The sequence below is a fragment of the Oryx dammah genome, unplaced genomic scaffold (assembly GCF_014754425.2).
Source record: "Oryx dammah isolate SB20612 unplaced genomic scaffold, SCBI_Odam_1.1 HiC_scaffold_15, whole genome shotgun sequence".
NCBI classification, from domain to species: domain Eukaryota; kingdom Metazoa; phylum Chordata; class Mammalia; order Artiodactyla; family Bovidae; genus Oryx; species Oryx dammah.
Genome location: NW_024070199.1, coordinates 24,885,608 through 24,957,696, shown reverse-complemented (window position 1 = coordinate 24,957,696; position 72,089 = coordinate 24,885,608). Strand labels below are relative to the sequence as shown.

At 40.8% G+C, this 72,089-nt stretch overlaps 1 protein-coding gene across 3 annotated transcripts; it reads left to right on the top strand.

The window, feature by feature from the left end:
- Positions 1–13,117: 13,117 nt before the first annotated feature.
- ZDHHC13 (zinc finger DHHC-type palmitoyltransferase 13) lies at positions 13,118–65,489 on the top strand. 3 transcript variants are annotated; one of them, XM_040255681.1, is made up of 17 exons: positions 13,118–13,229; positions 28,238–28,383; positions 31,482–31,604; positions 33,795–33,872; positions 35,240–35,384; positions 36,784–36,848; positions 38,173–38,335; positions 38,739–38,864; positions 42,394–42,527; positions 45,921–46,021; positions 51,007–51,131; positions 52,203–52,265; positions 52,971–53,064; positions 54,768–54,851; positions 59,208–59,365; positions 62,500–62,597; positions 64,875–65,489. In XM_040255681.1, exons 1-17 carry the CDS (start codon positions 13,203–13,205, stop codon positions 65,011–65,013), a joined length of 1,869 nt encoding a protein of 622 aa, XP_040111615.1. In that variant the 5' UTR covers positions 13,118–13,202; the 3' UTR covers positions 65,014–65,489. The 3 variants fall into 3 exon arrangements, with proteins under 3 accessions (XP_040111615.1, XP_040111616.1, XP_040111617.1); XM_040255682.1 differs by having other exon boundaries at positions 13,142–13,229; positions 28,243–28,383; XM_040255683.1 differs by lacking the exon at positions 28,238–28,383 and having other exon boundaries at positions 13,164–13,229.
- Positions 65,490–72,089: the final 6,600 nt, after the last annotated feature.

The following is a 72,089-nucleotide window of genomic DNA, read 5'->3' as shown; positions in this document are numbered from 1 at the left end:
CTAGTCCCACAAAAGACTTTGCCGCAGGCAGTAGGGAGCCACAGAAGATTCAAGAGAGTGGCAGGGTTTCTGTCTACCATTTCATTTGGAGTTCTGCCTCTTCTACCATCTCACCCACTACTGCCCTAGCCAACTATCATCTCTACTGGTCAGATTCATCAGAGACTCAGTGGCCTTGGGAATGAACTCAGTCCCTCCTGCTTAGGAAATCCAGATTTTGTCTGGATTCACCACCCAATCAAAGCACAGTGTGGAATTTTTTCATTTAGAAACTGAGATGACAACCAATTCAGCCCCTTATGGTCCCTCCTTCTATATTCTCGAACAACTTGCACCGGAGCAAGCCAGCTTAGCCAGTTACCATGGACACCACTCTGTCACTATAATCAGAGCCGACAGGCAGCAGCTAACAGCAGATTTAACTAGTGTCTTGTCCTCTAGGGAAGGCACAGCTGAGGGAAATGTAGCTTTTCTCACTAACATAAATAGTTTAGTGTGCAGAACAGGGAGGTGAAGGAAAGAGGAGGACAGTTCTATCAAATTTCACAACCCATGTCCTGTTTGAAACAAGGAGTAAATACTGGTTGGGGGAGCCTTGATCATATTTGCTATAAAGTCAGGAATATTTCAGAGTTGGGTCATGATCATTGTTTAGGCTGAGTTTTCCCTAAGATCTCAGGTTTTCTCAGTTTCTTCTGTACCTAGTAACATCCAACATTTATACAGCACTTATTATATGCACATTACATACATTCATTCATTTAATCCCTACAACTACTCTGTGGAGTAGGTTTTATTACTAGTTCCATTTTGCAGATGAGAGTGGTAAGGTCTCTTCCACAAGCTCGAGCCTGATGCTCCTGGGGTCAATTGGCTTTCCTCAGGAAGTGGTGTTTCAGTGTATTCCAGGACCACAGAGCCTACGGGAGGTGGATATGTAAACCAACAAATACAGAGCTCTGATGGATGGATATAGAAGGTAGAGAAGGGGTTCTTGCTACACTAGAGTCAAGGTAGATGTATTATCTAATCCTCAGTGTTGCTGTCATGATTTGGAAACAACCAGAACATTTTCCTTAGGAGCAGGTATTTAAATGTGGGCCTGCAATCAGGTGACTAAGACTCAAAACAGCAACTGGCAAAATATACTTCCTGCTTCACCTTCTTTCTCTTCCTATCCCTACCACCCCCTCCCCCACCCCCGACACACCCGTATGAATCTGGTTAATCTAGCAAGTAAAACATAAGATGTGTGCTGTGTCCTCCCGACCCAGGTCATATTAGCTGAGGTTTTTTAAAGTACCTCATCACCAGATCTTGATAAATAGTACATAAAAGGAAGTGAAAGACTCACTTTCCATTTTTAACTGTGAAGGTTTTTCACAGATAGAAGACATGTAATCGAGCAAGACTTCTAAGCAATCCCTGTCCTGTCCCTCAACCCCCAGTTCTGAAAATCTGTGAGATTGGTGGCATTTAGAAAGCTGAGACTGTTGAGGCCTGGTGAGATAGCCGTGATGGGTCAGGAGAGTTGCCCTAATCCTATCTCCATCAGTAACTTGCAAGGTGATCTTGTGTAAGTCACTTCCCTCCCCGAGCCTCCCCATTTATTAACAGAGGAAGTTAGAAAAGTCCTTTGAGCTGGTTTATGAATTATGAAACCCACCCTCTACCCTACCCTATCCCCACCTCCCACCCCCCACCCCCGCCCAGGCTAAAGCAGGTCCCTAGGTTATATTCTTGGTACTTTTCCTTGTTAGCCCTTACCATTTTACTTTTTCTTCTTTTTAAAAAAAAATTGATTTATTTATCTCTATCAGTATTTGCCCTCTCCAAAATACTTGAACTCCAGAGGAGCATCGATTGTATTGTTCACCGCTATACTCATGTATTTTAGCCGTGTCTGGCACATATTAGGAACTCAATAAACATTTGTGGCCTGAAGTGTTCCTAGCAAATACTCCTCCTCACCCCAGCCCCGCTGGCCTGGTACCAGAGAGCACTGGGGATTCCTAACTGGTATCTGTGGGAATCTCTGTGCTAACAAACGTGTGGGTTTTTCTGTTTGTTTGTTTGTTTTTTTCTCTCCCTGTTGTTATTGACATTGCAAAGGGTCACTTTGGTGCCAACATTGAAATGACTACAATGAGCCCCTGTTTCAAACAAAAATTGCCCCTGTCCTTTCCAGGGCTATGGAAGAAATGAGGAGGCCAAATTCAGAAGCTGAGTCAGAACGAAGTCAGTTGCTGCCCATAGTGTAACAGTGATGATTAGCAAACCATAATGTGGAAGTTTTTTTCCAAGCCAAGAATTGTTAAGCATTGTGCAGTCAGCACTTCTTAGAGTGGTTTATGAAGTTGAACCACTTTTGATTTCCTTTTGAAAACCATCACTTGAGCTGTATTCATTCATCAGTTCATTTGTTTGGACAGCACTTGTTTTTTTAGGCTTTAGCATGTGCCAGACCTGGTGCAAAGCATGGTGAGGGACGTAAAGACAATGTGTACCAGAAGCCCAGTCGAGAGTCTACCCAAGGACTACAAGGCTGACTCTAAGAGGGCAGTGTTTGTGAATCCATTTGATTAAAGTCTGTTTCTTGCTGCTAGACAGTAAAGCCCCAGGAAGCCAGGGGATAGCATTTTGGTCTTGCTCCATACTGAATCCCCAGTGCTAAATGATGCCAAGTTTGTGGTTGTTGTTGTCGCTCAGTTGCTTAGTCGTGTCCGACTCTGCAGTCCCATGGACTGCTGCACGCCAGGCTTCCCTGTCCTTCACTATCTCCCTGAGTTTGCTGAAACTCATGTCCACTGAGTTGGTGATGCCATTCAACCATCTCATCCTCTGTCGTTCCTTCTCCTCCTTCCTTCAATCTTTCCCAGCATCAGGGACTTTTCCACTGAGTCAGTTCTTTGCATCAGATGGCCAAAGTATTGGAGTTTCAGCTTCAGCATCAGTCCTTCCAATGAATATTCAGGACTGATTTCCCTTAGGATGGACTGGTTGGATCTCCTTGCAGTCCAAGGGACTCTCAAGAGTCTTCTCTAACATCACAGTTCAAAAGCATCAATTCTTTGGCACTCAGCTTTCTTTATAGTCCAACTCTCACAGTTCAGTTCAATTCAGTTCAGTCGCTCAGTCATGTCCGACTCTTGCAACCAACTCTCACACCCATACAATACTACTGGAAAGATCATAGGTTTGACTAGACAGACCTTTGTCAGCAAAGTGATGTCTCTGCTTTTAATATGCTGTCTAGGTTTGTCATAGATTTTCTTCCAAGGAGCAAGTGTCTTTTAATTTCATGACTGTAATTACTGTCAGCAGTGATTTTGGAGCCCAAGAAAATAAAGTCTGTCACTGTTTCCATTGTTTCCCTGTCTATTTGCCATGAAGTGATGGGACCAGATGCCATGATCTTCGTTTTTTGAATGTTGAGTTTTAAGTCAGCTTTTTCACTCTCCTCTTTCACTTTCATCATGAGGCTCTTTAGTTCTTCGTCACTTTCTGCCATAAGGGTGGTGTCATCTGCATATCTGAGGTTGTTGATTATTCTCCCATCAATCTTGATTCCTGCTTGTGCTTCATCCAGCCCTGGCATTTCCCATGATGCACTCTGCATATAAATTAAATAAGAAGGGTGACAATATACAGCCTTGAAGTACTCCTTTCCCAATTTTGAACCAGTTTGTTGTTGCATGTCTGATTCTAACTGTTGCTCCTTGATCTGCAACAGGTTTCTCAGGAGGTAAGCAAAGTGGTCTGATATTCCCATTTCTTTACGAATTTTCCACAGCTTGTTGTCATCCACAGGGTCAAAGGGTTTAGTGTAGTCAATAAAGCAGAAGTAGATGTTTTTCTGGAATTCCTTTGCTTTTTCTATGATCCAACGAATGATGGCAATTTGATCTCTGGTTCCTCTGCCTTTTCTAAATCTAGCTTATACATCTGGAATTTGTCAGTTCATATACTATTAAAGCCTAGCTTGAAGGATTTTGAGCATTACCTTGCTAGCATGTGAAATGGGTGCAATTGTACAGTAGTTTGAACGTTCTTTAACATTGCCCTTCTTTGGGGTTGGAATGAAAACTAACCTTTTCCAGTCCTATGGCCACTGCGGAGTTTTCCAAATTTGCTGGTCTGTAGTAGGCAACCAATGTATATTTGCAGAATGAGAAAAGGAGTGTCATCTAAAAGAGATTAAAGGGACCTCCCTGGTGGTCCAGTGGTTAAGAATCCACCTTCCAATGCAGGGGACACTGGTTCGATCCCTGGTCAGGGAACTAAAATTCCACATGCTCTGGGGCAACTAAGCCCACAGGCTGCAACTAAAGAGAAGCCGTTGCCTTCCGCAATGAAGATCTGGTATGCTGCAACAAAAAACCAACACAGCCAAAAGAAAAGAGAAAGTATCTGGCCCAGAAGGTCCCATAAGGAAATTCTACCATATACTTAAAGGAGTTCAGTTCAGTTCAGTTCAGTCGCTCAGTCATGTCCGACTCTTTGCGACCCCATAAATCGCAGCACGCTAGGCCTCCCTGTCCATCACCATCTCCCGGAGTTCACTCAGACTCACGTCCGAGTCCATGATGCCATCCAGCCATCTCATCCTTGGTCGTCCCCTTCTCCTCCTGCTCCCAATCCCTCCCAGCATCAGAGTCTTTTCCAATGAGTCAACTCTTCGCATGAGGTGGCCAAAGTACTGGAGCTTCAGCTTTAGCATCATTCCTTCCAAAGAAATCCCAGGGTTGATCTCCTTCAGAATGGGCTGGTTGGATCTCCTTGCAGTCCAAGGGACTCTCCAGAGTCTTCTCCAACACCACAGTTCAAAAGCATCAATTCTTCGGCGCTCAGCCTTCTTCACAGTCCAACTCTTACATCCATACATGACCACAGGAAAAACCATAGCCTTGACTAGACGGACCTTAGTTGGCAAAGTAATGTCTCTGCTTTTGAATATACTATCTAGGTTGGTCATAACTTTTCTTCCAAGGAGTAAGTGTCTTTTAATTTCATGGCTGCAGTCACCATCTGCAGTGATTTTGGAGCCCCAAAAAATAAAGTCTGACACTGTTTCCACTGTTTCCCCATCTATTTCCCATGAAGTGATGGGACTGGATGCCATGATCTTCGTTTTCTGAATGTTGAGCTTTAAGCCAACTTTTTCGCTCTCCTCTTTCACTTTCATCAAGAGGCTTTTTAGCTCCTCTTCCCTTTCTGCCATAAGGGTGGTGTCATCTGCATATCTGAGGTTATTGATATTTCTCCTGGCAATCTTGATTCCAGTTTGTGTTTCTTCCAGTCCAGCGTTTCTCATGATGTACTCTGCATATAAGTTAAATAAGCAGGGTGACAATATACAGCCTTGACGTACTCCTTTTCCTATTTGGAACCAGTCTGTTGTTCCATGTCCAGTTCTAACTGTTGCTTCCTGACCTGCATTTTTTAAATGAAAGAGATTTTAAAAACATGTTATGGGGGTTGGAGAGGTAGAGCTAGTGTCAGCTGGAGACATCACCTGATCAAAACTGGAGGGGAGACTGTCAAAATTAGGGTTACTGTTCCCACTGTTGCTCTCAGACCCATTTTACAGATGAGGAAACTGTCACAGAGAAGGAGAGGGATTTGCCCAGGGTCACAGAGTTATTCTCTCTGCCCTCTGACTGATAAGGATGAGGGGCTTATGGAAGCTTCCTGATGGGAGAGACTGACTGTGGGGAAAACTGGGTCTTGTTCTGATGGGTGGGGCCATGCTCAGTAAGTCTTTAATCCAGTTTTCTGTTGATGGGCAGGGCTGTGTTCCTTTCCTGTTGTTTGACTGGAGACCAAACTATGGTGGAGGTAATGAAGGTAATGGCGACCTCCTTCAAAAGGTCCCATGCATCCACTGCCACACTCAGTTCTCCCGAGCCTGAGGCAGGCCAGCGCTGACCCACGCCTCTGCCGGAGACTCCTGGACACTCACAGGCAAGCCTGTGTCAGTCTCTTGTGGGGTCACTGCACCTTTCTCCTGGGTCCTGGTGTGCACAAGGTTTTGTTTGTGCCCTCCAAAAGTCTGTTTCCCCAATCCTGTGCAAGTTCTGTAATCAAGTCCCACTGGTCTCCAAAGTCAAATTCCCTGGGCAAATTCCATCCCTTTGCCAGATCCCCAGGTTGGGAAATCTGCTGTGGGTCCTAGAACTTTCTTAACAGTGCGAGAATTTGTTTGGTATAATTGTTCTACAGTTTGTGCATCGTCTACTCTGCGGCTCTATGGTGGGGTTAATGGCGACCTCCTCCAAGAGGGTTTATGCCACACCCAGGATTGCTGCACCCAGAGCCCCTGCCTCTGCAGCAGGCAACTGCTGACCTGTACCTCCACAGGAGACACTCAAACCCTCAAAGGCAGGTCTGGTTCAGTCTCTGTGGCGTCTCCTGGTGCACACAAGGTTTTGTTTGAGTCCTCTGAGCATCTCTGGCAGGTATGGGGTTTGATTCTAAGCATGATTTTGCCCCTCCTACCATCTTGCTGGAACTTCTCCTTTGTTTTTGGATGTGGAGTATCTTTTTTTGGTGGGATCCAACATTCTCCTGTCGATGGTTGTTCAGCAGCAAGTTGTAATTTTGGAGTTCTTGCAGGAGAACTTGCCTTGTCTAATTCAATGAAACTATGAGCCATGCTGTGTAGGGTCGCCCAAGACGGATGGGTCATGGTGGAGAATTCTGACAAAATGTGGTCCACTGGAGAAGGCACTGGAAAACCACTTCAGTATTCTTGCCTTGAGGACCCCATCAACAGTATGAAAAGGCAAAAAGATATGACACTGAAAGCTGAACTCCCCAGATTGGTGGGTGCCCAATATGCTACCAGAGATGAGTGGAGAAATAACACCAGAAAGAATGAAGAGATGGAGCCAAAGCGAAAACAATGCCCAGCTGTGGATGTGACTGGTGATGGAAGTAAAGTCCGATGCTGTAAAGAACAAGATTGCATAGGAACCTGGAATGTTAGGTCCATGAATCAAGGTAAATTGGAAGTGGTCATACAGGAGATGGCAAGAGTGAACATCAACATTTTAGGAATCAGCTAACTAAAATGGACTGGAATGGGTGAATTTAACTCAGATGACCATTATATCTATTACTGTAGGAAAGTATCCCTTAGAAGAGATGGAATAGCCATCATAGTTAACAAAAGAGTTGAAAGTGCAGTACTTGGGTGCAGTCTCAAAAACGACAGAATGATCTCTGTTCATTTCCAAGGCAAATCATTCAATATCACAGTAATCCAACTCTATGCCCTGACCAATAATGCTGAAGAAGCCGAAGTTGAACAGTTCTATGAAGACTCACAAGACCTTCTAGAACTAAAACCCAAAAAAGATGTCCTTTTCATCATAGGGGACTGGAATGCAAAAGTAGGAAGTCAAGAGATACCTGGAGTAACACGCAAATTTGGCCTTGGAGTACAAAATGAGGCCAGGTAAAGGCTAACAGAGTTTTGCCAAGAGAATGCACTGGTCATAGAAACACCCTTTTCCAACAACACAAGAGACTATACACATGGACATCACCAGATGGTCAATACTGAAATTAGATTGATTATATTCTTTGATTAGATCCCTTGGAGATGGGAAAGGATTACCCACTCCATTATTCTGGCCTGGAGAATTCCATGGACTGTAAAGTCCATGTGGTCACAAAGAGCTGGACACAACTGAGCTACTTTCACAACATATTCTTTGCAGCCAAAGATGGAGAAGCTCTATACAGTTAGCAAAAACAAGACCAGGGGCTGACTGTGGCTCAGATCATGAACTCCTTATTGCCAAATTCAGACTTAAATTGAAGAAAGTAGGGAAAACCGCTAGACCATTCAGGTATGACCTAAATCAAATCCCTTATAATTATATAGTGGAAGTGACAAATAGGTTCAAGGGATTAGATCTGATAGAGTGCCTGAAGAACTATGGACAGAGGTTCTGACATTGTACAGGAGGCAGTGATCAAGACCATCCCCAAGAAAAAGAAATACAAAAAGGCAACATGGTTGTCTAAGGAGGCCTTACAAATAGCTGAGAAAAGAAGAGAAGTTAAAGGCAAAGGAGAAAAGGAAAGATATACCCATTTGAATGCAGAGTTCCAAAGAATAGCAAGGAGAGATAAGAAAGCCTTCCTCAGGGATCAATGCAAAGAAACAGAGGAAAATAATAGAATGGGAAAGACTAGAGATCTCTTCAAGAATATTAGTGATACCAAGGGAATATTTCATGCAAGGATGGGCACAATAAAGGACAGAAATGGTGTGGACCTAACAGAAGCAGAAGATATTAAGAAGAGGTGGCAAGAATACACAGAAGAACAATACAAAAAGGATCTTCAGAACCCAGATAACTATGATGGTGTGATCACTCACCTAGAGCCAGGCATCCTGGAGTGTGAAGTCAAGTGGGCCTTAGGAAACATCACTACGAACAAAGCTAGTAGAGGTGATGGAATTCCAGTTGAGCTATTTCAAATCCTAAAAGATGATGCTGTGAAAGTACTGCACTCAATATGCCAGCAAATTTGGGAAACTCGGCATCATCTGGTCCCATCAATCATGGTAAATAGATGGGGAAACAATGGAAACAGTGACAGACTTTATTTTGTGGGGCTCCAAAATCATTGCAGATGGTGACTGCAGCCATGAAATTAAAAGACACTTGCTTCTTGGAAGAAAAGCTATGACCAACCTAGACAGCATAGTGAAAAAGCAGAGACATTACTTTGTCATCAAAGGTCCATCTAATCGAAGCTATGGTTTTTCCAGTAGTCATGTATGGATGTGAGAGTTGGACTATAAAGAAAGCTGAGCACCAAAGAATTGATGCTTTTGAACTGTGGTGTTGGAGAAGACTCTTGAGAGTTCCTTGGACTGCAAGGAGATAAAATCAGTCCATCATAAAGGAGATCAGTCCTGAGTATTCACTGGAAGGACTGATGCTGAAGCTGAAACTCCTATACTTTGGCCATCTGATGTGAAGAACTGACTCGATGGAAAAGAACTGACTCATTGCTGGGAAAGACTGAAGGCAGAAAGAGAAGGGGACGACAGAAGATGAGATGATTGGATGGCATCACCGACTCGATGGACATGAGTTTAAGCAAGCTCTGGGAGTTGGTGATGGACAGGGAGGCCTGGCGTGCTGCAGTCCAAGGGGTCACAAAGAGTCGGACACGATTGAGCAACTGAACTGAAAAGAACTGAACTGAACACAGTGTTATGGGCTGCATTTTGCCCCTCCCCTCAATTCATATATTAGAGTCTTAACTCCTAGTACCTTAGAATGTGACTGAATTTGGAAGTAGAGTCTTTAAAGAGAGAAGTTCAAATGAGGTCATTTTAGGGCCCTAATCCATTATGACTCATGTTCTTATAAGAAGAGGAGATAGGGTGCAGATGACATGCATGGAGGGAATGTGAAGACACAGGAAGAAGATAGCCATCTGAATCCAAGGAGAGAGGCCTTAGAAGAAACAACCCTGCTGCTGCTAAGTTGCTTCAGTCGTGTCCGACTCTGTGTGACCCCATAGACGGCAGCCCACCAGGCTCCCCTGTCCCTGGGATTTTCCAGGCAAGAACACTGGAGTGGGGTGCCATTTCCTTCTCCATTGCATGAAACTGAAAAGTGAAAGTGAAGTCACTCAGTCATGTTCGACCCTCAGCGACCCCATGGACTGCAGCCTTCCAGGCTCCTCCGTCCATGGGATTTTCCAGGCAAGAGTACTGGAGGGGGGTGCCACTGCCTTCTCCACAGAAACAACCCTACTGACACCATAATCTTGGATTATGGCCTCTAGAATTGTGAGAAAAATTAATTTCTGCTGTTTAAACCAGCCAGCCTGTGGTACTTTGTTATGGCAGCTTTAAGCCAACTAATATACATGGTAAATAATGGCACAGTTTGGACTGGAAGCCAGGTCTGCTGAGTGTGTGTCTTCAGTCCTTTACCTGGCCACCTCCAGCTGGCCCCTTTGGTACCCTCTCCACCACCCACTGCTGAGGAGGACGATGACAATGACCATGGCAGCTAACCCATATACAGTGCCCATTAGGTTCCATGCACTCCTCTAAGTACTTTACGTACAACGGCTCATGTAATTCTCCCGACAGCCCTGTGAAGTAAGTACTATTATTTTCCAATTTTTATATTTTACCGATAAAGAAACTGAAACACAAAGAGATTGAGCAACTTGCCCAAGATCATATGACAAGTCAGTGCTGGCACTGGGATTCAGGCCCAGATGGTCTGCTCCAGGAACATGCCCCCTACCATTAAGCTATTCTCCAGTGCTATGTCAACACGCTAAGCCAGAGGCATTTTCAAAGATGAGAGGTAAGGATGGCATTTCAAGGCCTCACTGGGTTTGCTTTCCTTCAGCCACTAGCTAAGGATACACCCATCCCAATCTGAAGTAGCTCCATAGAGGCATTAAAAAAAAAAAAGACGGACTTGAAAGTGAAACAACCAAACCACTTCTGCCAAAGCACTTTGAGGTAAGAGACTTTGGGTTAGAATCCTTTTTCCAATGCTTACCAGCTGAGTGATTTGGGGTTTATGGAATCAGTCTGAAATACAGTTTCTCCTTCTGGAAACATAGTAAGTGATCAATAGAGCTCTTGTTAAGCGCAATGACCATGCCCAAAGGCTCTCTCCTCTGTGAAACCTTGCCCAGTGTCTCATCCTAGGGTGTTCAAGTTGATTGCTTGGTCCACTGGCTCTCAACAGAAGTTGCTTGCACTTCTATTTGCCACTTAATTTGTCCTTCCTTGTATCATAGAAGTTGATGACACAGCTATCCATCCACCCATCCACTCAATAAAATTGTACCAAGCATTTTCCATGTCCCAGTGCTGTGCCAGGCACCAGGAGTTCACAGGTAGATACAATAAGGCCCCAGCCTCGAAGACCTTGGGCTTTTGGGGCAACTCAGGACTGGATGTTCCCAATAGGTAGGGGCACTATAATAATAATAATAATAATAATAATAATAATAATAATAATAATAATAATAATAACAGTCAAGCTTTACAATTATACCATATTACAATATTTATCACAGGAAAAACCAGCACTTTGTTTTCTTTCTAGACATTTATTTTATGGTTTAGAACTATTATAGTAGAATAGAGGAGACATAATTCTTTCAATCCTTTTCCAATTTAACTTCCATAGGTTTGGTTTGGCAACAGATACATTAAAGAATAATTGCAAAGACGATATTAAGTGCTGGGTTAGAAGAAGCCCTAGTGTTTTCTGGAGGCTGAGGTAGGTGAGCCCCATTTCCCCAGTGGACTCCCAAGGGCAGAAGCTAAGTCTTCACCTAGCTTCATATCTGTCCTTCAGGCTGAATAGAGGTTAGGTGTCAGCTACTTCGGTGCAGTTCACAAAAGGGTGTGGGGAGTGCGGATGGCGGCTCTTCCCAATCCGCCTGAGAGATGGAACTCATATATTTTTTTCTTTTGCTGAGGAAACAGAGCCCCAGAGGTGAAAGAGACTTGCCCAAGGTCACAGGAACAGAGTAGCAAATGTTTTAATAGTTAACATTTATTGGTTCCTTCTTATGTCAAACATTGGCTAAGGGGCTTTACATGCTTTATCTCGTTTAATCCTTCTGACAATTCTGTGAAATAAGTACCCTTATTTTCTCCATTTCACAGATGTGGAAACTGTATGCCAAAGCCTTTGATTGTGTGGATCACAATAAACTGTGGAAAATTCTGAAAGAGATGGGAATACTAGACCACCTGACCTGCCTCTTGAGAAACCTATATGCAGGTCAGGAAGCAACAGTTAGAACTGGACATGGAACAACAGACTGGTTCCAAATAGGTAAAGGAGTATGTCAAGGCTGTATGTTGTCACCCTGCTTATTTAACTTCTATGCAGAGTACATCATGAGAAACCCTGGGCTGGAAGAAGCACAAGCTGGAATCAAGGTTGCCGGGAGAAATATCAATAACCTCAGATATGCAAATGACACCACCCTTATGGCAGAAAGGGAAGAGGAACTAAAAAGCCTCTTGATGAAAGTGAAAGAGGAGAGTGAAAAGTTGGCTTAAAGCTCAACATTCAGAAAACGAAGATCATGGCATCTGGTCCCATCACTTCATAGGAAATAGATGGGGAAACAGTGTCAGACTTTACTTTTTTGGGCTCCAAAATCACTGCAGATGGTGATTGCAGCCATGAAAGTAAAAGATGCTTACTCCTTGGAAGAAAAGTTATGACCAACCTAGATAACATATTGACAAGCAGAGACATTACTTTGCCAACTAAGGTCCGTCTAGTCAAGGCTATGGTTTTTCCAGTGGTCATGTATGGATGTGAGAATTGGACTGTGAAGAAAGCTGAGTGCCGAAGAATTGATGGTTTTGAACTGTGGTGTTGGAGAAGACTCTTGAGAGTCCCTTGGACTGCAAGGAGATCCAACCAGTCCATTCTAAAGGAAATCAGCCCTGGGTGTTCTTTGGAAGGAATGATGCTAAAGCTGAAACAGCAGTACTTTGGCCACCTCATGCGAAGAGTTGAGTCATTGGAAAAGACTCTGATGCTGGGAGGGATTGGGGGCAGGAGGAGAAGGGGGTGACAGAGGATGAGATGGCTGGATGGCATCACCGACTCGATGGACGTGAGTTTGAGTGAACTCCGGGAGTTGGTGATGGACAGGGAGGCCTGGCGTCCTGCGATTCATGGGGTCGCAAGGAGTTGGACACGACTGAGCGACTGAACTGAACTAAGAGACGGTTTCACAAGGCCATCTAGCTATTAAACAGCCAAGTCCCGATTTGCACTCGGCAGATGGTGCTTGACGTTGGAATAACAGACAGATCCTGGACCTGTACTAGAGGAAGGATGAGGCATGCGGACAGGTGGACATCTACCTGGGCAAGCAGTGCACAGCCTTGACCAGCGGCTCTTAGCACCCGGCGTGGGCGAGGCGTGGGCGGGGCCTCCGACTCGCAGTTCTCCACTAGTCTCCCTGGCGGCGCGAGACTCCCGCCCCCAGCCGAGCGGAGGGCATGGATTGGCTCTTTCGAGGCCGATTGACGGCGCAGCGCTCGAGACAGGGACGCGGTGGAGGCGGAGTCACAGAAGGAAGTGGGAGTAGAGACGGCTCGAGGCGGGCTGGCCAGCGGGCCGCCGCCGCCACTTTGTTGAGTCGCCGCCGCCACTGGGGAGATGGAGGGGCCGGGACTGGGCTCGCAGGTGAGTGCGGTTGGGCGCAAGCGTCTCAGGGGCCCGGCGGGTGGCCGAGGGGAGGAAGAGACGGAGGGCTTGGGTGTGAGTTAGCTCCCAGAGGGGCCTCGGGGAGCGGAGGGGCAGGGTCCAGGGAGGGGGAAACCTGGAAACGCCGAGAATGATGCAGGGAATTCTCTCCGAGGCGACCGCGAAGAAAAGGCGAAGACACAGGGTGAGTGCCATATCGGCTTTCCCGCATCCACCTTAGGGCCGGGACCGCGGTGGGGCCTGGGAGGAGAGGCAAGCCGTTCCTGGGAGAGGTGTCAGGTGACACACCTGAGTTGGACCAGCCCTTCATGACCTTGGCCTGAAGTCTGTGAGGTTCTATTCATTTCTCTTTCGGCCGAGGCGCCTGGGAACCTGCGTTCGCCCCACCCAGCCCTGTTCTAGCTCCCTGTTGCCATATCCTTGCTTACTCCTTGAAAGATCTGAGGCTGTTTGTTTAGGCCGGAGAAAGCGGGGTGGAGAGGGAGGTGCGTGATAGCTATCTGCAAAATCCCGAAGGACTCTGTGTGTGGCGGAGATCGTGCTGGAAGCCAGATGTAGTTTCAGAAAACAGAAGGGGCCAATGGGGAGTGACAGGAGGTACATGTTAGCTCCAGGAGAACTAGATTTTTGTCCTTTTTGTTTATGGTCCTGACTGGCATATTATAGCTGTTTACTTAGTATTTGTTGAATATATGAAAAATACTCAGGTTCAGCCAGGGTCTAGTGAGTTCTTAGCATATATATGCCAAATGCTTTTGTGTCCATTATTAGTTACAGAATTGAAACATCCTTAAGAAGGTGATAGAATCCCCATTTACAGATGAGAAAACTGAAGCTGTCTCCAGCTGGAGTGAACTGGGTAGCAGATTTTTCTGTCCCTAAGTGGGATTCAAGCAGTTTGAGATGATTGGCTCAGTGGGCCTCTCTAAAAAACATCTTTGTCATCTTGAGAATGTTCCTCATGCTCCCCTTTTCCCTCCATTCTTTCAGCAAGCTGATGTAAGATTAAGTGAGGAACAAAACAGGAGGGAAGTTGTCAAATGTTCTTGCATTTTGACAGAATAAAAAAGGTTTGCAAGCAGACCAGATATTACAAAAGAGTGTAGAACCTTCACATGGAAACTGTCTCCTTGTTTTCTTCCCCTTAGAGTTTCAAGGAAAAGTTAGTAGGAGTGATTATCATATCTTAATTATTACCACTCATTTACAGAAGCCTTTAAGCACTTAAACTTCATTACCTGGTGCTTCAGGAAAGATTGCCCTGCTTGAATTCCCTGCCACATGGAGGGAGAGCCTGATTCAGAGGTTGAGATTAAATGGGACAAGGTAGAAATCGTTGTTGTTGTTAATAATAATTGCTATTAACTTTTTCAATAATAACATAAAGATCTTACCTATATACGATGCTCTACAGCTTGCAAAATACTTCTGTGTTCTTAATCCTCACTGTGACTCTGTGCAGTGGGGAGGGATTGTTGCTTCAGTTTTAGAGATTAGAACTGAGGCTCAAAAAGTTGGGAGTCATGGAATTTCCCTGGAGGTCCAGTGGTTAGGACTCAGTGCTTTCACTGCCGTGGCTCAGGTTCATTCCCTGGTTGGGGAACTGAGGATCCTGCAAGCTTTGTGGTGAGGCCAAAAAAAACCCAAGTCATTTGTTAAAAGTCAAATAGCTGTTAAGTGACAGAGCCAAGACCTCATTCATCCTCCCAGGGGTTAAGCATTGTTACAGGTGCTGGAGATTAATTGGTGAACAAAACAGACAAGAACATTCCTGCTCTGGTTGAATTTGTTTCCTCTGATTCCAGCTGAAAGGTTTTTTACCAGCATTTGCCTTTATTCTCTGGACCCCAGTTTCCTCTCTGACCTCATTTTTTATTAATACTGCTTTCTTGCTCAATCAACCAAAGCCACACTGGCCCCAAGGCCTTTGTACTTACTATTTGCTCTATCTGGAAAACTCTTCTCATATATTCACATGGCTTACTCCCTCCACTTTTGTAAAGTCTGGACACAAATGTCATGGCAGTGTTGGCAGGCCCTCCCCATCATAACCACTATCTGCAGCATTCCCTAACCCCCTTCCTTCCTTTATGTTTCTTCTCCGGATTTAATGTCATTAACATACTCTGTAAATAATTGCCTAGTGAATAAACTTAGATACTTAACTCTGTTAATGCCACGAGAAATTTTAATGATTATCTATCTAATCTCTTTCTGTCTTTATTTGATAATCGTAAGGATTTTGAGCCTCGTGAGAGTTTAAATACGGTTTTCTAGATCTTGGTTTTCTCTTTAGTTAATTAAATTTAATGGTACTTATATACTATTTAGAAAAAGTAATTGGATTCAAGATATCTCCATGTGAGAAATACCTCTTATATCTTAAGATGTTCCAGTCATCTACTGCTGCTGCTGCTGCTAAGTCACTTCAGTCGTCTCCGACTCTGTGTGACCCCATAGACGGCAGCCCACCAGGCTCCCCCATCCCTGGGATTCTCCAGGCAAGAACACTGGAGTAGGTTGCCATTTCCTTCTCCAATGCGTGAAAGTGAAGTCGCTCAGTCGTGTCCGACTCTTAGCGATCCCATGGACTGCAGCCTACCAGGCTCCTCCGTCCATGGGAGTTTCCAGGCAAGAGTACTGGAGTGGGTCACTAGTGCCTTCTCCAAATCATCTACTACTGTGTAACAAACCACCCCAAATCATAGCAGTCAGGATTTTGGCCAGGAGAAAGAGGGATGGTTTGTTTCTGTTCCACCATGTCTGGAGCCTCTGCTGGAAAGACTTGTCCCCTGGGATGACTCAGGCTGGTATCATTTGGTGGTACCCTCAGTCACATGTCATGATGATTTTGAGCAGGGACACCGGCACGTGGCCTGGGCCTCTGGACAGCATGGTGGCTGGGCTCCAAGTGTGAACATTTCAAGAGACAGAAAGAGGAAGCTGCCAGTTTCTGAGGCCTGAGCCTGCCGAGTATCACTGGCCGAGTGTCACTTCTGTGGTATTTTATTATTGAAGTAGTCAGAGAGCTCAGATTTGAGAGGGAGGGACATAGATTCTTTCCTCTTGATGGAGAACTATCAAAGAACTTGGGGACTTTGTAATAATAATCACCACAGATGTATTCATAGCTGTCTTACAGAATTGTATAATATCTTGTTCTGCTTTTTCTGCTCCAAGTGGAGGAGAGTATTCAGCTAGCTATAAGTCTTTTTTTTTTTGGTATCCCTGCCCCTCCTTTTCTTTTTCTTATTTTGGACTGTGTTTGTTGTGTTCAGGGCCATATCAAGTTGTTTCTCAAACAGTGACCGACACATAGAGTAGGCATTCAAGAAACACCTGGCAAATGAATGAATGGATTGTAGCAAGAATTTTGTCTTATTCATCCTTTATCCTTAAGTACCTAGTACCCTGATTGGTATATAGTAGGTGTTCTTTTGGAGAAGGCAATGGCACCCCACTCCAGTACTCTTGCCTGGAAAGTCCCATGGACGGAGGAGCCTGGTAGGCTGCAGTCCATGGGGTTGCTAAGAGTCGGACACGACTGAGCGACTTCACTTTCACTTTTCACTTTAATGCATTGGAGAAGGCAATGGCAACCCACTCCATTGTTCTTGCCTGGAGAATCCCAGGAACTGGGGAGCCTGGTGGGCTGCCGTCTATGGTGTCGCACAGAGTCAGACACGACTGAAGTGACTTAGCAGCAGCAGCAACAGCAGCAGGTGTTCTTTACATTTCCCTGAGTGAATGATTAATGGAGACTCTTATGAGTTTGGTGGTGTCTATTGCTCAGCCTATTCTGTTACCTTAATATTGTAGGCAGCCATATTATCAGTTAGGCTTCCACTGCCACGAAGGGTGTTTGCTTATGCAGTGATGCCTTTACCAGTACACATGTCAATAACAACTACTGTAACAGCTCTTCTTAGAACCGTAAACATGGATTTGGAAATAACTTTATAGCTATATTGATCTCCTCCTTTCATTTTACAAATGTAGAAACTGAAGCCCAAAATCAGCAGTCATCATACAGCCAACCTGAAATCTGAGACTTGGCCTTGTTCTCGGGGAGATTTTTCCTTTCAACATGGTAAAAAGGAAACAACTAGAGAAAACTTAAAAAAACATTTTGTAAGCTAACCAGCAAGTAATTTCTAAGGGTGTAGGATCAAGACAAACTTTGCTTTAACCTTTGTGTTGGGACTCCATGGTTGTTTTTTTATAAACATTTTATGTGACTGTCCCTAAAGTTAACCTCCCCCCAAAGCAGGTCATTTCCTTTCTCACCTGTAGCTCTTATGGCAGAATTTTGAGAGGGAGTGGTATCTAGAGCAAAGAACATAGCTTACAGCTGTGTCCTCTAAGCTTTTTTGATTATGCAGTCTTGTCAGTAAAGCAGTTTTGGGCTTGCACCCCTAGAGTAAAGCACCCCGCAATGTGAAAAGCAGGAATTAAAGTTTTCATGGTTGTAAAATGACCTGTATTGTGAGATTAAGAGAGTGATGAGAGGCACGTGCGCTGCATGCTGGCTGGAAGCTCAGGCCTCCAGCTGCACAGTCCAGATCATCCAGATACTACTGACCGCAGTTTGCTGTCCCTTGTTGGCCCCTGACCAGTTAACTTACGTGTTAACAGGGACGATCCTGGGGCATGTGGTGAGCTGGGACGTAAAAAGTTCAGCTCCCTCTGTTTGATGTACCTGGAGCCTGGGAGGAGGAGCCAGTCTCCAAATCCATATTGTCATGTTATTACCAGATTTGACAGTATGTTTCTAAATTACACTCATAAGTCAATAGCTCAGTATATACTCATGGTAAGGTTTTGAATTAAAAATACTAAATATAAATCTGCTTCAGATCAGCCTTTTTGATAATTTGAATTTTTTTTTGGAGGAAGGCTGGCCTTTGTTAGATCAGATTAGACTGTCTCTGTTTCACTTCTTGTGGCTACTGAAGAGCACCTGTTATGACAAGTGTCAGCTCTGCCATTTTCTTGTTTGCTTGTACTTGTATCAGTACTACTGTTATTTCAGTTCATCGTTTCTTTGGAGTAATCAGTGTAAGCCACTTGCTTATTTTGGGAAGGATAGTTTTAAAATTAGTTAGTAGTTAAAATTAGGTAATATACCTTGAGAATTACTTAGCCTGAAGAATACCGCAGTATGGTCCCATTGTAACCCCTCTGGGTGTGGACTTTTACGCTGCCCCTAAGTTACCTTGTAAACAGACCATGAGGAGTGACCTGCTTGATATACAGATTGCATGAGTCTTCCAGGACTAAAAACTCATAAAGATTAAAGAAGACAAATTTATAAACTTTTGTGGCTTTCCCTCCCCCCTTTCTAAAAAATACAGAAGTTATTATAACAGCAGCTTTAACATTTTCTTCTGTTACTGAATGGGTTACTGAGTGCTTGGCCTTGAGTGCACTTGCCTCACTTTGGAGACCGTTGGCTTTGAAACCAGGCTTTGAGTTTATGTAATCCTCTTTAGCTTTTACTCTGATTTGGATTTAGGCAAAAACGACATGAACACAAAGTACCTCCTATTATCTACTCTTGCTCACCAATTTTTGCCGTTCCATCACATACTGCTTCAGTTATCACTTGAAGTATCTCTTTGTCTCTGACTTAGCTGCCCCATTAGACTTAAGCTCCTAGAGGATACGCACTGATGCCTTGTGTTCCTAGCATAATGCTTTGCACGTCATAAAAACACAGTAATTAATTGCTGAATAAACTGTTCATAATAAATAAATAAATGCTCTTTATATTGAAATGTATAATCCTCCTCAACTTTCTGCATGAAAAATGAAACTGATGTCCTTAAAGCCCTGAGGCATAATGAGAAGTAATACATTTTAATCTATATAATATACAACATTTATTTGTGATGAAAAATCTGTATATAAAGAAAGGCTTAATCTTCTTAATTATTAATGGAAAAAAGATACACAATCCACTAGAAGAACAGACTATGAAAAGGCAACCCACAAAAGAGAAAATATGAGACAATAAACGATAAACAACTAGGGGCACGTGAAATGCAAAGCAAGATGCCATGTTTTTTAGCCATCAGATTGGAAAGATTGTAAAAAGATTGATAATAATCAGTTATGGGGAGGTTTTTGGGAAAAAGAACACTTATACTTGCTGCTGGGAATGTGAATTAGGGAAGATAATTGGTCAGTATCTGTTTATGTTTAAAATACATATGTATTTTTTTGACCCAGCAGTCCTGTGTTGGTGAATCAATGTTAGAGAATGTATACAATGTTAATTACAGGGTTGTTCAGAGAGCGAATGCTGAAATCAGCTTGCATGTCTAACGTCTAATTATGCTAGATCTTTACAATGGAATAAGATTCAACTATTATTTACTGACCCCAGGGCTGTACATGATATATTGTTAGGTGAGACAGGCAAGTTGATAATTATATAATCAAATCCCATGTTTGAAGATGTTTTGTTAAATATAAGAAAATCATAAAAACCTGTGTATGCTCTATGATGTTATATATATTAAAGTATATACAGATAGTGAGGAAAGATATATACCAAACTGTAAATAATAGTATCTCTACTGGTACAAGATTGGGAGGGAGAGTCCTGAATATCAGCTAAAGTGTTCATGTCTGTATTGCTGGAGCTTTAAAATGAGTGTGAATTACTTTATGATTTAAAAAAATTTAAGTTTTATATAAAAAGCAGACTGATTTCTCTGTCATCTCCATCTGCTGTTTATTGAGACTGTAGAAATTCTGAGTAGAGTTTAACTCTTTCTTTGATCTTTTGTCTTCTTTCAGTTGAAGGTAGTTACATGTGATATGGTGAAGAGAATCCTGATATCTTTTTGATGTTTTAATCTCACTACGTATATGTTTATTTTTATCTGTGTGAGTGTGTGCATGTTAAAATAAGAGTTTCATGCAGTGAGGTTGAATTTACCAGAGAAGTTAGAACTTGTGTATTCAAAAAAACATTTGTGATTCTAGCTCTGGCTAAGAAGGAGCAAAGAACACTCCACCCTGTCTGTCCCCATGAATGGACTGGATAGAATAGAATGCTCTTTAAGGATTCTTGAAGGAAAATTATAGCAGGCAGAGCAGGGGGAAAGACCGGAATTCAAAAAACCACTGAACCAGCAGCTAATTTACCTTTTTCCCATCTGAGTCCCCTCCTCTCCACCCCCAACCCTGGGACTTAAATCCTGGCAGTGAGCATCCCTGCAGACAGGAGTGCTCGTGGAGAAGCTCTCTAGTTCAGGTTCAAGGAACAGGAAAGTGGTCTGGCAGCGCAAGCACCTGAAACGCTGAGGGAGGAGAACTTCCTCTCTGAGCAGAGGAGTTGCGGTCCCAAGGCAGTGGTTGTTAGAAGTGACAGCAGAAGCATGATCCATGAAAGAAAAAAAAAATCGCTACATTATACTTCATTAAATTGAAAATGTTTGCTGTATGAAAGAGACTTAAGAAATTGGAAGATAAGCTACAGATGGGGAGAATATATTTACAAATCACATATCTGACAAAGGACTTCCTTATGTCTAGCATGTGTAGTATAAGGAACTCTCAAAACTTAGCAGTGAGAAAATAGCCCAATTAAAAAATAAGTAAAAAGACAATTCACCCAAGAAGAAACACAGATAGCAAATAGCACGTGAAATGACACTCAGCCCCCATTAGCCATCAGGGATATGCAGTCTGAGGCCCTGATGAAACACTACTACATGTCTGTTTTACTGACGAGAAAGTATCAGTGCCAGAGGATGCGGAGCAAGTGGAACTCTCATAATTTGCTGACGGCAATGCAAAGGGGTCCAGCCACTCCGGAAAACGATTTGGCAACTCCTTTTAAATTTAACATCTACTTACCAGATGGTCAAGCAAATTTCACTGTTAGAGAAGCAAAACATATGTTCACACAAAATGTATGTTTATAGCAGCTCCATTTATAATTGCCAGAAGCTGGAAACAACCCAGGTGGGTTGTTTAAATGGATAAACTGTGATACATTCATGTAATGGAATACTATATAGCAGGAAAGGAACTATTACTAACATACAGTAACTTGGATGAGTCTCAGCATTATGCTGAGTGCAAGAAGCCGGTCTTAGAAGATTATATTCTGCATGATTCCATTGTTTGACAGTCTGGGAAAGAAAAAAATAAGTAATGAAGAACATATCCGTGGTTGCCAGGAGCTGAGGTAGCTGAGCTAGAGATGTGGCTTAAAAGGAATATCCCAAGGGAGTCTTTTGAGGTGTTGGAACTGTTCTGGATCCTGATTTTGGTAGTGGTTATAAGACTCCACATGTGTTAAAATCCACAGAACTATACACCAGAAGGTCAATTTAACTGTAAGATAACTTAGAAAGAAAGTATTGATCCCTTATGAGTAACTGGTTGAGGGATTATGAACTTCTTTCAGTAAACCTATCATTTCTTTAATCTTTTTTGGAACTCCTGGAGAATTGATGTAAGCACATTTCACATATCTTCAACTTTCTATTCTTGATGTGTATTCATCCTTTCAGAGTTGTTTTTAAACAATGAGAAGTTCAGAGACAGGGCTGGTGAATAAGGTGGATAAAGGTCTGGTAACAACTTTATGGTATCTTTCCCATAGATGGGACTAGAAAATAATAAGCCAGTTTGGATTTCTAGGAATGATTTGCTAGATATTTGATGAACCTCTCCCTTAAATGCAACTAAACATGCTGGATACAGTAGAAAATCTTTTTAAGTATTTTATATTGTGTATGCTATTGTAAATTTTAAAAAAGATCCCTTTGGGTTTTCTGTGTATATGATCCTGTTGTCTGCAAATAAAGGTGAATTTGCTTCTTTTCTAATCTGTATGCATTTTTTCTTTCCTTTACTCTTATTCTGTCCAGGACTTCATCACATTGTTGATTTCAAGTGGTGATAGTGGGCATTCTTGTTTTGTCTCACTCTTTACAGTTAAAGCATTCAGTCTTCTACTGTTAAGTGTGTGGTAGCTGTAGATTTTTTTAAAATAATTTATTTATTTTTGGCTGTTCCCTAGAACAGCCAAATAAACACTCAGTTTCTTTAATAGGTAGAGTGCTGTCTGTTGCTGTGTGTGGGCTTTCTCTAGTTGTGGAGGGCAGGGAGCAACTCTGTTGGCAGCACGTCGGCTTCTCCTTACGGTGACTTCTCTTGTGTTTAGGCATCAGTCGTTGGGGTGCATGGGCTCAGGAGTTGTGGTTCCTGGACTCTAGGGCACAGGTCCAATAGCTGGGGTGCATGGGCTTAGCTTCTGGCAGCATGTGGGATCTTCCCAGACCAGGGATCATACCCGTGTCTCCTGCATTGACATGTGGATTCTTTACCATTGAGCTACCAGGGAAGCCCTGTAGATTTCTTAGAAATGCTCTTTATCAGGTTGAGGAAGTCCCCTTCTTTCCCTAGTGTGCAAAGAGTGTTTGTCCGCATGGGTGTTGAATTCTGTCAAATGCTTTTGTTCTGCTGAATTGAGTATATTTATTTTGTGAAGACGATGGATTGTACTGATTCCTTTTGAAATGTTTAAGCTTGGTTGTAATGTATATTATCCTTTTTATATTTGAATCACTGAATAGAATTTTGCTGACATTTCATCAGGGTCGTTACATGTGTGTTCATGAACGGTATTAAGTAGTTTTTGTTACTGTGAATGTCTGTTGGTTTTATTTTTGGGATCATGCTGCCTCCTAAAATGAGCTAGGAAGCAATTTCTCTGTATTCTAAAGGAGTTGGTATCGTTTCTTCCCTGAATGTTTTCATAGTGTTTGCTGGTTAAAAGTTATGTGGGCCTGGAGTTGTTTTGCTTTTGTTTAATGAAAAGTTTTTGTTTAATATTTTTATTTATTTACTTGACTGAACCAGGTCTTCACTGTGGGATGTGAACTCTTCAGTGTGGCGTGTGGGGTCTAGTTCCGTGACCAGGGATCACACTTGGGCCGCCTGCATTGGGAGCACAGAGTCTTAGCCACTGGACTACGAGGAAGTCCCTATAGGGAAGTTTAAAATTATGAACTCAATTTCTTTAATAGATAGAGTGCTACTCATTTCTTTTTAATTCCATTTTGATAACTTATGTGTTCCGAGAAAATTTTTTGCATTTCATCTAGGTCATTGAATTTAATGGCATAAACATGATCACAGAAGTCCCTTATTATCCTTTTACTGTTTGCACAATCTTGTAATAGTGTCCTCTTTTTTAAACCTGCTATATGTCATTGACATCTTTATTTTTGATCAGTCTGGAGGTTTATCAGTTTTATTGATTTATTCCAAAGAACCATCTTTTTAAAGAAAAACTTTACAGTCTGCTTTTGTTTATTGTTTTTAGTAATTTTTATTTATTTTGGTTGCCCTGGGTCTTCATTGCTTTGGCAGGCTTCTGAATGTCAGCAGTCAGGGGGCTACTTGTCATTGCGATGCGTGGGCTTCTCATTGCAGTGGCTTCTCTTGTTGCGGAACACAGGCTCTAGGGCGTGGGCTCAGTAGTTGTGTCACACGGGCCCAGCTGCTCTATGGCCCAGGTAATCTCGCGAGCAGGGATGGAACCACGGGCAGATTCCCATCTACTGCACTACCAGCGAAGTCCCAAGCATAGCTGTTGGTTTCAGTGATTCTGCATTTTTTTTTTCTTTTTTATATTTCATGGATTTCCCTATCTTTATTGTTTCATTCATTCTATTTTGGGTTTATTTTCCTTCTCTAGGTTCTTAAGGCAAAAGCTTGAGTCATTTATTTTAGTTTCTTCTTTTTTCCCATTCAGTCGCTCAGTCATGTCCGACTCTTTGTGACCCCATGGACTGCAGCACGCCAGGCCTCCCTGTCCATCACCAACTCCCGGAGTTCACTCAAACTCATGTTCATGGAGTCGGTGATGCCATCCAGCCATCTCATCCTCTGTCATCCTCTTCTCCTCCCGTCTTCAATCTTTCCCAGCATGAGGGTCTTTTCTAATGAGTCAGTTCTTCGCATCAGGTGGCCAGAGTACTGAAGTTTCAGCTTTAGCATCAGTCCTTCCAGTGAATATTCAGGACTGATTTCCTTTAGGATGGAGTGGTTTGATCTCCTTACCATGGACTCTCAAGAGTCTTTTTCCCATTATAAGCATTTAAAAAAATTCACTGTATTTACAACTGTGTTGTTTAGTTTCAAAATATTTGAGAATATTCCACATATCCTTTTGTTATTGATTTTTAATTCAATTCCAGCTGTGGCCAGGGAACATACTCTGTATGAATTCAACCCATATAAGTTTGTTGAGACTTGTTTTATGGCCCAGTATATTATCTGTCTTGATTAATATTCCATGTGTACTTGGAACACATATCTATTCTGTTGTTGGGTGGGATTTTATGAAAATGTCAGTTAGATCCAGTTGGTGGATAGTGTTAAGTCTTCTTGGTGGCGCAGTGGTAAAGAATTTGCCTGCCAGTGCAGGAGACAGGGTAGACGCGAGTTTGATCCCTGGGTCAGGAAGATCCTCTGGAGTAGGAAATAGCAACCCACTCCAGTATTCTTACCTGGAGGATCCCATGGACAGAGGAGCCTGGCAGGCTACAGTCCATGGGGTCCCAAAGAGTCAGACACGACTGAGCGATTGAGCACGCACACATGCATCTGTTTCTAATTTCTCTCTTTTTCTAGTAGCTGAAGTATTAAAATACTCAACTATAATAATGAATCTTCCTGTTTTTCTTTTTTGCTTTATGAATTTTAAAGTTCCTTTTGGGTACACGTGTATTTAAGGTTGTTGTATCTTCTTGATAAATTTGCCTTCTTTAATATTTTGAGATGTCCTTCCTTATCTCTGGTAATATTTCTTGTGTGATGTCAGCTACTGCCAAGTCACTTAAGTCGTGTCCGACTCTGTGTGACCCCATAGACGGCAGCCCACCAGGCTCCCCCGTCCCTGGGATTCTCCAGGCAAGAACACTGGAGTGGGTTGCCATTTCCTTCTCCAATGCATGAAAGTGAAAAGTGAAAGGGAAGTCACTCAGTCGTGTCCGACCCTCAGCGACCCCATGGACTGCAGCCTACCAGGCTCCTCCGTCCATGGAATTTTCCAGGCAAGAGTACTGGAGTGGGGTGCCATTGCCTTCTCCATGTGTGATGTCTACTTTGTCTTATATTAATATAACCTTTGAATTCCTTATGCTTATTTTTTTTTCTCTTTCTATCCTTTACTTTTAACCTATGTATATTTTTGTATTTAATGTGAGTTTCCTGTAGATGACATGTAGTTTTCTTAGTGTTTGCTTTTTAAAAAATCCAGTCTAACAAACTGTCTTTCATTTGGTTTTCTTTAGACCATTAGTATTTAATGTGATTATAAGTATAGTTTCATATAGATGTATTACCTTATATGTTTTATTCCTTCTCTGTTCTTTGTTCATTTTCCCTCACTTTTCCTGTAGTTTGAAAAATACTGAGTATGTTTTAAGTATTTTATTTTATTTCTGCTATTGGCTTATTGCAAGACTTTATTTATTTAGAAGTTGCTCTTGGGTTTACTTATCACTGTTTATCTGCAAATACTGTTTTAAGAATCTTCTGTAACAACATACTTCTGTTTTTTGTCATCAAGAAATTAAAAAAATGTGAAAAAGTCTGTTATGTTGACCTACATAATTATACATATTTACCCATGTAGTTCTGTCATTCTTTATTTCTTTGTGTTGATTCAGATTTCTGTCTGGTATTATTTTCCTTTAGCCTGAAGAACATCCTTTATTTCTTGTAAGATAGTGTCTGTTGGCAGTTTTCTTAGCTTTGATTTGTTTTAAAAAAGTGTTTCTTTCATTCCTATTTTTCAAGAATATTTTTGTTAGTGTTTGCAGGTTAAGTTTTTTTCTTTTAGATTTTTAAAACTGTCTTGCTTTTGTCTTCTGGCTGGTACTTACTGATTAGAAGTCTGAGTTCATTCTTATCTTTGTAGGGACCGCTATCTTTATCATTGGTTTCGAGTAGTTTGATTTTTATATGCCTTGGTGTAATATTATGAGCTTGGTGCCGCTTGGGTTTGTTGAGCTTGTAGGAGCCGTGGGTTTATAATTTTCACCAAATTTGGAAGATTTGGGGGTATTTTTTAGTGAAATTATTTAAAAGTATTTCCTCTTCCTCTTCTGGGATTTCCTTTATACATTGGGATGTAGCCTTAGGGTATATTTGCCATGACTTCCTGAAGCAGATGCCTGGTGACCTTCCTGCTGTCAAGAGCCATGACCCTTGACCTATTACAAGTAACAGAATACTTTGGTGTCTTTTGCAGATGGCCTTTGTTTTATGACAGAAATATTTGGTTGGTGTAAATGTTATTGTGGTTTCAGGCCATGAATGTTATATCATTATAACTAGGTTCAAGTACATCTTTATTAACAGGAACCATTACACTCAGCACGTTTTTGCCAATGAGAATAAGTGTGTATATTCCTGTAGTGTAAAAATCTGTGCTTTGCAATTCAACAAATTCTTGAAAAGCATTTTCTGTCTCTTGCTGGTTTTGGAAGGATTTTCCCTGCAAAAAGTTGTTGAGATGCTTGAAGAAGTGATAGTCGTTGGTGAAAGGTCAGGTGACAACGAGGGCTTCCCTGGTGGCTCAGATGGTGAAGAATCCGCCTGCAGTGCAGGAGACCCAGGTTCGATCCCTGGGTTGGGAAGATCCCCTGGAGAAGAGAATGGCTACCCACTCTAGTATTCTTGCCTAGAGAATTCCATGGACAGAGGAGCCTGGTGGGCTAGAGTCCATGGAGTTGCAAAGGGTCAGACACAACTGAGCAACTTTCACTTCAGGTAAATATGGTGGATGAGGCAAAACTTTGTAGGCCACTTTGTTCCACTTTTGAAGTGCTGGTTGTGTGGCGTGTGGTCGGGCATTGTCATGGAGAGGAACTGGGCCCTTTGTGTTGACCACTGCCAGCTGCAGGGGTTGCGGCTTTCTGTTCATCTCATCGATTTGCTCAGCATACTTCCCCGATGTCATGGTTTCACTCGGATTCAGAAAGCTGTAGGGGATCAGACTGTCAGCAGACCACCAGACTGACCACGACCGTTTATTTTGGTGCAAGTTTGGCTTTGGGAAGTGCTTTGGAGCTTTTTCTCAGTCCAGCCACTGAGCTGATTGTCACCCGGGGTTGTGTAGAATCCACTTTTTGTTGCATATCACAATCACAGTCAACAGATGGTTTGTTGTTGTGTAGAATAAGAGAAGATTTTTTTGATTTGCAGTCAGCTCATGAAGCACCCACTTACTGAGCTTTTTCAGCTTTCCGGTTTGCTTCAAATGCTGAATGACCGTAGAATTGTTGATGTTGGGTTCTTCGGCACCTTTAGTAGTTGTAAGAGGATCAGCTTGATGATGTCTCTCCATTGGTCTTTGTCAACTTCTGACAGCTGTCCGCTGCACTCTTCATCTTCGAGGCTCTCGTCTCCTTTGCCAAACTTCTTGAAGTACCACTGCACATACTGTTCGTTGGCAGTTTCTGAGCCAAGTGTGCTATTGATGTTGCGAGTTGTCTCTGCTGCTTTGTGATCCATTTTGAACTTGAATTAAAAAAATCACTGGAATTTACTTTTTGTCTAACATCATTTCCATAGTCTAAGATAAATATAAATAGTAGGTAATAGTCATTAGCAAAAATACATAGTGAGAAGTATGCATTAAAGTGATGTATAACATAACCACATTTATTTAAGAACGTATTCCAGTGTTGAATGGCAGAGTTCAACAGTGCAAAACCACAATTATTTTTGCACCAACCTAATACAATAATTTGGACAATTCTCATTTTAAGCATCTAATCCTAGTGAATAGAATTAAAATGAAAATCTTCTGTAGGATATACCTCTAAGAATGAAAAAAAAATCATTTAATTGATAGATACTGTTGATAGTACCAAATGCTTTATGATGTAGTTGAATGTGACATTGATTCTCTTACTGTGCCTTGTCAAATTACTCTTACTCTTCAGTGCAGGAATCACAGCCATGGCCCCTACCCTCCAGGATTTGGTCGACATGGAGTCTGTGCACACGAAAACAAAGAACTTGCCAAGGCGAGAGAAGCTGTTCCTCTTATAGAGGATTCTAGTAACTGTGACATTGTAAAAGCTACTCAGTAAGTCTTCCTAATGCTTTGTTTTACCCTTAGTTTCTGTTGAGTTGTAATAACCTATGTGCAGTTCATGGCACTCCCGTGTACACCTTCCTCCCTTCAGACTCCAGTGATAGCATGTTTGTCATACCAGCATCAGAGCATTTGATACAGTGCAGCTTAGTTTTTTATTAATGTTCTCTTCTATTAGATGGTGAACTTCTGAGCGAAAGCATGTCTTTTTCATCTTCGTAACCCCAGTGCTTTTGCACAGTTTGTCTTGTGTTAGGTGCTCAATAAATGTTCATTGAGTGAGCAGATGGTTTTAAATGACACTCATGCTAGACTCTGAGTTTGAAACACACATCTTAGGCTTTTAAAATATACTACAACCTAAATATGAAGATGAGATAGAAGAATATAACTCACACATTTATGAGTATTTTAAACATTTATTAATTACTTTCTGTGTAGCTATTGTCTTGGGTGCATTAGAAGAAAGTCAGTAAAATAGAAACAGGTTTTCTGACCACTTGAAGCTATAGTTGGTTGTTTTGCTTTCACTGAAAATGAAATATGTTTCGAGTTTCTCCTTAAGATTTCCACCTGTGGGTATTTGTATTAAATCATTTCCAACATCATCACCCTCCTGGATCTCACTGATTGTTAACATCTACCACATCTCTTGCCACTGAATATGTTTTGAAATATTTTACCTGTCAGATTATGTTAATTAGTAGGCCACTTTATTAGTAATCAGATATAGGCCTGCCTGTCAGAGCTTCTAATCTGCATGAAAGAAACTGATGTTACTGCACAAACTTGATATATATCATTTCTGTCAAAAGTGAAGATGTTTGGTGATTAGTTAGCTTGTTTGGCTTTAATGTAGACTAATATATTGCTTTATGTTTGTTAAAGAATAATTGACAATTATTTGAATATTCTAATTACTAATTTACATTAACTCTGGAGGCCCTGGGAACCACTACTTTCAGTTCAGTTCAGTTTAGTCGCTCAGTCGTGTCCGACTCTTTGTGACCCCATGAATTGCAGCATGCCAGGCCTCCCTGTCCATCACCAACTCCCTCCCGGAGTTCACCCAAACTCATGTGCATCGCGTCAGTGATGCCATCCAACCATCTCATCCTCTGTCGTCCCCTTCTCCTCCTGCCCCAATCCCTCCTGGCATCAGGGTCCTTTCCAATGAGTCAACCACTACTTCAGTTGAATTTTGTTTGTATTATTATATGTATATGAAGGTGAGAGTGTTCTTAAGGTAAATAGATATTTGCTTTAATTAAAATGGAAACATTTAAATGTTTCACTGCTTCCAGTAAAGCTCTGTTATAATAAGTGTGAAAAATTAGGCTCCATCACAGGGAATCTCAATAAAAACTCATGTATCTTTCCTAAAATTTTCTTCAGATCTTGGACTTTAAGTGGTTGTGAAAAGATATTTAGGTAGTATTTGGGAAGGGTGAAAAAGAGCTAGTTAGGATAGGTGTTTTTGTATTTTCTAAATCATCAATGTCCTAAATAATGTGTACTCTTTATGTTTCTCATGTAAAGGGAGTATCTCTCTTTTCTGATTTCCAATTATTTTTTATTAATTAAAATTTTTTTTTAATAGGTGGAAAATTGGTTTACAGTTTTGTGTTGGTTTCTGCTGTACAGCAACACGAATCAGTCATAATTATATATATATATATCCCTTCTGTTCTGAACCTTCTTCCCTTCCCCACCCCGTCCCTCTAGGTCATCACAGGGGAGTATTTCTTTTCCAATAAAGTGTTAAAGTTGATATTTAAAAGATGGAGAACATAAATATATATATATATGTATCATTATCAACAACTCATTTTCTCATTAATATCTTCACTTTGCATTGTCAAATGGGTATTTCTATTTTCTTTAAAATGACATAAAGACAGGCATGTACACATTTTGATGAGGTGGAATTTATTTAATTTAATGGTGTGGGAAACAGACTTTCTGCCATTTGTTTTGATTTTGACCCTTGAAGGCATAGTGAAACATTCAGGTCCCTCTAAATAAAAGTAAGTTTCAAAGAAATTGAATGGTCTAGTAGGACATAATAGTTTCTATTGAAAAGAAATAGAGCTAATGAATGATTTTGAAAATTATTTTAGAATTAAAAAGAGATATTTCTCTCCTGCTTTTCATTATGATAGTTAAATAACTCTCTTAAATATCCCTTCACTCTATCCCTCCTTTTCCATTCCTTTTACCTGAGGCGCCCTTTGCTGATCACCTGTCTCTAATACAAGAGCCTCTAAACTGGTCTCTCAGTCTTCACCTAAAATTAGCTTCCATACTGCACCAATGTGATCTTTCTTACAGCCCAAAGCCTGAGTGCTTTCTTCTTTAAAACCTGCGCTGGCTTCCCCTTGAGCCATAAAGACTAAATTTCAAAGCATGGCAGAGAAGGATCATGCAGGCTTTGCCTGCCTCTCCTAGCCTCATCTCCTGCCATTGCCTTTCTTATGCTTTATGGTTTTTCGGTGCTAAATTGCTTATTATTTCTCCAAGTATCCGTGTAGTTTCAGATCTCTGGTTTTCATACATGCTGTTCCCTCTGCCTGAAATGTCTTCCCTTCATAGCTTGTATATTGTATTCCATCTACTTCAGGAAAGGCTAATCATTCCTTCCTTTTCTGTGCCTACACCATGTCCATGTTTTATTGTTGAATTTATCCCGTTCCAGTTTGCTTTTAGTCTCGCTCCCTTATTGTGAGATCATTGCTTGGGCTTTGTTTGATTCGGGGGTAAGATTATTGTCCAGAATCAGCACCATGCATTCCTGGTGTGTAGTGGAAGATCCAGTGAAACTTCTTGAAAGAGGGAAACTATGAATGTTAAAAGTTTATTCCAGAAAATTAGGTAAGTCCAGATAGATTCATCTGTCTCATCAGCTAGTAGCCAAGTTTACTTCTGTTGTTTGGCTTTACATTCCATTTGTGAATAGCTTTGCTAATTATTATATTTCTGTGTTGACCAAAAGACACACTGGATAAAGATACGGTAAAAGAAAGAAATTTTGATAACTGAAATTATTTTAATGGTATCAGTTATGCCTTTTATTTTCCATCTTATTGCAGATACGGAATTTTTGAACGATGTAAAGAGTTGGTAGAAGCAGGATATGATGTCAGGCAACCAGACAAAGAAAATGTGTCTCTTCTTCATTGGGCTGCCATTAATAACAGGCTGGATCTTGTAAAGTAAGATGGGATATATGCTTGTTAATTCAGTGTGTGTTTTATAATTCTAAACCTTTCCTTCATTTGTCTTTTCTCTTTTCAAGTGCAAGTATGTATGTTGAGCCATCTGTAATCCTTTATTATAAATGAATGCTTGAACTTTGTGCCATGCACAGTGGTTATCATAGTATTGAAAAGGACCTCAGAGATCATCTGGACCAGGACTCTCACTGGCCCAAAAAGAAAAATTAAAAATGAAGTCACAGTTCAGACAATGAATTTGAACATTTTTGGACATGGAACAACAGGCTGATTCAAAACTGAGAAAGGAGTACATCAAAGCTGTATATTGTCACTCTGCTTATTTAACTTACATGCAGAGTACATCAGGCAAAAAGCTGGGCTGGATGAAGCACAAGCTGAAATCAACATTGCTGGTAGAAATATCAATAACCTCAGATATGCAGATGATACCACCCTTATGGCAGAAAGCGAAGAGGAACTGAAGAGCCTCTTGATGAAGGTGAAAGAGGAGAGTGAAAAAGCTGACTTAAAACTCAACATTCAAAAAACTAAGATCATGGCATCTGGTCCCATCACTTCATGGCAAATAGATGGGGAAAAAATGGAAACAGTGACAGACTTTTTTTCTTGGACTCCAGAATCACTGTGGATGGTGACTGCAACCTTGAAAGTTTTAAAAGACACTTGCTCCTTGGAAGAAAAGCTATGAGAAACCTAGACAGCGTATTAAAAAGTAGAGACATTACTTTGCCGACAAAGGTCTATATAGTCCAAGCTATGTTTTTTGCCGTAGTCATGTATGGATATGAGAGTTGGATCATAAGGCTGAGTGCCGAAGAACTGATGCTTTTGAACTGTGGTGCTGGAGAAGACTCTTGAGAGTCCCTTGGATGGCAAGGGGATCAAACCAGTCAATTTTTAAGGAAATCAATCCTGAATATTCATTGAAAGGACTGGTGTTGAAGCTGAAACTCTAATACTTTGGCCACCTGATGTGAAGAACTGACTCAGTGGAAAAGACCCTGATGCTGGGAAAGATTGAAGGCAGGAGGAGAAGGGGATGACAGAGGACGAGATGGTTGGATGGCATCACTGACTCAATGGATATGAGTTTGAATAAACTCCAGGAGATGGTGAAGGACAAGGAAGCCTGGCATGCTGCAGTCCATGGGGTCACACAGAGTAGACATGACTGAGTGACTGAACAATAACAACATGTTTTTCACAATAGAACAGATAGTTTCACCAAGTTTAAAAGAATCACTGAAATTGTTATATTGTAATAATGCCAGGAGGAATGGATGGGTAGGGGAATAATTTAATAGCAAAATTAAATATGGAATACATTTTAGATTAGGCATGTATTAGATTGTATAACATTATTCCCCTACATAAAGCACTACTGTGGGGGTTTTTTTGTTTTATATCTTAGCATGTAAAATGTGTATGTGTACATGTTTTGTATTGTATACATTTAAAATCCTTGTGGTTTAGGAAAGTAAAAATATACTGAAGGTTAGAATAATGAGATATACTCACAGCCATACTCCTTTTCTGTGGAAATAAACTGGTGTATTGTTTAGATAATATATATGAAGCACAACTTTGAAATAATGAGACTAATTCCTGTAAGCCACAGAAGAAAATAAGTCTCTTTACCTTATAGTTTCACTTTATACAACGTATCCCATCAATGCCTCCAAAATAGTGAAATGCTCAAAATGTCTAACTTTTCTGGAAGAATTTTGAATTATTTTTTTGCTACCTACTTTTAGCATCATTATTTCCACGTAGTAATTCTAACTTTAAGCTGTTAGTTGTGACATAGTTTCACCTTTCTTCTTGCAAGTTAAGTAGAACATCTGTAATAGAAACCTTTTAAATAGAAACCATTTCAAGAGTTTTGTGGTTAGAATAAGCAGAGAGTAGTTATTATGTGTTTAGTTGTAAAGAAATACTCATGACAGCAGGAGTAATTACTTACATGATGAGAATATTTCACCAGGGATCTGTTTGATGCTGTTATGTGAGTCTTTCAGACTTCTGCAGATCTGAGTGTTTTAGAGAGGGGCATTATTATAATTTCTGTTTTCGAATACTTTTATTACTAAGAAAAATGGATGTTTTCTTTCTTGGTATGAATTTTAAATTTTAAATCTTATTTTCATTTATGTCTGCTCTTAACAGGTTTTATATTTCAAAAGGCGCTGTGGTAGATCAGCTGGGTGGTGATTTAAATTCAACTCCTCTTCACTGGGCCATCAGGTAAAGGTTTCTTTAAATACTGAAATTGCTGTTCAGAATCAAAACTGACTCGTATTTTCTGAACATTAAAGACCAGCACTTTGCAATAGAATTTTCTGTGAAGATGGAAATGTTTGTGCTGTCCAGTAAAGTAGCGCCACTAGCCACATGTGAAATATAAAGTATAGCTAATGCCACTAAGGAATTGCGTTTTTAATTTTAGTTAGTTTTAGCTAATTTGCATTTAAATAACTATATATGGCTAGTAGTTCATATTGGAATTGCAGTTACAGACCACTTGAAAGACTTTCTTTTGTTTTTACTCCTTCATTTAAAAAAAAAATACAGTTTTAAAGAGTTTCCATAGATGATGTTTTTGTGTTTAATTGAGGGCCCAAACTAAATAAAAGTAAATATTTTTAATATTTGATCACATGGACAAATGTGGTAGTTTGGTGAGTGTAAACTCCATCAGTTCTTTTCCCTGGTATGTACTGGTATCTGAAGCTGAAGTTAGTGTCTGTTTGGATACTTAGCAACTTCTTCATCTTTCATTTTAACTCCGTGCTCTGTGATCGGTGGAATTGATACGAACCTGAAAGTGAAGTGGATAATTGTTCATTTAAGGCAAGGAGTTGAATCTTTTCTCTGGAGTCAAGAATTTTGAAGAATCTGGAGTTAGCTCATCCCCTTAAGCTACAGTGCTTTACGTAGAAATGAGCCATATTCAAAGAGAAATATTTAATTCCTAAGAACAGTATTATCACCTGTGGTTACCCTTCATTCAGCATACCTGTTTCATGATTATTTTTTGTTTTTAAAATAACAATGGCAAAGTCCAAATGATTTTAAATTTCCATGTTTATTGTTAGTTATGTAAAATTATTTATACATGGTAGTAGTCTTAATAAGGTAGACTGGTGAAAGGGAAGTCACTCAGTCGTGTCCGACTCTTTGCCACCCCATGGACTGTAGCCTACCAGGCTCCTCTGTCCATGGGATTTTCCAGGCAATAGTACTGGAGTGGATTGCCATTTCCTTCTCCAGGGGATCTTCTCAATCCAGGGATTGAACCCGGGTCTCCTGCATTGTAGACAGATGCTTTACCATCTGAGCCACCAGGGATGTCCTTAAGGTAGATTGGGAGGTTATTATTAATAAGCTTATTACCTGCACTCAAGAAGGACTGTCCAGATAGTTCTAAGTTTCGAATGTGTACGTAAAAGATATTTAGAGAAGCTCCAGTGTTTTAAAAATCTGTGCACTGTTAGGAAATACTCTTTATATCTAACCACAGTCCCTTATGTCTTAGAAATATTAGTTTCTCCCTAAATTTTTCTCTTTTGCACTATAGGGTACAGTGTAATTTTTGTTCTTTCTTTTTCCAGACAAGGGCATTTACCTATGGTCATATTATTACTGCAGTATGGTGCAGACCCCGCTCTCATTGATGGAGAGGGATTCTGCGGCATCCACCTGGCAGTGTTATTTCAGCACATGCCCATTATAGCATATCTCATCTCTAAAGGACAGGTATGTTTTGAGACGTATTTTGTATTGCATCTGTTGTAAATCTGAGAGGACTCAGAGGATCATTAGTAATAGTCCTCATTTTTAAGGTATACAAATCATTTTACAGATACCTGAATGTTCAAATACTAGCCTCAGTAAGTCTAGCTATTGAATACTGCTTTTCCAGCTTCACTGGAGCAAAAAGGATAGGTCATTTAGCTCAGTAACATATAATAGTTGTTCTGAAACTTGTAAGCTTATAATAGTTTTTCTTGTGATCCCAGTAATTTGCAGAGTTTTTCAAAAAACATGACTTTAAAGCCTGTATTTTTCTTTTGGTTGAATGTGGAAACAGTAGTCAGATCACTAAATTAACCCACCATTTGCTTTCATTATTTGAGGCCAAGTGGAGACCAGTTTGAATGTATGTTTCTTATTGTTTCCTGAAGTAATCCCATGGAAAATGACTTGCCTTAAGAGATATTCATTTATGGCACTGGTTAAATTATGGGTTGTTGGCAGTGGGAGTTTCACTGTCAGTTCTGCTTGCCTGGGATATGCTTTCTGGTAACAACTAGTTTATATATCAGTAGTTTCGTGTAGCAGGAATGGAAGCATGTTTGCACAAATGCTGTTGGAATGACTGTATTCTCTTTAAATAAGCACTTTCTGTTAGACTTAGCAATTCAAGTAGAATAATTATAACCTCTTGGTTCTCATTTTGGAAAACTGTATGAAGAGTAATATTTTCTACTTCACTTTGGGCTTCTTCCTCCAAGGCCTGTGAGAATATTCAGTCACTGACTTTTTTGAGGGGTTGGGGGCCCTTGGGGGTATTATATACCTCAACTCCGGACCCATTTTTTTAAGTGGACCGTATGTTCTTGGAGCTATGGTTTCCTTTTTATTTCCTGTATTCTCAAAAATAGAAAATAATTTTTCATGTTTTACTCTTTGAAACGTAGTAAATCCAAAAATACAATATACTTTGTATTCTTGCCTTAGAAGGTAGAATTCACTCTTACTGAAAGTGTTTAAGTAGAGACTGGATGATTTTGTCCAAGAGGTGATAGTTTGAATTAATGTGTCAGTTAAAGTCTAAACTAGATAACTTCTAAGGTCTCTACTGTCTCATATTTGATGGTGATTATCAACATTTTTCTGTCCCTTAGTCTTCTTCCACTCACAACATACAACATTTAAAATCATATATTCAGATTTTTCCCTTTAATAATATTTTGTAGCAATCAGTGGATTTTTACCCTGTGGATGTGAAACAGAACACTATTTTATTCAAATGATATTTGAACACTTGTAGACACACTGGTGTGAATGTATTAAAGAGATACTTCTACTAAGAGAGGAAACAGAAGCTTGACTGTGTTTACAGTTAGGCTGATCAACTCTTCTTTTTTAACAGAGTGTGAATACGATAGATGTAAACGGGCAGACACCTCTCATGTTATCAGCTAACAAAGTACTTGGGTAAGTAAGTTTAATTGAATTGCCTTATTCTGACTCTTGATTCCAGCAATTTAAGTATCTTATTCTATGTGAGGTGACACAACATTCTGAAGAAAGTAAGATTTTCCGTCTTGTGACTGTGACATGCACTTTTAATGTAGCTGTAGTTAGAAAAGCAGCATTGAAATAAATTTTCTCTTTTCTGATAGCTTTGGGGAAAAGTTTGAAAGCTACTAATAAGAAAAAACTTTGCTTACAGAACACCTGGAGATTCCAAAGTGCATACTTATTAACAGAATTTGCATTTCTTAGTTTACATTTCTGAAGAATGGCTACAGGTTTAAATGCTCCCATAATTTGACATGTAGATGATAAATATGCATTTCAAAAAACAATAAGTTTGAGGGTTCTCTGATATTGTAGCCATTCTTCAGAAAATGCAAATTCTGTTAATAAGTATACACTTACTACTTGTAATTATTGGCCACAATATTGTCCAACTTCTGTTATTCTTCTGTTCAAATACTTGCTACACTTTGTCCTTTATCAATTTTGTTTCCAGTGTTGTACTTAGTTTCTGAGTCTGCTTTTACTTAGGATGTTGCTCCTAGGAACTGAGTTAGTTCTGATGCTATTTCCTTTTAGTTCTTAGAGTGATAGGGCTCAAATTTGGGGTAGAATTTTGTCAAAAAGCATTTTGTCATCTTTGCTAGTAACTCTCAGGTCGTGTATAATGTTTAAAAATCTTGAATAGAATGAGTAAAATAGATTATTATTTTATTAAAGGAATCTCTTGAGTAGTCATGAAAGAAGTAAAGGTGTTGAAGATGAAGTAAAAAATATTTCATTGAATTCTGCTTTCAAGTCCATAACTTTCTATGATAAATAATTTAGGGCATTTTTATACCACTTTATGTAATAAGTGGTTGGAGGGAGAATGGGAAGTTAGCTTTTGGTTTATCTCCTCAAATATGATGTTGTACGTTTAGTTTTTTAATTGGATAAATAACATAGCATTTAGTGTTGGCCAAAGTAAAAAAAAAAAACAAAACCATTAGATCAGCAGCATGAAAACAAAAATTTGAAAAACAAAAGCAATTATTCCATTGTATTGATGTTAAAATTACATTATGTAGCAGACAATTAATACATTTCTCTTGGGGCAGCAACTTGGGCCTCACCAGTATTAGCACCTAGAATAAAACTCTGCACAGAGAAGTTCTGAAGTTTTCAGAATACTTACTGGTTGGTTCATTGATACATTATCAAACAGGTTCATTATTTACATTTACCCTTCAAACCATTCTAATAAATGTTGTTTTGGTGTTTTATTGTTTTGAGACAGGCCAGAACCAACTGGATTTCTTTTAAAGTTTAATCCTTCTCTAAATATAGTTGATAAAATACATCAAAACACTCCACTTCACTGGGCAGTTGCAGCAGGAAATGTTAGTGCTGTTGATAAGCTCTTGGAAGCTGGTTCTAGCCTGGATGTCCGAAATGTTAAGGTATGGCCAGGTGTTTATCTCTCTTAGTTTATTATGTCTTCAGTTACCACAAGATACATAGAAACAATAATAGTTGGCTACCCTTGGAATAAATACATTGAATCTATGATTTTTTGAGTTTGTGAAACTTGTTTAGCTTTGGGACTTCCCTGGTGGCTCAGTGGCTAAGATTCCACGCTCCCAATGCAGGGAGCCTGGGTTCAATCCCTGGTCAGGGAACTAGGCCCCACATACCCCAACTAAGAGTTCGCATGCCACAGCTATAAAAGATCCTCCAGGTGCAACTAAAGATCGCATGTGCCGCAACCAAGACATGGCTCAGCCAAATAAATAAATATTTTTAAAAAAGTTCAGTACCTATGCTGTATCAAAAATAAAATTGAACTTTTTCTTTCTTTTTTAGGGAGAAACCCCTCTTGACATGGCCCTGCAAAACAAAAATCGGCTCATTATTCACATGCTAAAAACGGAGGCCAAAACTCGAGCCAACAAAAACTTCAGACTTTGGAGATGGCTGCAGAAATGCGAGGTATTTTCATACAGGGCCTGTCCTGTGGGCTCTAAGAACTGTTTTGTCCATTTGTTTTTGTGTGTGAAGGCATCAGGGAAAACCAAGGAGTTGGCCTACTGTTGCATTGTATCTGCCAATTATATCTTTCCCATATATCCTGTAACCCAGAGTTGGAAATTTGGCACTTTTAATGGCAGTTTATTGTTGGTTCTCAGCTAGATGGCTCAACAGCTCCATGTTACCTTTTGAATACCATAGCATACTTCCACGTTTATTTCATGAGTGAATTGAAACACAAATAGTTTAGATTCTTAGAGATGCAAAAGGAAAAATCCTTGTTGCAAGGAATTTTATAGGAGTTATTCTTTAAGAACTTGTTCCTATGAAGATTTTTTTCAAAGGGGAAATCATAACATTCAAAATGTTTTCTTAGAATCAGGAGGAATTAAACTTAAAAAATGACAGTGTTGCAAGCTTCAGGCATATGATGTCACTTCATAAAATTAAAAGCACCCAGAATTTTGAGAGATGAAACCCAACCTTTATTCTTTTTTTTTTAACTTGGCAGTTCTTCTGAGTGGTTGTCTTCTAAAGTTAAAAGTGAGCAACAACAACAAAAAAGTGAATGGAATGATAGAAAAAATTAGATTAGAATGGTCAGCTTGCTCTTATGTCCAGCAAAATCTAAGTTGTAATAGAGAATGTATTATTAAAATGGATATTGGATTGATTTTACTGTTTAACGTCTTCACATACGACAGCGTTGTCTTCAGAACGTATAAAATACCTTCAGATTGTAGATTAACAGGCATGAGATTTCTTTGCAGAGGATCCCTACGAATACTACACCAATTTTGCAAGGGAGGAAAATAGAAATAACAGTTACTCCCTAGTCTCCTTTGCCATCTTCTCTGCTGCCTCCCCTGCTTTATTAATAGAGTGTCCCAGGGTTTTGTCCTTGGACCTCTTTTCTGTCTAGTCATTCCCTTGGTGGTTTCATGTGCGTCCATGGCTTTAAATGCTGTCTATATGTTGACAACACCCAAATGTATCTCTAGTTCAGACCTATCCAGTTACCTACTTGATTTATCCATTCACCATCCAAAAGGGATCGTCAGTATAACATCCAAAACTGAGCTTCTTATCTCTCCTCCCCACTGCCCCCAACTATTCTGTCCAGAGCTTCCCCATCTCAGTAGGTGGCAACTTACTCTCCAGTTACTTTTGCCTCTTTGTCATATCGCATATCCAGTCTATCAGAAAAACATATTGGCTAGTTCTACCCTCAGTGTATATCCAGCATCTGACCCTTCTCACCACTTTACCATGAAATTTTGGTCCAGCAAAATGAATTCCTGCAGCTCTCTGACATCTTCCTGCCTCCACTCACCTCTAGTCTCTTCTCAGTAGAGCAGTCAGATGAATCTTACAATGTAAGTCAAATCCTATCATTATCTTCTCAGAATCCTGTGATGTTCCCCCCTTTCTCCCAGAATAAAAGCCAAAAACCTTAGAACAGACAAACGTACTAAGTGAATTTTAGAGAAAGCTTCCATTCAGCTTTCTCTATACTCTAAAATTCTCTTAGTACGTTGGTCTGTCTGTCTTCCCCTGCTAGAATTTAGGCTCCATGAGAGAAAGACTTTAAATTCATTGATGTGTTCCCAAGTGCCTAGAACAGTGCCTAGCATATGATATACATTGGAATATTTGTTGAACAAGGAAATAGTGTGGCTCATCCGTGAGTGTTGTATCTGCAATTAAAATTGTGAGATTCACATTTAATTATTATTTCTGTTCTGAGATTATATTGCATGTAGATTCTAAGTTTACCTTTAAAAAAACAACCCTAGACTTGCTCATTTTGTGTTATCATGCAAATTAGAATTGGAAGCATATTAAAGACTTCCTATCATTTGAAATTGACTTCCCTGGTAGCATCTGCCCGCAATGTGAGAGACCTGGGTTCAATCCCTGGGTTGGGAAGATCCCCTGGAGAAAGAAATGGCAACCTACTCCAGTATTCTTGCCTGGAGAATCCCATGGACAGCAGAGCCTGGTGGGCTACAGTCCACGGTGTCGCAAAGAATCGGACAATCATTTGAAATTAGCCATCCTCAGAATGTGGTTTAGAGGAGTAAAGATTGTAGAAGATGAGTTCAGTTCAGTTCAGTTGCTCAGTCGTGTCCAACTCTTTGCGACCCCATGAATCACAGCACGCCAGGCCTCCCTGTCCATCACCAACTCCCGGAGTTCATTCAGACTCACGTCCATCGAGTCAGTGCTGCCATCCAGCCATCTCATCCTCTGTCATCCCCTTCTCCTCCTGCCCCCAATCCCTCCCAGCATCAGAGTCTTTTCCAATGACTCAACTCTTCACATGAGGTTGCCAAAGTACTGGAGTTTCAGCTTTAGCATCATTCCTTCCAAAGAAATCCCAGGGCTGATCTCCTTCAGAATGGACTGGTTGGATCTCCTTGCAGTCCAAGGGACTCTCAAGTCTTCTCCAACACCACAGTTCAAAAGCATCAATTCTTCGGCGCTCAGCCTTCTTCACAGTCCAACTCTCACATCCATACAAAGGTCATGCATACTGGAGTTAAGGGACCACATTGCATGTAGCATCCAGCTTTAATACAGACAGCCACAGTGTTGCTTCCTTCTTTTAACTTTGTGGAATAAACTCCTATTATTAGCATCCAAGGATGTGTTTCAGACTTTGGCCTCCATGTGACATATGACACTGAGAACTGCTCTCTTCTTGCAAGTCCCTTCCCTGGCTTGACTGGAACACTGCTTCTGGTCCTCATCCTGCCTTTCTGGTCATACCGGTCACACTTCCTTACTTGCCTTTTGGGACTTAGCTTTTTTCCCCTTGAGTGTTCCTGTTGCCCAAGCTTCTGCCCTATTCACCTGCACACAGTCCTCAGGATGCTTTTCATTCTTGTCTTTCCAGTCGGTGTACTAATTAAAGACTAAGTTTTGACCTGTGTGGTAGATCTGCTTTTCTGACTGAGTCCTGACTATCTCCTAGATGTCTGTAATTCCACATGCCCTAATTGAAAGTCATCTTTTCTGCAGACTTGTTCCTTCTGACCTTCTTTATTAGGGCATGGCACCATGCAGTGCCCATATTGGAACTCTTGTACTTTCTTCGTTGAAGCTTGGGTATATTGATTTTTTGTGTGATCTTTTTGTCCTGTTTTATGCCTTCTGACATATAATACTGTTTGAAAGAAGTTATTTTTTTAAATGTCAGCTATCACTAACACGTTTCTAGAAGATTAACATTTCTTGGAGTGGAATATAGCAAAACTAAATATGTTTAAACAACATTTTATTAATGCAAGATTTAAAAGATTGCTTTCAGGATTTGTAATTTCTTAAAGTTCAGATTTATCTATCAGCAATTTTGAAGAAAAACTGTGTTGTGCTGTTGTATTAACTTACTATATATTTAGGAAATAGTTTTACTTTTGAACTAACTATTATTAGGTGCTTAGGAGGTAAAATCCATTAAGTTCTAAAATTCTGAATCTCTTAATAGGTCTTCCTGCTGCTGCTACTTTCTGTGATTACCATGTGGGCTGTTGGATACATATTGGACTTCGATTCAGATTCTTGGCTTTTAAAAGGATTTCTTTTAATAATATTGTTTTTTCTGATGTCTTTGTTTCCAAGGTATGTATTAGTCTTTGCAAAGCTGGTTATTGCATTTCCAATTTGAGTACTCTTTTTTTTTCTTTACTGTTATTAGCTGGAGCCACAGATTTTTATTGAGCTCTGAATGTTACTTATCACACAGAATGATCCTTAAGGTGGGAGGGCAGGGCTTTGGTGGTATATGATTTGACTGAAAGCAAATTGGTCAATCCAATAATTTAATTACATTGACAATTGGTAGAAAATAAATATCCTAGCTCACTTTTTTTTCCTGGGCCCTTTTTGAATTGTTAATGAATAATGAGAAGATTTTTGTAACTGTTTTGCATCTTGAAGCATTTTTGCCCATTTTTCAGAAATTGATTTTTTCTATTCTAAATCTAAATTCATTTTAAGCTAGTTTTTAGCTCATAATGTTTTTTAGGTAAGAAACAACCTAAGTAAATCATAGGAAGTTATAAAATAGTAACTGTGGTATAGTTTTATTTTTAATAAAATATTCATACATTATATATATACACACACATATATTTTATATATTTACATATTTATATGTAATACATATATATATATATGTATATACATTGTATACAATGTATATTGTATATATGTATACAATATACATATATACATTATATGTGTGTATACACACACACACACACACACATACACACACACACATATGTAGTCACTAGTTAAGAGTCAGATTGCCTGGGTTCAAGTCACGCTTTATTACATGACAGTCTGACCTTGAGCAAGTTGGTTTACCTCTCTGTGACTCGATTTCTTCATCTCTAAGATGAGGATGATATTTATGACAATGCCTGCCTTGTGGTTAGTAGAAATATAATGGTTAAAACCATGACTGATGCCCAGTACTCAGTAATCAGTACCCAGCGCTACTTTTCGTCTTCCTTTCCCAGAAGAGCGGCATCCAGTTTCTACATGAATAATGGGTCCCATCCTGGGATCACTGGCCCCAGCTGTTCTTTGCTACCCCTCACCCTCAACACCCAGCACCCTCCCAGGCCCTCCCTGCCCTGTCCCCCTTGGTCTGCTCACGCCCTCTCCTCCGCTGGCTCCTTTGGTCAGGCCGCCTCACTGATCTCCTGACTCCAGCTGTTACGCCGCTGTAGTTCCTCCTCACTCAGCAATCAAGGGTGGGCTTTAAAAAAGCAAGCCAGTTTCTGTCTTCTCTCCCTGCATAGAGCCCTCCCGTGGCTTCTCCTTGTCCTCAGAATGACTTCCAGACTCCTTGCCAGTGAGGTGCTGTGTAATCACCCCTTCCCCTCTGGCATTATCTCCTACTTTCAGTGCCCTGCAGCCTTCTTTCTGTTTCTAGAACATATGAAGCTCATATCCACCTGGGGCCTTGGCTCTTGCTTGTGTGTCTGTCTGTACCGTGTTGTTACGTAGCGGGAGACGTCTCATGGACCTCAGTTCCCTGCATCCCCCCCTCAGCCAAGCCATGTCTGACTGGCTCTGCTGTATCCTCCCCTTGTATTTGCTTCATGGAACTTAATTACTGTTTCCTGGAATGTAAGGCCCATATAAGCAGGACACGTGTCTCTCCTGTCAAATGTTTTCAGTCACTGAAGGAAAGGAAAATGTAACAATGATGATCTGTAAGAGAATCTAAAAGAAAATGCGTGTTGCTGTCTGCAGGGTGTGATTATGAGTGTTCCTATGTCCTTTGTCTGCTTACCAGCATTTTGTGGAGTAAGCATGAGTTGCTTTTGTTATTTAAAAAAAAAAAAGCATTAGTGGAATATTACCACTTAGTCATTCAAGAGCAGGACAGTAGGCTGGAAATGAATTTAAAAGCTCAAATTTCTGAAAAATAGTAAAATGCCTGAAATTGCCTGCTATGCAGAAAATTTGTAAGTTAGAGATATTTATATTCATTTTCCACTAATTGGGTTGACTTGGTTTTCAAATAAATTTTAAGCCAAATTGCAATCACTTTTTTTCTTTTTTCCAGAGAGAAAGCAAAGGCTGGCACAATATCTACTTATCTAGGATAGGAACATTTGAGATTTTGTTTTAATAAAAACTCATGTTATAAAAAACTTATATGGAAACTTTGTGAGTTGAGGGCTTCATATGCTAGGCTTAGCATATGGACGCTGTTCAAATGGGAGACAAATGCATATGGTAGCTTTGTCCATACTCCAGTCCTCTCCAGTACTCTTGCCTGGAGAATCCCAGGTACGGGGGAGCCTGGTGGGCTGCCGTCTATGGGGTCGCACAGAGTCGAATACGACTAAAGCGACTTAGCAGCAGCAGCAGCAGCAGCAGCAGCTTTGTCCATTCTACTTTTATTTCTTCCACTCTTCAGAGTCCCAATTTCACGGAGTAAGCAGCTATAAAATTCCACTATTACTAGGCTCCACAGGAGGTTGTTTGTTGATCCAGGCTACTGTGTGATACCTGTCAGGAGTAGACAGGTCGTAGTAGCAGGCGGTTACAAATAAGATAGCTCACTGCACCACTTAATTAGGTCAAATAAATTTTCTGCAGACAAGCCATGCCATGAAGGTTATGTGGGCTCCAGTTGGCCTATTCTGGCACCATATTGGGGGCCTGAGGTTTGGGATCTTTATACTTGTTGCCAAGTGTTATTTCATCATAGTTGTGCTTAGGATCTTGATAGCTTTTTAAAAACCCTTTAATATGTGTGTTCAATCATTGTTGTTTTATGATATGAATTTAAAAATAGATCTAGGTAAACTATATTCATGCATGATTTACTGTATTGAGTATTTAATGTAAAAGATTTTTTTTTCTTTTGAAACTATAATAGTAAACATTTGAGTAAGTTTTATGTGGACTTCCATGTTGCTTGTGATCCAAGCAAGATGGCTGGGGTTTGATGACGAGAGCCACCCATAACCTGTATGTATCTTTTTTTGTTACATGTCTGCTTCACAAGCTGATTGTAGGATAAAAATGCTCAAGGTTGTGTGCCTCTGTGTGTTTCAAAAATACACTGCCATCTTCGCATTTATGCGAAGATGACTCTCCAGGGATTTAAATTTCTGCATTTTGAAAATATAACGTGTATTTGAAAATACAACATGCCAAAAATACAAATATGTGTTTCAATAGAAATGAAAAAGATTAATTGAAAATATAACATTATTGGGAGTGAAATAACATGTAGGTTCGTTACAGGAACTTACTTTGAGAGTCCCATTGTTTCAGTTTTCCCACACATACAATGAAGCGATGCTGGTGCCTAGCTCTTACCACATGGAAGGTGGCATATAGCACTTGGTGAAAGCTGCTGCTGTTATCTGAGGTCGTCTTTATTTTCACTGTTATTATTATTTAAGGGAATTTAGAACTAAGATGAATATGATTCATACTTACTCTCACTAATACCTTATGTTTATACTTTTTTTCTTTTAGGTTCTTGCTCGGGTATAAGAGCCTTATATACTTACCAACAGTCTTTCTGCTGAGCTCCATTTTTTGGATGTTTATGACTTGGTTCATCTTATTCTTTCCTGATATCCTTCAAGTTTACATTTAAATGCATATCTCATTTAGCTTTTAAAAATAACTAAAATTTAGATACTAGATGAGATCCAGGGAATGCAAATCAAATTTATATTAATTTAATGGTCCTGATTGACGGTGTTTAATGTTGGAAATCTACTGAATTCTGGACATGATCTCAGGGTACACTATGGAAACAGCAGGTGTTTAATATTAATTACACATAGGAAGGAAACAGTTTAACAATATATTAAAACAGTAAATGAACTGTGAATTATTTAGATCCATAAAAATTACTGTGTTGCCTTGAGGTTCTCTTTAAGGTCAGATGGTTCTTTTAACTTGGTCAGCAGTTATAGTGATTAATAAATCTGGATACCAAGATTACCTGTATAGGTGGAATACTGAAGGAAATGTGCCCTCCTCGGCAGGGGCAGTGCAGTGTTATTATCCAAGGCAGTGATTTTCAGTGCACAGTAAAAATAAATCTGCGTTGCCACCCAAAATATATGTGAGACAAAAACACATCCTAATATGTGCTTTACTCTAACATTTTTTTTTATTCTATTTCCTTTTTATTCTATTTCCTTTTTAAAAAATGCAAGTCATAGGCCACTTAAATCTTTCATGACCTACTAGTGGATGGCAACTTGTAGTTTAAAAAAACAACTCATCCAGGGGATTGGTTTATCACTTGAGGAGCAGGGCCCAGGCCAAAACCAGTCACCTGAAAGTGAGGATAGGGGTTACTTCTTAGTTTATAGCTATTTATAGCTCCCATTAGGAAGGATGCGTTTTCTCCAGTTTTCAGAGTTCCCACCTCTTTCTAGGCTCCTTTCTCTCCCTCAAAGGGCCCTGGGAAACCATTAAAAGCCTTGCTTTCCTTACAGGGCAGGAGAATGGATGTGGTGGATAGACATGTACCTTTAAGCATATTCCTTTAACTCTCTGTTATTTCTCATTCTGGGAGTGATACACTTTTAAAGAAAGAATACTGCTTATAAGAGAGATGCATTCACTCAGTTTATTGTTTCATCGGAATAAATGTAAAGTGAGAGAGGCATATGAATTCTGAGTGCATTTATCACCATTATAGCATGTTTTTACTTTAGTGATGCTCTTTATTTCTGAGCGTTATCTCTAGTACTTTTCAGATTCCTTTAAATAAATGGCACAGTATACCATGGGGGTCATTTTGACTTTTCAAAAGATTTTATTGCATTAACTTTCATCTCAGTTATTGATTTGAGGGCAGCTTTTTAAGCACTGGCCTTATGACCACCACTTAATAAAGGCTTGGGTGATATTATGTGATACAAAAATTATTTATCACTTATAGAAGTCCCAAGGCTAGTAAATGTTTTGGTAATTGACGTAGTACTGAAAGGGCTGACTGATATTTTTATTTACCAATTCATACACAGTGGAGTAAACAGTTTTAAAATTGTGTTTCTTGATGACTTTTTAAAATGTGGGTAACTCATGCTCTTTTAGATTTTGCACCAAAAAAAGTGTGGTTTTTACATTGAATTATTTCAAATTTTCAGTGTCAATATTAACAAAAATGTTATTCCACCATAGTTTGAAAGCCTTGATTACAGAAGTATTTAGTTAGTATTCAGCTGAGTTTACTGTACTTCAATATTTGTGAAGATGTCATAATATGAGAAGGACTGATTTGATTTCCATAGCTGGACAGAATCTTAAAAGATGTTGGAGTTGACAGGAAGGTATTTTACTGACATGTACAGCATGAAACCAGTTCTAATAAGCACCCAGGCTGCTGCTGGTGGGTCCAGGTCAGTCAGTAGGTGGCGCCATCAGATCAGTGTTTTCCAAGCTGAGTGCTAAGTGTTATCTGAACTGCCTTGGGTGTGCACTGAGGTGCTGCCCTGGAAAGACCCATCCTGAGGGTGTAGACTAGTTGTGTTGCCAGGTCTGGATTGCATGGGGCCTCCACTCCCACAGCCGCTTTGCCCATCATGGGGAGAGGGCCTGGAAACATTGTGGAAGGAATGTGGTCTTTGGAATCAGAGAGAATGAATTGGAGTTCTGGCCTTTTTTTTTTTTTTTTTACTGGTTATTATGTGAAGTGAAGTGAAAGTTGTTCAGTTGTGTCTGACTTTTTGGGACCCCATAGACTGTAGCCCACCAGGCTCCTCTGTCCATGAAATTCTCCAGGCCAGACTACTGAAAGGTGTTGCCATTCCCTTCTCCCGGGGATCTTCCCAACCCAGGGATCGAACCCAGGTCTCCCACATTGCAGGCGGATTCTTTACCTGCTGAGCCGTGGTACCATTGGGCAAATAATTTCACTGAATATCAGTTTTCCTAAATTAGGGATAACAGTACCAAGTTCATCAGGTGCCTGCAAGTATTACTATGTTAGGATGTCTGTAAAATGCTGACCATAGTCCCCATTCTGTAAATAATACCTATTATTTTATTATTATCAATTACTCTTATGAACAAAATCTGTGTGGAAGGTTATATGTTGGAATTTTAAGAGCAGCTCTAGGTTAGCTCTTGAGATGAACACTTTCTTTTAGTGCCTTTTGTGTGTACAGCAAGTGATATGTGGCTTTTATGAGGCAGGTTTGAGAGAAGGAGAGAAGGCCTTACTGATGAGCTTGGAAGTAAGATTAAGATTCAGCAAAGAGATGGTGAACCACTGAACAAGACGTTTGGGATTCCAGCTATAGCTGAGTTAAGTTTAAGAGGAATAAATATGTGAAGTCCTAATACTGAGTTTCAGACAATCAGCATGATACAAGTACACATCGTGGTGAGAGTGACACAGCTTCAAGTCAAATGAAAAAGAACCAGGAGCTTTGACCAGAAGCCTGGTATGTGTAGTGATGCGGCTTTCAAGGAAACCAGTGTATTGTAGTATTAGGATGTGCGTGTCCAGGCAAAAGACATCAGCATCTCTCTGTCTACTGCATTGGTCAGGACACACCTGAGATGTGTTTGCTCTTTTTCAAATTCTGTTCTTTCGAAAAGAGACAGTGGCTAACAGAGGAACATATGCAGGAAAGCGTGTTGTACAACCAGTGATATTGCTGCTTATCCTGGAGGTGTAAGCTCTGCCTTCCAATTTCAAGTGCCTGAAAGTCTGTCATTTGGAAGACAGTGCATTGTACAGAATCAGCACTCAATAAAAATGTTGGAAGCAGCTCCTGTAGCATCTGCCTATAGGGCAACTATAGTGTAGATATAAAGGAGCTAAAGAATGAAAACCAGTTAATCCAAGTTATAAAATGGCAGATCTCAGATCCATGTTGAGAAATATTTTAGCTGCAAAAGGGTCACAGGCTAACTGGGGAGGTTAAATTGTTTACAGATAACTATAATCCAGGGCTGAGTGCCATAGAATTAACATTCTTGGGTTCAGGGAAGGGAGAGAATCCTTTTCCACAGGGAAAGACCTCAAGGGAAAGGAGGGCTGTAAGTTAGGTCTTGAAGGCAGTTAGAACCTGGACATCCTAAAAGTATGATTTTAGAAGTAGATGGGGAAAGTGGGGAACACTTGAGAGCAGTGAACCATACAAAACAAGGGCATGGGAACAAGGAATGCTTGGCTTTTATGTGAGGTAATATAGTGAAGGGATCCGTTCATTTGGAAGGAGAGAATCTATCAATTACTGCAGGACTTGTTTTAAAGATTATTCAGAACAGGAGCCCTAAATTTGTTCCACTCAGTATGGGAGATTATCCTGTGATTCAGTTGGAGGTTTTTGAGACTGTGTTGTGTATGTTGATCAGGATTTTAGGGGAATGCAATTTCAATTTCATACAGCGCTTTTTTTGGGGGGCGGGGTGGGATCCTGTGTCTTTCATAAAGCCAGGCCCGACTGCAGATAAACCAATAAGCTAAACCAGCAAGATCCATTCCTGCCTACCGGAACCAGATGTGGTTCTGCTGTTTTTTTGTGGATAAGAGCAGTGCTTCTCAAACTATAATGTGCATGTGCATCCCCTAGGGATCTTGGTAAATTCCAGAGTCTGCTTCTGCAGGTCTGGGGTGAGATCTGGAGCTCTACCCTTCTAATAAGCTCCCAGGTAAAGCCATTGCTGTGGGTCCAGGGACCACACTTTGAATAGCAAGAGTTTAGTTTGTTCTATGGCTACATTTTTCCACTCTGAAGTTTAGCACCAAGCAGCTAGGCAACACCTCCGAAGGCAGATGCAGTTACTGTGTCAATATAATGATTTTAATTGGACGAGGAGAACTGGTTTACTGCTGGCTTATTGGTCCATTATTGCACATTCATTTGTCCTTCCCTGGAGCAAAATTTTCCTTTTTGATACAAAGGATTTGAACCACTTTAAAAGCACTTCAAAGTGGGTAATGTCTATCTTTGAAACACTTTATCTTAACTTACCCATAATATCTGCCTTTCCAAATAGTATCTAATTCGTAATCACTTTGCAAGGAGAGCAGTTTCTTTGTTTCTGAATTAACTCAGCCTGATACAACTACGAGAATTACGTTACTAAACTTCCATGTAAGAAATGTTTGCTAGCATTAATCTAATATATAGGGAAATATTTTTAATTAGAATCTCTGAATTCAGTGATTTGTTTCTTTGAATAGTTTTGTTAAAATTTGTTAGGTGATCAGAAAATACTATTTTAGATACACACAAGAGAGGCACAATTACACCATTAGATATTAATTTGTTTGGATCTGGAAGCTTTTTCAGTATTTAGGAGGTTCTTCATATACCACAACTATTCCTCTCAGTCTTTTATATGAGTTTCAACTAATGAGAAGAGATAATTATTAGCCAGCTATGAGCAAATTCCTCTAGGAGTAGAACATAGGGTGGGACCAGGTTTTAGGGTTAGTCTACGTAGCAGTGTGTGTATGTAGGAAAGGCAAGGGTAGAGTGCAGAGTAAAGAGACTCTTAAGCACCAGTGATGAAATGTGCCTACATCATAATTAGGCTGTTCTTACTAGAAGTCTGATATGTTCCTTAACTTGGCTTTCACATGTAGCAGGCACCCCTTTGTATTTCGTTTTCATTATCAGCATAGTAGCCTTCCTCTATTTTTTCTACAAGACTTGGACAACTGATCCAGGGTTCACTAAGGCTTCAGAAGAAGAAAAGAAAATGGTGAGCTTTCTCTGTAATGTTACTGACTTGTTTTATAGAAGGGCATGGTAAACTATGTCGGTTTTTTGGGGGACTGCATCTCTAGTGCCTGGCAACTAATCAGTCTGTTAGTCACCTCAGTCGTGACAAACTCTTTGTGACCCCGTGGACTGTTGCCCGCCAGGCTCCTCTGCCCATGGAATTCTCCAGGCAAGAATACTGGAGTGAATTGTCATTCCCTTCCCTAGGGGATCTTTCCAACCCGAGGATTGAACCCGAGTCTCCTCATTACAGCCGAATTCTTTACCATCCGAGCCCCAGGGAAGCCTGGCACATAATAGGTGCAGCGTAAATGTGGAATAATTAAATCAGCAAACAGATTTCTTCACTGTCATTTATTTATATGAAAGTTTAAAAAGTGTTTTTATTTTCCATTACAGTAATATACCACCAAGACTTTTTCAGATATAATTTCTGTCAGTAGATATGAGCTCCTGCTTCTTTATAATAATACTTCAGTAATGATCATACAGCTTAAATTCCCTTATGAAATATATAGAGAGTATCTAGGACGAGGCCAAGGGGAGTCCTACTTACTGGCTGAGGAGATGCCCTTTCTTGTCCTCAGACTGAAACTGTCAGGAGTCACGGTGTGTCTCCCATTGCTCGTGAATGTTAGAAGTTGGGGAGATTGTTATTTTCTCTGTTATCTAAAGCCAGTATTCCTGAAAGCCTGCCTTTGGAACGTATAACCATCAATTCTGATGCGTAGGTGGTTTTTGTTCCTTTTTTATGAGTGTATAATGTATGTGTTTATTTTTCTCTAGCATATTATAACTGAGAGATCATTGCCATTCATGGAATACAGGGAGGGGGTGCAATTTTTGTGCATTCTAATTTATTGACTGTGGTTGAAAATGCAGCCTTGAAAAGTCACATATTTCAGGCACAGAATGATATGGTGGCAGGTCTTCTAAATTGCTTTTCTAGCTATTGCAGTTTGGAGAGAGAACTGTGAGAATGGTATATAACCATGCATCATCCATTTCCCCAGTAAAAAGCAAACGTAAGGTCAAACTTAATGTCTTTCAGAGTATCATCACCCTTGCAGAGACCGGCTGTCTGGACTTCAGAACATTTTGTACATCCTGTCTTGTGAGTGAATCTTTTCCTTTATAATTCTTTTCCCATAGTAAAAGCAAATTCTTTGTTACAATGCTCATGTATGCATTTTTCACATCTTCTGGTATATTTATATACCTTTCTTTTTACCAGGTATAAAATTGTTTTTTTTTTAAATTTTACATTGCTGTCAGAACAATTTTCTGCCTTGAACATATGAGAGAATGATGTTTATACTCTCTTGAAGTTGCCTGTGGTTGAATCTCTTCATGTGTTTGGTTTGCTTTTTCCTGCCATGAAGCATATGTTAGAGCTAACTTGGAGTCTCAGGGTCATGGTAACCCTAGAAACCACCTAGTGAAACCTTTGATTTAGCAACTGAGGATTCATGGCCTGAAGAGAAGTAACTTTCCCCAGATTACTGACAGAGCCAGAAGTGTAACTCGTGTTCGCTGTTTCTTCGGCCGATACTCATCCTGCTGTGTGGCGCTGCCGCATTTCCCCTTCATCAGTGTCAGTAGGCTCTGGACTCCAAATCCCCCTTATTCATGGCCTAATTAAAGTAGACGCCTGGAAGTAAGAGTAACAAGGCCTTGCAGAGCCTAAGTGAACTGATGATCAATATAGGATTATTTGTGCCCGTGTGTCTTTATAATTTAAAAATAAGAGTTTGCTTTTGATTTGTTGCCACTTGGGGATTCTGATGTCTGCTTTTCGCTCTCTTAATTGCCGCCTTAGATAAGGAAGCCATTAAGATCACTCCACTGCCACATGTGCAACTCGTGTGTGGCTCGGTACGATCAACACTGCCTGTGGACTGGACGGTGCATAGGTGAGAGTCACGCCTCCATCTGAAGTTCAGCTCTCTCTTCATTAGTGACTCTAAGCATCTGTAGCTTTTGCTTGTCAGAGACCAGCTCTGTGGTCTTAATACTTTCGGAACACTGACTGTTGAGGTTGATAATCATTTTAAAGCACCTTTATAGATAGTATCCTATTTTATCATGAGAGGTTGGTATTACTATCTTCATTTTAGAGTTGGAAAAAATACTAAAGGTCAGTCAAATTATTTGCTTGAGTTCACTTTAGTAGTATCAGGTTTCCATTCCAGATAGCATGTTCTTTCCATAATTTGTGTCTTATCCTTTTTATTCACCTTTTCTCCTTGCCTCCCAGGCTCAAGTAGGCACCAGAGCCAGAGATGGCAGAGGTCTGGGGTCTGTCTTCCCTGGGAGGATTCACTGTCCTGATCTGCAGCCCTGGGTTTCCTCTGAGCCATCACAGTAAAAGGCAGGGCTTTATTATGAGGAACTTCAGAGTCTCATGAGTCTTCAAGGGGAGGCTATGCTTGTAGAAACTTGATGAACAAAAGGCACCTTTCTGTGGTGCATTGTGCTTTTTCTACTATCGGGAAGATCCCCTGGAGAAGGAAATGGCAACCTACTCCAGTATTCTTACCTGGAGAATCCCATGGACAGAGCCTGGTGGGGTACAGCCCATGGGGTCACAAAGAGTCAGACATGACTGAATGACTTAACACTTCTGTGAGCTTTTGTGTCTACAGTACAGGTAAAGAGATCATTCCTGTGTTCCCAGGCTTTGTGGACCCCATCCCACCATAGGGATGAGATGAATGGCATTAATGACAGGCAGCTTTGAATGGCAGTGGGAGAACAATGGTATAAGCCCACATATTTTTATCACACCACGTTTGCGTAGTGTTTTCATTTACATCATCCTCTTTGGTTGCCACAGGCTTGTGAAGTAGACAGAAGAGATATTTTCCTCATGTTACGAGAACACTGAATCAGAAGTTAAATGACCTGCGTACCTGTAGTCACACAGCTTGTCATTTGTAGATCAGGGTCTCCTGATTCCAGTGGGTGTTGTTCCTTCTGCTGGGCTTTGGGAAGCTGAGAACATGACGGTGGCCAAGGAGCTTTGTGTCATTAGCGTCAAAATGCGGCCGTTTCCAGCATGGGGAGGGGCAGCACGTGCAACAGTGGGGCTTGGACACCTGGCACCTTTGCCCTTCCCTGCTTCTGTAGACCTGTCTCAGGTACCGCAGGTTGCCCCTCTTCTGCGGTATCCAGCTCCGTGCAAGATATCTGTTGCCCCTGTTTGTTTTCTGGGTTCCCTTGATTGAGTCAGTCCTTGGTGTCCAGAAGTCACACTTGTATAAACTCATTCCGTGGAAGGAAGGAAGAGACACGGTATGATTTGCCCACTCATCTCCCTCCAGCACTGTAGAGGCCATCCTAGGGCTGTTTAGGATTTACATAGTAAGCTTTGTTCTCTCCAAAAAAAAGTGTTTTCTTTTAGTAATGAATAAATATTAGTTCAGTTGATGTGGACATTTGAACAGGGCATATCAAAGCTGTTTGGTTTGGGTTTAATGGCATTTAAAAGCAAAACAACAGCTTAGTTCTTTTTTACTTTAGTGAAAGCTTTTGACAGGAAATTGTTTAATAAGTCCTTGTTTGGAAAATCATTGTAAGAAAGTGTTAAATATGTTGTTTTTCTTTCTTGATGTAGGTTTTGGGAACCATCACTATTACATATTCTTCTTATTTTTCCTTTCCATCGTGTGTGACTGGTTTATATATGAATCTTTCATCTGTAAGTATACATTTTTCTTATAGCAGACTTCCCCACACTTGATACACTGTTTCTTGTAAACTCTTTTATAATCACATTGTGGCTGGATGACTATAAACCATACCCTAATAAAAGTGAAATGAATGCCGTTAAGACTCTCTCAGCATCGGGAAGCTGTAAGAAATGCTAGGAGAGGTTAGTTGTCAGTAGTTTGGAAGAGATTGAACTCTGAAGTAACCTTGATAAGTTTGAGACGTGGTCAAAAATAGACTCATATAAGTGCAGATTTATCCCTCAGTGAGATGAGTAAAAATCAGTTGCTCAAGTACAAAGCAAGGGGAAGTGATAAGTACATAAAATAGGGGGCAAAAGCTGGTGGTCAAGAGGTTGAGGGAGCGGGGTGGAGGTGGTCATAGTGCTTAAGGCACAGAACTCTGAAAGCTTGTACCATTTGATAAACATCAAGTCAGGACTTAGAACTGATGGGAAAACAGTGACAGTGATTGAAAGGTTGAAAATAATAACTTGGAAGAAAACAGCAGATCACTTATTCTGCTTCTCTGAGAAAGGAAAACAACTTTTCAGTAGCTGTGCAGGAGGTTGTCAGTGGCTGGCAGGGGTAGGGGGACTCATGTAGGGAGTGACGTCCAGCTGTTCCAAGGTGATCGAGTAAGAACAGGGTTTAAATTGAAGCAAGAAGGATTTTGGTTAGCTCTTAAGAATTGCATGCCTGTGCTTTTCAGACCTAGGAATAGGCTACCTAACTGGAAAAACTTACAGAGCTTATAGTTTATTTTGACTTTATTGGTTTAACTGTTTATCATTTATTTATTCTGAAGGTTTTAGGAGCATTTGGTTCTAGAGGCAGAGGCTTTACTGCTGATCTGTTTCCATGCACACTCCTGTTATATTCATGCTCAAGTCTTGGATTTTGCCAGTGGAATACAAGTCTATTGCTTGAGCTAAAATGTGGAATGATTGTAGCAGACGTGGAAAATTTATTCCTACATTTTTTCTTTTCCTCTTTAGCATCCCAAGTCCCACCACTCCTTACTCCCCCCACCCCACTCACCAGCCGGCTTTCTCTAGGTTAAATTTTGTTTCATTTTTGAAAGGTAATTTTCCCCATGCTGTCCGCAGCCTCTCGAATCTCCTTCCAGAAACATCCAGGATCACAGGTTGTTGGTTGTTGTTCAGTCGCTCAGTCGTGTCAGTTGTTTGCGACCCCATGAACTGCAGCACACCAGGCTTCCCTGTCCTTCACTATCTCCCGGAGTTTGCTCAAATTCATGTCTGTTGAGTCAGTGATGTTACCTAAGGATCTGATCCTCTGCAACCCCCTTTTCCTTTTCCCCTCAGTCTTTCCCAGCATCAGGGTCTTTTCCAGTGAGTCAGTTCTTCACATCATGTGGCCAGAGTATTGGAGCTTCCTCTTCAGCATCAGTCCTTCTAATGAATATTCAGGGTTGATTTCCTTTAGGATGGACCAGTTTGATCTCCTTGCAGTCCAGAGGACTCTCAAGAGTCCCTTTTGTTTTGTTTAGAGATTGTTAATTGATATTCATGAAATGGCCTGTTTTTAGCCCTGCCATAGGCATGGAGAGGACCTCAGTTACCTTGACAGCCCTGTTTCTACCAGACACCTTTGGTGTCTCTGATCACTAGGGAATGCTTTTGGAGCTTAGCGTAACCGCCACCATCTCAAATGGAGCTGAGTCAGAAGGTTGTGATCCCTGATCTCAATTCTTGTCAAAGACCATCAGTAATCCTGAGCACTGAAATTTTAAAACTGCTTAGATTATTATGTCCTGTGGAATAAGAAATCAAAGATTTTTTTTTTTAAAAATGCTTCTTTCTATTGAAAGAGCTGCCCTTTTAAAGGCCTGAAAATAAAGCATATTCCTGGAAAACCTTTTGAAGCTGGGCCCCTGGACCAGCTTGTCCCTTGGACTTGATCCTCAGGGAGAGGAGCCAGATTTTACGCCACTCTTGTCTCCCCACACTCTCTCTTGTCACTAAAAATAGTCACCTTTGTGCGGTGGCTGTGTCCAGCATAAGACTGTATTGATAAGGACAGAAGTAATTTTCCATCACATTCATTCTTTCCAAGTTGCTTTCTTATTACATGCATTTGGTTCTTCCCTCCTCTTTGTCTTTATTCTCTGGCTCCAAAGCAATTTTTGTATTACGTTTTTTGTTTCTTAGAAACAGTCCCACCTTACATTCACTAACAGCTGTGTAGACTAGCTGAACATGTTTTGTTACTTTAATTTATTGTTTGCTATTTTGTGACGGCCACAGTATTTCTTTACACTGAACAAGAACATCATGTCCGTTTATCATTACTTCACAGAAGTCAAAAGTGAATTTTCACTCCATTTTTCTAACAAGGCCTCATTGCCATCCCACCTTCCTTATTATCAACACTGCTGATGCTAGAACACTGCTGTGTACCCTCCTCCTCGTGGGATCCAGTTCTAGCTACTCTGGCTTTGAGCAGCCTCTGTGCATTTCCCCTTTTGTGAGGTCTGTTTTCAGGGTGGATGGTAAGTCACTCAAAGTGTCAACATCCTTCCTACAAGCTACAGGACAAAGATTTTTAGATCATTGTTAGAACATCATAACTGTCAAAGCTATTAAAGATGAAAATGATTGATCTGGAGCACAAGTTCCCTGTTATTAGCCAGTGGCCACCTGATAAAAATGTATTATTAGTACACATTAAAGTGTTGTATTGCATAACATAATGTATGTGGCCATTTGCAGCCATATCTTCGATAAATCTGAAATCAGTCCGGTGAAAGTTCGTGTTTGAAGTCATGCAGTGTTATCAAAAAAATTCCCAGAAGGGAGCAGTAGACGTTTAGAAGCAGAAAGAAAGTAGCTATTCTTTCCCACTCAGCAGCTGTTTCCTAAGCCTGCTGTTGGAAATTATATATATATATTTTTTGTCATATCAGGTGTGTATGTGGAATGCATCTTTGTTTGCTGCCCTAATGAGCAGCTTTAAAGAGAGTGTAATTTGCCTTAAAGTTTTCTTACCTTGATTGTTGCTCTGTGATGATTGCCCTTAGAATGTTTCTGGCATATATTCATGAAAGATTGTTGGAAATCAAATGGGACTCCGAGAAAAAAAAAAAAAAAGATTTTCAGGACTAAAATGGTCAGACAGTTGATAGTTAAGTCATGGACTAATTTCCTTTCTGTCCCAGGAGCTCTTAAGTGCTGCTTTGGGAAAATGTCTGAAACTACTTATTGAATTGTCAGAGGCATTTATAAAGCCTCAAGGTGCGCATCTATACAGTTCTTATTTCCTTGTCCTTTATGAATGCTCATGATGCCTGTTTGATGTCACTGATTTTTATATTGGGCTTCCCTGGTGGCTCAGCTGGTAAAGAATTCGCCTGCAATGTGAGAGACCTGGGTTTGATCCCTGGGTTGGGAAGATCCCCTGGAGTAGGAAATGCAGCCCACTCCAGTATTCTTGCCTGGAGAATCCCGTGGACAGAGGAGCCTGGCAGGCTACAGTCCATGGGGTTGCAGAGTTTGACGTGACTAAGTGACTTTCACTTTTGCTACCTGGAAGATCTGTTCCTTTTTTTCTGCCTATTCCTGCCTGTGTTCTCCCTACTGATATTCTTGGCTTCCTGGGTTAAGGGGTCAGTATCATGAAGACCTCACTTTGGACTCACATATGAATAGATATTCCTGCAGAGAAACTGAGCTGCAGCCATATGAATCTTGTTCTTTTTTTCCTTAGGGGTGTCTGACTCATGAGTTCTCTCACCTGGCTTTTCTCCCTCTGCGGGATTAATTATGGTCCCATTGCACAAGTACAGTCAGTAACTGCCTGCTATAGGTTGTGTTACAGTGATATCCAGGTGCTTATAGGATTTCTTGTGTCCTCAACAATAGCCTGTTGAGCTGAGCCCTTAATAAGAATTTATGTTCAGTTCTGTAATAGACCCTTGTCTTGCTGTAACACGGATAAGATAGAGAATATTCTCAGACAAATATTTATTGAATATATAATCATTCTCAGTTATCAAGTCCTTGAATAACTAACTTCTGACCAGTCTATTTTATGCTGAATATGCTTTTAGTGATGGTTTTATAAAGGTTTTGGTTTTTATTCCTTCACTGCCAACTACCAATGCAGTATTGTCATAGCCTTAACAATACCATTAAAAAAAAAAATCTTTGTTGAGCTGACATTTATTTCGAAGATAAAGTCTTTAAGTTGAGTTCTGATCTGTGCTATTATGTGTTACTTTCTCTTCTCCCTAAATAGAACTGCAGCGATTTTTATCTTCTTGAAGAATGACCACTAGCTTGTTACCATTTTAAATAATGGAGCCCTCTTTTGTGAATTCACAGATTGGTCAAATCATTGTACCACAACATTCAAAGAAGATGGACTGTGGACCTACCTCAATCAGGCTGTGACCTGCTCCCCTTGGGTCATGTATATCTTCGTGTTAGCAAGTTTTCATTTCTCATGGTCAGCGTTTTTATTAATAAATCAGCTTTTTCAGGTATTTATTTATTTTCTTATAGTGCATATACAGTAACATGTAGTGAGGTAGAAGGACTTAAATTTCAAATCAGAAGAGTTAGATTTGAGTTCTACCTCTGTCACTTACTCTGTGGGTCTGGGCATGTCATTTGACCCCTGAATTGCAGTTTCCTATAAAATGGGTGGGGGTCGGGGGGTAGTAATTGCTGTCAACTCTAACAGAATGGTTTAAAGGTTAGAGTAATAAGGTGTTAGTATAGTTGTAAGAGTTATCTAAGCTGACCTCTTTAACAGATAGAGGTCAGGGAGGTGAATTGAACTGCTCAAGATCACCCACTGAATGGCAAAAATCAGAACTTAGGTCTTCTGACAATTCCATTCAAGGGCTTTTTCCGTCATATAATTAAACTATATGGTGTGTAAAGGCATGGTATAAACTATAAAGCATTGGGCAGACGTGAGATGATTATGTTCCCTCCCTTTTCCTAGCCCTGTTTGTTATCCTTATTATTATGTGGTACTTAAGGGCATGGAAGTGGAGAAGAAATGAAAGATGCATCGCTAACCAACAGACATACACTTGCAGAGAAGGTCATGACCATAGAAAGGTCATGCTCCAGGGCAGTAGCCACCACCTTCAGCTTTCTGTGAAGCTTCTGTTCCTTCCCTGCTGCGTGCCTGCCTTTAAGAGCGTAACCTAATTCCCATTGTTGCTATGGCCTCCCTCATGGGATGGACAGCCATGATCAGTCTGAGCCAATTACTGCCAGACCTCAGATAATTAGAGCATTACTCAACAAAAGCAAAATGTATTCCATTTTTATGAGGAAGTAACCAATTCTGCAATAATAATAAAAAGTAAAGGAAGGAAAAGGGGGAAAATGCTGAAGAAAGGAATTAAGCTGATAATACTGACTGAATTGAGGTTTCTGAATATTCGTCCTAATGTCCTATCCGACATCTGTAGACTCAGGCAGTAGGAATGAATATTAGCAGGACTTCCCTGTTCGTCCAGTTTTTAAGACTCCTTGCTTCCCCTACATGGGGTGTGGGTTTGATCCCTGGTATGGGAACTAAGATCCCACATGCCATGTGGTGTGGCCAAAAAATAATTTAGAAAAAGAATGAATATTAGCATCGATGATTATTAATATTATAATAATCATTTATAATGTGTGTGCGCTCAGTCGTGTCCAACTCTTTGTGTCCCCATGGGCTGTAGCCCACCAGGTTCCTCTGTCCATGGAATTTTCTAGGCAAGAATACTGAAGTGGGTTGTCATTTCCTACTCCAGGGGATCTTCCTGACCCAGGGATCAAACCCTTGTCTCTTGCGTCTCCTGCTTTGGCAGTGGATTCTTTACCACTCACACCACCTGGAAAGCCATAATCATTTATAAGTTTGTTCTAAGAGTCCAGGAAAGGAGAAAGAAAATTAGAATTGATGTCTCAAGTCCTAGGTTCTGCCTCTAACTCCACCTCTGACTAAGTGAAGGTATTAGTCACTCAGTCGTGTCCGACTCTCTGTGACCACATGGACTGCAGCCTGTCAGTCTCCTCTGCCCATGGGATTCTCCAGGCAAGAATACTGGAGTGGGTTGCCATGCCTTTCTCCAGCAGATCTTCGCAACCCAGAGATTGAACCTGGGTCTCTTGCATTACAGGCAGATTCTTTAACATCTGAGCCACCAGGAAAGCTCAGCCATAAGCAAGGCACTCAACATCTCTTAGGCTTAGCTTTCTCATCCGTAAAATGGACACACGACTTTGGCACAGTCTTCATCTCAAATGTTGAGGAGCCCACTGACGGGAAGGCGCTTTGGAATATGTAAAGCATATATAAATAATATATATATATATAAAGTATTATTAATGCAAATGGTTATTTATATATGGTTTACGGATTCCAAAGCACTTCCGCGTCTGTGGCCTCACAAACATTTGAGATGGAGACTGTGCCAAAGCTGTGTGTCCATTTTACGGATGAGAAACCTAAGCGTAAGAGATGTTGAGTGTCTTGCTTATGGCCATAGGGCTCAGTTAGAGGCAGAACCTAAGACTTGAGACATCAGTTCTAATTTTCTTTCTTCTTTCTGGACTCTTTAAAGAAGTACAAGTATTTGAGGATATAATATCTTTGCTTTTTAAAAGAAAGTTTGTTTATACTCTCTTAAGGCCGGAAAGTAAGCTCAAAGTTTTGGATAGTTTTCAAATAGGAGAATTCAGAGTGAAGTTGTTTTCTTAATAAACAAAATAGTCCAGTTATTTGAAGTCTTTCATATCGTAAGTGCTCTGGTGAGTCATGGTTTTGACTGTAGCAAGTCAAACTGAGAGTGTGACTGCTGACAGGGACCATGGACTTTGTTCTCATGCTGACTGAGGTGTCCATCCCAGTTCTGTCATTTTCTAAGCTGTGTGGCCTTGGACCAGTTGCTTCACCTCTACCAACCTCTGCACTAGATCATTTTAAACATACTATTGCAAGTCCTTAGACAAGCTGAAGAGGGTGCTGTGATAATCTGTGTTTTACAGATAAGGAACTTGATGTTTGAGTTGTTTGAGAATTGGATAAGATATCTCAGTGAATAATATTGGTTTTAATGATTCAGGAATTTTTTTAGCTTCTTTAATTCTTACCCTTCCCCAAATTTATAGCTGTCCTTGTAAAGGACAATTTTCAAATGTCCTTCACTTCAGATTAACTTTATTTGACCCTTTTCAAAGAGATACTAAGAAGCATGCAGAGGTTGAGATAATTGTATTAATACTGACATTATGTTGCTTGATTCATCTGAAATTTGAATGCTGAATGTGTTGAGAATCTAAACGCTGCCACAAGCCACGGCCTGAATTGCTAAAGCAATCATTTCACGACTATCAGTCAATGCCCTCTGCTTTCTTGAAGGTTAATAAAAAGCAGACAATCCAAAAAAAAAAAAAAATGCCCAGCTACTAGATTTACATAGGAGAGTCTGGGTTTGAGCTATCAAGTCCTTTCCCTTACCACGATCCTTGGTTAGAAGGCTTGATGATGTTGTCTTTGGCGAAGAGCTGATTGTTTATCAGTGTCTCGTGATGCTCTGCCAAGAGTGTTGAGCCTCAGTGTGGTGGTGTGGGTTTTTTTTTTTGCATACCTTCCAATATTCTTTTTCAGATTGCTTTTCTGGGCCTGACCTCCTATGAGAGAACCAGCCTGCTGAAGCAGAGCAAGCACATGAAACAGACATTGTCCCTCAGGAGGACCCCCTACAAGTAAGTGAGACCTGTTCCTCCCTCTGGGTCTATGGAAGGTGCTGGCCTCACTGTCACCACCTGTGGCCCTGCTGCCATCCTCCCGACTGGCTTCCTGATGGAGTTGGACCTCTTCTTTCTTGGAAGCCTCAGTGATAGCAGAAGAGTGGTAAGGTCATGAGCCCCAAGGTGGTAAGAATTTGGGATTTAGTCTGCTGGACCAAGCACAAACAGTAAGTGACTTTGAAGTTTTGCCAAGCCGGGGGATCTTTTCAGTCAAGCCACATGGTCACAAGGTTGCATATTGCTGGCATGAAGTCAGTGTGAGATAACTGAGCACGTGGGTGAGAAAGCCAGCCACAGGGCTCTCTGCAGAAAGCGTTAAGATTGCGAGCTTTGCCAGGATTTTCAACCTGACTTTCTATCATCAGTAATTCTTTTAGCCCTATGGTTTAATGAGCCCACCCGTGTCAAAGAAAAGCTACTTTTTCAGGTTTGGGATATGGTCTCCTCAGAGCACCAGCTGTATAAAACCCGTCCTCTGTCAAAAATGAGTGTGTCTGTAGGAAGGCCATCCTCTTATGATGTGAATGATCGGGCTTTGAAGCTTATCTCCCTGTCACATATATCGGGATCTGGAGGCTGGGAGCACTACAGAGGTGACCCAGGGCCCTCCAGGGATTTGAACGCTTACTGCATATCTCATGAGCAGTCTATTTTAAAGCACACTCATGGTACAAGATGAAACTGTTAGGCTGTTAGACAGGGAAGTCAGAGCCCGTAATATGACTGTGATGTGTGTTTGGAGAAGAGAAATTGACTTAATTGGGAAGAGGGAGCCAAAGTGATGGAGAGCAGAGACTGGTGTTAAGCTTGTGTTGATTGCTGGAGACTGGCAGTTGTAATAAGTCCCTTTCTCAGGGATGTAACCAGAAGAATAAATATTTAGTCCACCGAAGTATGGACCTCTTTGCGATAGAGGTGTAATTTTAAGCTGAGCCTTGAAAGACATGGGGTTGGGGAGAAGGAAGGAAGGGCATTCTAAGCGCTGGAGAAGAGTCTGAATAAAGGGCCAGAGGTGAGCGAGCTGGGGCATGACGAGTAACGGCAGCATCCCTGGAGGAACTAAAGGTAAAGCCTTGGAGCCACTTTGAATCTGGCTTCCAAATGCTGCTCAACCCAAAGGTTTGTCTTATTTGTCCTCCCTAAGTTACTTTTACTCAGACAGCTCTTGAGCTGGGCCCTGTCAATCTCCAGCATGCCTTCCCGCTTCTACCCCGTCAGTTCCACGTGGGCAGCCCTCTGCCTGGGAAGCTGCCCTCTGAGCAGCCTTGGAACTCTTTCTGATGGCTCTCACTAACCAGCAGCAGCACACGCTCATCCTCATTCACAAATGTGTTCTCATGTAAGATGGGGCACATACGTAAAAATGAATATTCATGGTAACTGGAACAGATAGTAGCATTCAGGAATTTAATGGAGGAAAATAAAGATGGTAAAGATATATGCAGTCAGGATGGCTCCAAAGGTGAAGTGGGCCTTGCTCTGGGCCTTGAGAACTGGTAAGACTTAGAGGATGAGGGTGTTACCTGATACGAGATTAGTGAAATATGTGTTCCAGGGTAGTAGAATGGCCCATGCAGTTGTGATCATGGGGAAAGTAAAGCCAGGGTAGCTATCACAAAAGGTATGTTTGGAGCATCAAAACCCGAGGAGTCTTGGGGCTTTATTGTGTAGGGCTGTGAGTACAAAGATGAGGAATTTGGATTTGAGCCTCTGGGCAGAGGAATGTCTTTAAAGGGTTTTGATTGGGAGGTGAGGAGCTATGATGTATCATGTTTTTGGAGGCCCAATCTCCAGTATGTAAGACGAATTAGAAGGAATTGAGACAGAAGCATCATTTAGAGAGTTTCTTAGAAGAATCCCATCTTATTGATTGTGTGTGTGTGTGTTTCTGGCCCGTCTGGCCTTCGAGATAGTCCAGGTCTGAATTAGAGCAGTGGGAATGAAAAAACAAAAACTTAGTGGTGGTGACCGTTCCAGTAAGTGAGGATCCAAAATGAACTTAAGTTGCCAGGAATCTCAGAATAGGGATTCACGTTCAGAAATGGAGCCAGGCTTCAGTTTTTAACCAAAGGGTCCCAGATTCAAGGAACTGTCTGATTCACCTCTGGATTTCTGTGGGATCTTAGAAGGATGTGTATTGTAAATTCTCAGCGCACTTTTAGGGTTTGAGTAAATGTTTATCAAGTGCTAACAGGAAATGTAGTAAGACGCGTTCTCTTCCTTTCTTGGCAGCCTTGGGTTCACACAAAACCTCGCAGATTTCTTCCAGTGTGGCTGCTTTGGCTTGGTCAAGCCCTGTGCAGTAGACTGGACTTCACAGTACACCATGGTCTTTCACCCGGCTAAAGAGAAAGTTCTTCGCTCAGTATGAAGAAAAGCAACCCGTAACTCTCACTTTGATTTGTTTGTACTTACATCGATGCTCTGTGGTCTGCAAGTGAAATGAAGATTTAGAGTTCACCTAAGCCCAGAGGAAGGCACAGGTGGCTTTTAAAGCCATTTGGTAAAAACAGAAGTTCTCAAGAAAGCATTTACACTTTTTCAGGTTTAGTAAGACGGACTGTTCCTGAACAATCTTAGCCAATGTCTAAAAAGAACTTTTATATTTTTCACGAGAAAATGCAAGTTCCTTTTTTTTTTTTTTGGCGATAATATACACCAATTATGGAGAAAGTGTGGTATTTTCAGATACTTTATTGGCTGTTTCAAAGTAGTACTATTCTTTAAACTTGTAATTTTTGATAAATTATTTGTCTTTGTTTTATCTATAAATATGTAAAAAAATATTTAAATAGATGTAACTGTTTTGCTTTCACATGTAATAAAACAATTTTTTTGTAGCTGAGATTTAGTTTCTGAAACTTGACACTTCTTGAATCTTAAATTAAGAAAAGGTGTATTTAGGACTGAAGAAACATTCCCAGTTCCAGGAATGAGGTGAGATCATTGTTAATACAAATAAGCAAGTTTTTATTTCATTTTCTGTTTTACTTAGAAAATTGAACATAGGAAATATTAAAGACTAATTAGAATTTTTACTTAGTACTTTTAAAATATTAAATGGATGTGATTGTAAATGCTAATTTCCCCCTTCTGGAGGAAATGCTAGTTCAACTTTAATTCTTGGTATTATTTATATACATATATACACACACATACATACACACATACACACACATATGTGTACACACACACAGATATATATACATCCCTGAACATGGCACCTACCAACCCTTCCTTAGCCTCCCATTGCCCTGGAGGTAAAAGCTAAAATTCCCATCATGCCCTGCTGGCCCTGTACTGTTGCTGTTTAGTCACTAAGTCATGTCCAGCTGCTTTGTAACCCCATGGACTGTAGCCGGCCAGTCTGCTCCACCTGTGGGATTTCCCAGGCAAGAATAATGGAGTGGGCTGCCATTTCCTTCTCAAGATAGCCATGCATTTTAGAGCCTTATTTTATTTACCATCTTACTTTGGACCACACTTTGTCCTCTAACCACATAGACTTTCAGTTCCTCAGTGATCTGTTCTCATTTTTTCTACAGAGCCTTTGAGATAAGGAAAGTAAAGCCTAAAGATGTTTGCATGCTCTCCCAAGGTCACACGGATACTAAGTGGGCTACCCACTCTAGAGTGCCGGCCTCCTAGAATATCACCTGACACGTATGTGTTCAGTAAATATTTGAGTGAACTTGTTAAATGTGTTTTTTTAAAACAAGAAATGATGTGACCAGAATTGTGCTTGAAGACTGATTCTCATTTGAGAGGCAAAACCACTTTTTCAGGCTATATCCTCTCTCCATTTCTTTCCTATCAACTCCTGCCAAGTAAATATTCTCAAATTGTGATCCATAGACCATTTAGATCAGAACCACAGGGATAGGGCAGAGACCTGGAGATCACTTGTTTATAATTCAGATTCCCAGAGCCACTGTATTCTAGCATATCTAATTGATATGTAACGTGGAAAGCACATTTCATTCATTTTAAAATTACCCCACAAATATTTATGGAGCACCATGTTAGGTATTGTAGGCCAGAAAACATTTAGTTGGGCATTACTAACCTTGGCATTTACAGTCTAGAGGGGAAGTTAAGATAAATGTAGAAGATAATTCTACATTTAGAAGAATGTACATTTAGAATGTAGAAGAAAAAATGTAAGATAATGTAGAAACTACTAAAAGCCATAAGATGGATCCAAATAAAATATTGTTAGAGTTTAGAGGTTGGGGAGAGCCTCAGTGGTGTGATCAGGGAAGTGTTTATGGACGACAGGGCATTAGAAAGTATCACAGTCTTCTGTGATACTGAGTTTGAAAGTAGATAGATAGTTGGAATTGAAAGGCATTCTCATGGAAAGAACTTTGAGTAAAGACAACAGGAAACTCTGTGGTCAGCACGATGACACCCTGGGCCCACAGAGTGCTGCAAGTGGGGAACTCGGTTAATAAGTTGGAAAGGTGGACAGGAGCTGTTAGTAGATCACCAGGGGTCTTGAATGTTACTTTAAGGAGCTGTAAGATTAAAGTGAGCAATAAGGAGCTATTTATATATTTTAATATATATATATTTGTCTGCACAGGTCTTAGTTGTGACATGTGAGATGTTTAGTTGCAGCACTGGGGATCTAGTTCCCTGACTAGGTATCGAACATGGGCCCCCTGCATTGGGAGCTTCGAGTTTTAGACACTGGACCATTAGGGAAGTTCCAAGGAGCTATTTCTTTACTCTCATGTCAGTAAAAGTTCTTGAAAACCTTGTCAGTATCTCCAGGTTCTCTCTCCCATCCTCCTCATGACCCATCTGCAGTCAGGCTTCGACCTCCAGCACTTCATGGAAGCTGCTCTTGTCAAGTACTCCGTGTTGTTAATTCAGCGTTAGCTCCAAGTCCATCTTACAGAACCTACAGCAGCATCTGACAGTTCCTCACCCAGCCTCCAGAAGCGAGCACTCCGGAGTTTCCTCCTCATCTCACTGGTTGCTCTTGAGAGCCTGACATCTCCTTGCTGTTTTTCCACCCCTACCATTTTGTGCTGGAATGTCCCAGAGGCGAGTCCTTGATCTCCTTGCTCTTTATCTAAACTTACTTCCTCTTTCTTGATAATCTCATCTGATTTCGTGGTGACATACACCCCAGGTTATTAACTCCAGTTGAAACTTTCTCAAACTCCAGACTGTGTACCTGACGTATCCACTTCAACATCTAATAGTAGACCTGTTAAAACTTAGTTGTCCAAATTGAAACTGAACTTCTGATTTCTATCCTAGCTCCACCCCCACAACATAGATTTTTAAAAATAGATAAGAATAAAACATAGAATACATTTTTAAATAAGTGAATAAAAAGTAAACAACCTTATTCCCTACCCTCAGTGCTCTTTGTACCCATTGATCAGAAATTTAATCCTTTCCATTACTGAGGCCAAAACCTCACAATTTTTTCTTGATCACTTTTCCCCATAATACTGCATATTCATTTCTTTGAGAAATCCTACTGGCTCTACCTTCAGAATATATCCAGAAGGGGGTGACTCATGGCCACCGTTGTTGCTGTGGCCCCGAGTTACATCACTTCTTGCCTGCATTACTACAGCCCTCTTATTTGGTCTCCTTGCCTCCACCTTCACCCAGTTACAAGCAGTGGAGTAATCCCTGTACGAGGCAGATTGAGTCACAGCACTCAGGAGTCCTCCAGTGGCTCCGCATGTCTCCAGGGTAAGAGGCGAAGCCCTGACTGGCCTGCAGGAGCAGCCTGGCCATTTGCCCTGCTTCCCCCTTGATCATCCCACACACCCTGCACACTTCTGCCTCAGGCCTTTCCCTGCCTGTTCTCTCTGCCAAGACTGCTGTAACCCCAGAAATCCATAGTGCCTTTCCTCCCAGCTTTCTTTGAAATGTCCACTTCTCAATGAGGCCTGCCTTCATCCACATTTTGAAAGTTGTAACATCTTTTTCTTGCCCTTTTCCTCCTCTTTGCCCCACACTACATTTTTCCCCATAACACTTCCCGCCTTCTAACACACTGTGTTATTTATTCCTTGTGTCTACTGCATACTGCCTCCGTCTCCACCGCATTAGAATATAAGGTCCATGAGGGCTCTTTGTTCTGTTCACTGATGCATCCTAAGCACCTAGAATACTGTCTAGCGCATAATATATACTCAATAAGTATTTGAATGAATCTGTTGAGTGGAATTGAAGGGATTTTGAGCAGAACATGATGTGATCCCAGGTGTTTGAAGACTGATTCTCAGTTTCGGGGCAGGTGGACTTTGTCAAGTTATAGCCTCTCTGCTTCACTCACCAACCCCTGCCAAGTTCGTGTTCCACAGGCTGCTCACATCTGAATAAGGGGCTGGGGTGGGAGGAAAGGGTGGTGTCCAGGGACAGTGTGTTGAAAATTCAGATTTCTCATCTCCGACCTTTTAAGTCAAGTCTCTGAGAAGGAGAGTCCTGGTATCTGAATTTTTGTCAGGTTCCCCAGGCGATTCTCACACAGACATGCTAGAGTTTGAGAATCATTTGCTTAAGGAATCTTGCCCCCATTCTATTTTGGCATCTCCCTCAGGTATACGTGGGTGTGAAAGTTACAAGAAGCTTGGGCATCTGTTTCATCCTGGGCACCCTGGGTGTGTATCCTGAGTCTGTCAGTTGTAAGTTACTTTCGCCTCTTTGGGCACATGTGTCCCTAGTGCCTCAGTTTCCTGGTTTGTATTCTGATTAGTTACAGTACAGTGCATAGCTCCAAGTGTTATTATGAACACCTCCAAGTGTTATGATGAGGATTAGCGGAGTTAATCATACAAAGTGCTTAGAACTGCAATTGACACATAGTGAGGGCTTAATCAATGCTGGCTATTCAGAAATCCTTGTAAGGAGAGAAGCTGTTGGTAGGGAAATGTGCCCAGTCAACTACCTCTCTCCTCTACACTGTGCGTCCACGTTAGGACTCTGAAAATGATCATCTCTTTGCCGGCCGACTTTGTGTTAAGTTCTGCCAGTAGGCTGGAAGGAGGAGGGGAGAAGGGACCGAATCCATCCTGCTCACCAGCTGTTCCCCCTCAGTGTTGTTCAAACAATGGCCCTTCACCCTGACGATGACAGCTGGAGTCAGTGTCTAACTTTAGCTCCATGGTGCCCCTTGGAAGCGACAACCGTCGTAGACTGAGCGCTCTCCTCAGAGATCTGACTCCACGCCCCTGGGAGAGCTATCCTTAAGGCATGTAGATGAGGGTACCACCATCTTTTCTCTTTGTTTCCGAGCCCCAGGGATAGTGGAGCTGTGTCCTGTATCTCTGTAAGTCAGTGTGTGCCTTGTTAATTTTTCAAAAGTTTTAGCACCCATTTAGCCAATTTCTGCTATTATTTTCTTTCTTAAAAAATAGTGTAATTTGTTTTTCTGACCGGACCCTGGCAGATAAAAATTGTTAGAGATAAACTTTTAATTGTGGTCTAGGTAACAAATAATGAAGGAGCAGGAGAGATCCAGCCAGCTCCATTACTGATTAAATGTGAGCAGAAGAGGAAGACCCAAAGATGGTTTTGCAGTGTTGAATCCAGTGAATGAGGGGGTGGGGGGTGCTGCAATTTTGAGAAGTAAGGAAAACAGTGTGGAAAGACTAGGGGGTGAGTTTGGTAGTTGGGTCTGTTTGAGGTACTTGCAGACTATCCACTGGAAGAAGTTAAGGCAGCTGGAAGGAGGCCAGGGCGTGCATGTGAGTCACCTGCACGGATGGGTGAGCCAGTCACGGGAGAGAGGTAGAAAAATGAGATGAAAGTAAAAGGGAGTTGCTGTCCCAAAACGGGAAGGTCAGTTCTAAAAACAGACCAAAGATGAAAACAAAAAGAAAAGAGAGAGGAGAAGGACAGGAACATGACCTTAGGGAATACGGATCTAGGGAGCTGGAGAAAGAGGGGATGGGCTGAGAGGAGGCTGGGTAGGAGGGTAATCAGGAGACAGTCACAGCATGCAAGGAGGGGAACCTTCAGAGAGAGAGCAGTGGTCAGGAGCTAAGGCGAGGCTGAGAAGAACAACTGAGGCAAGACCAGAGAGTTTGTGATCAGTGCTGAGGGGGTATTGGAAACCAAATACTGAGATGCTAAGGAATAAATGAGTCTTAGTCTTAACAGTTTGGCTCTGAAAGAGAGGAGAAGGCTGTAGGTGACTAGCAAGGCTTTGTTTTTGTTTGGTTTTAACACCAAAGCAAGCCCAATCTTGTGACTCTTACGCTATCTCCCCATAGCTTCATTTCTTTTCCCAAATGCCTGTATGGTCACATTGGAGATGACACATCTGACTCATTTTCACAAATATTAGGCAAAATCCTGATGATGCTCCCTGTGGCTTAAATGGATGAGACGGACACTGACAGGAATGTCTTGGATGCAGCACATCCAATGTTTCAGGTACGTATTAGTCAAGGGTGTTAACACAATGATAAACACCCCCCCAAATCTCAGTGGCCTAACACAACATGAGGTTTATGTCTCGCTCTTGTCACAGTCTATTCAGAATTAGCAGGTGTTCTATCCTGGGACCCAAGCTGCTTCCCAGCTAATGGCTCCACCATTTCCTAGGGCCTCAGTGTCCACCAGACTTTCTGTATCCACAGATGTGCGAAGAGAGAGTGGAGGCTTTCCTGGGGGTCTTGAGGGCTGGGCCTCCATTGGCCAACTCTGTCGTGTGTCCTAGTCTCTGACTGGGAGCCTGGGAAATTCAGTGGAACCACGTGCCCAGGAAGCAGAGGAGAAACACAAACCCTGCCAAACCATAATAAAGTTCTTGCTTTTTATTTTTTATTTTTTCATTTCCAAACTCCTTTGCTCCCATGTATAATATCTTCTAAATTTTAGCAGAATTTGCTTTTAGTTCAGCCTACAATCTCTCACACATCACTCACTCCACACGCTTATTAAATGCCTGCTATTTTTTAAGCACAGTGAATGCAAGTGTGGATTAATTGGCATTTGATCTGTGGCTTGATTTCTAGGAGTTCACCAGGCTAAGGAGTTGGGAGTGGGTTCCATGTTCTTGGCATTCCAGGCAGGAAGAATAACATTTGCAAAAGCATGATGGGGTGGGGGAATTGGTGTATTCAGAAAGCTTTGCATCTTTGAGTGTAGCTGGGCTCACGTGGAAGAGATGGTCTAAAGCTAAGCTGAATGAGTTAAGTCTGAGGCAGTTCCTGTCCTTTATATGACACACTATTACAAACAGAACTGTGCTCCCCACCCTTTCCCCCAAATTCTGTGTTCAGGTCCTAACCCCCAGTATCTCAGAATGTGATGTATTTGCAGGTGGGGTCTTTACAGAAATAAGTTTAAATGAGATCATTCAGGTGGTCCCTAATTCAAAATCAGTTGTGTCCTTATGAGAAGAAGTAGTTATGATAATTACAAAACAGACACACACAAAGGGAAGGCCATGTGAAGACACAGGGAGAA

Excerpts from the sequence above, each read along its gene's own strand:
- ZDHHC13 (XM_040255681.1), top strand. The coding sequence starts at position 13,203 with ATGGAGGGGCCGGGACTGGGCTCGCAG. Across the intron at positions 31,605-33,794 it reads AACAGGCTGGATCTTGTAAA|GTTTTATATTTCAAAAGGCG; the intron begins GTAAGATGGGAT and ends TGCTCTTAACAG. Across the intron at positions 36,849-38,172 it reads TCAGCTAACAAAGTACTTGG|GCCAGAACCAACTGGATTTC; the intron begins GTAAGTAAGTTT and ends GTTTTGAGACAG.